Source organism: Amblyraja radiata, chromosome 40 (assembly GCF_010909765.2).
Source record: "Amblyraja radiata isolate CabotCenter1 chromosome 40, sAmbRad1.1.pri, whole genome shotgun sequence".
Taxonomy (NCBI): Eukaryota; Metazoa; Chordata; class Chondrichthyes; order Rajiformes; family Rajidae; genus Amblyraja; species Amblyraja radiata.
Window position 1 is genome coordinate 5,335,067 of NC_045995.1, and position 64,608 is coordinate 5,399,674.

The 64,608-nt window shown below is 43.8% G+C and overlaps 1 protein-coding gene across 1 annotated transcript; it reads right to left on the bottom strand.

Moving 5' to 3' along the window:
* Window positions 1-22,090: 22,090 nt before the first annotated feature.
* ifi44 (interferon induced protein 44) lies at window positions 22,091-53,518 on the bottom strand. The gene is made up of 7 exons (XM_033014165.1): window positions 53,221-53,518; window positions 53,098-53,143; window positions 52,576-52,777; window positions 49,608-49,739; window positions 32,864-33,023; window positions 32,682-32,779; window positions 22,091-22,447 (listed from the first exon to the last, which is right to left on the bottom strand). Exons 1-7 carry the CDS (start codon window positions 53,348-53,350, stop codon window positions 22,283-22,285), a joined length of 933 nt encoding a protein of 310 aa, XP_032870056.1. The 5' UTR covers window positions 53,351-53,518; the 3' UTR covers window positions 22,091-22,282.
* Window positions 53,519-64,608: the final 11,090 nt, after the last annotated feature.

A 64,608-nucleotide genomic window follows, 5' to 3' on the forward strand; every position in this document is an offset into this window, starting at 1 on the left:
ATTCCATGTTCTCCAGAGATATTATCCACTCGGATATTTTGTGTAGACCAGCAGTTGCAGTGGAGCAGTCTGAAGAAGGGTCTCTACCCAAAACGTCACCCATTCCTTCTATCCAAAGATGCTGTCTGACCTGCTGAGTTACTCCAGCATTTTATGTCCAGCATCAGCAGTTCTTTGTTTTCACATTCTCCCTTCTACCCATTCCTCCCCCACTCCCAATTCCTCCGTGTACACCGCATCTGCACCCAGATTGAGATGATCCAGACCAGGGCATCGGAGATGTCCACATTCTTTTGGGAACGTGGGGTCCCCTCTTCGATTATAGATGAGGCTCTCACCAGGGTCTCCTCTATATCCTACAGCCCTGCTCTCACACCCCATCCCCACACGTTACAAGGACAGTCCCCCTTGTCCTCACCTTCCACCCTACCAGCCGTCGCATCTGTGCCCCCACCTTCACTACCTTTCCCCATTTTGTACCAACATTTGATGCAGTAATATTTAAACGACGTAGGAAGGAGCTACAGATGCTGGTTTACATCGAAGATAGACACAAAAAACAGCCGGTCAGACAACATCTCTGGAGAAAAAGATCAGGTGACATTTTGGGTCCAGACCCTTCTTCGGACTCAAGTCTGTTGCCATCTGTAAAACATCTGTCATGTTTCAAAGGTCGACTTCCAAAATATATTGGACATTTGGGCACAATTCCAGAAAGTTTAGTTTAGAGGTACAGTGCAGAAACAGGCCCTTCAGCCCACTGAGTCCGGGCCGACCAGCGATTACCCGCACACTAATACTTGCCCACAGACTAGGGACAATTTACCATTTAACCGAAGCCAATTAAGCTACAAACTTGTACATCTTGGACAGTGGGAGGAAACCCGAGGCCCCGGAGAAAACCCACTCAGTCACGGGCCAAACGTACAAACTCCGTACAAACTGTAGTCAGAATCGAACCTGGGTCACTGGCGCTGTGAGGCAGCAACTCTACTGCTGTGCCATCCCTGAATGTACCTAACTGTAAATCCTTGGTGTTGTACCTGAATGAGCTTTCCAATTACACATAGTGGCGTTCTCTGTTACAGGATACAGTCCTACTCTCCAAATCAAGGACGGAAATAGAACCCGCATCAGGGCCTTTGGGCTTACCATAAAACCACCAATAACCATGAAGGTAGGTGGGTCTGGTTCTTTCCGAAATATGGGGTTGTGGACCATTTACAAGTGGGTAATATTTACACTTGTTTTTGTACGGATGAGATTAGTTTATACTGCACAAGCGAGGCAGTCTCGGAAATATGGCTGGAGTTGCCTTTCAAGGCAGGCTCGCTATTGTTGCAGATGTGGCCTGTTCATTGTCAACAGGTTCAACTCGCATGTACAGCATAGACATTTCTGAAAAGGAAACTTTGTGACTGTTTAACGCCCATGGGATCAGTTTTCATTCACAGGGCACCGGAGATATTTGAAATTTAGCTGGATGGTGCAATGATACAGTTAAAAGCGTTGCTAAATGGCCTAACTTCAGCTCCCAGGTTATTTACTAAATTACTAAAACCAGTGCTTCGGGTGCTCAGAGCTAAAAACATTGTTATGGCCTATCTGGATGATGTTCTAAATACTGTATTTTGCAAAATTAATTGTATCAGCAACAAAACTTTATTTGAGAAATTGGGATTCATATCCGTCCAGTTAAATTTAAGTTGATACCAACTGAAATTATTGATTATTGGGATTTACCTTTAACTCTATTGTCTGGGACTCGCCCCGAGGCAAGAGATTGGAGTTAATTGAAGCCTGTAACAACCTTGTTGTTATCAAGCAGCCTTCTGTTCATCAAATGTAATAGTAAGATTAAACGAGAACTTACCAGTTTGAAGTTTGATCTTAATGTTATGAGGAGTTAGATTAGATTAGATTCATGGCCGTCCCAAGGGAGAGTGCGGAGGGGAACGAACCCCCCTTTTTTCCCCCTAGAGTAATAAAAAAATCGTGCCGCCACCCCTCACCGCCGCTCAGGCCTGCCCGTACCCACCCCCCCTGCTCAGCCCCGCCGTTCAGGCCCGCCCGCACCCCTCCCCCCTCCCCCCCCCGCTCAGCCCCTCCATTCAGGCCCGCTCAGCCCCGCCGTCCAGGCCCGCTCAGCCCCTCCATTCAGGCCCGCCCGCAGCCCCCCCCCCCCCAGCCCCGCCGTCCAGGCCTGCCCGCACCCCTCCCCCCGCTCAGCCCCGCCGTTCAGGCCCGCCCGCACCCCCCCTCATGCCACCTCCCTTTTTGAAAAGCTTCGTACGGGCCTGAGGTTAGATTAGATTCGTTTATTGTCATTCAGACCTTTCGGTCTGAACGCAATTTTGTTTCCCTGCAGTCATACATATAATTTAAAAAATGACAAAAACACACAATCAACACAAATTTAACATCCACCACAGTGAGTTCACCAAACACCTCCTCACTGTGGTGGAAGGCAAAATCTTAAAGTCTCTGTCTCTTCCCTCTTTGTTCTCCCTCTGCGCCGAGGCGACGGTTCAAACTCCGCGGGTGGTCGCTGCAGCCGCCACAGCTCCGAGGCCGAGTCGGGTCTCCGCCAACGCTGCCTTCGCCACAGCTCCAAGGCAGAGTTGGGTCTCCGCCACCGCTGCCTTCGCCACAGCTCCGAGGCCGAGTCGGGTCTCCGCCACCGCTGCCTTCGCCACAGCTTAGGGGCCGAGTCGGGTCACCACTGCCGCTGCCTCCACCACAGCTTCGGGGCCGAGTCGGGTCTCCGCTACCGCAGCCGCTGCTCCAGCTCTGTTGCCGCCAGCTCCGCCATTAGGCCTCGGCGCAGACGGAGACGGGGACGGGGAATACGACCGAAGAAAAAGTCGCATCCCCCGAAGGAAGAGACCAAAACATGTTTCTCCAACCGCACCCACACACATACACAACTTAATAAAACAAAATTAACTAAAACATGACAAGGAACAAAAAGAAAGAAAAAAAAAACAGACGGACTGCAGGTGAGCCGCAGCTGTTAAGCCAGTGTCGCCATCTTTTTACGATGCGTGCGTGTCAATCTTCAAAGCAGCGGTGTTAAATCACAGATAAAAAGAAGACCTGAGAAACGATTGTGAGGAAACTAGAACTTCCATATGACCTTGATAGTATGAGGGTAGGAGCGGTGGGCACGTAGTCGCTCATTGTAACTCCTCATAAAATTAAGATCAAACTTCAAACTGGTAAGTTCTCGTTTAATCTTACTATTTTACTTCGGAGTCACGTGAGTGACTACGTGAAGAATTCAAAGCTCTGTGATTTTACGCCGGTTACGAATCCAGGCGTCACATACTGAATGGATTGACCATGGATGCTGTAATCATTAAAGCATTCAGACATTACGTAGTTAAGTAAAGACACTGATGCTTTAAATGAAAGAAAAGTTTTTAAAAAAGTTACCCCTCCTAACCTTGGGGGGGAAACTAAGGGACAGAACTTAAAATTGTACGTGCAAACACCCCCAGTCCGGTTATGTGTTTGTTATAAAACCGGTGGACCATTATTTCATTCGTCCATCCTGCAGCCACTAAGATGTCGTCAATGGGCACGTCCATAGCTCTTGCTGCCGACGTAGATGCAGCCCTGGTAGAGTGAGATTTAACCATATAAATGTTTACTCCTGCTACCGTGTTGTACTTCGGTGGCGCTGGTGCCAGCAGCCTCCACCTACAGCCCGGTATCTTTTTGTTTTTTTGTTTATTTAGTTATGTTAAAGTGTGTTTTTTTGTGTTTTTATGTGGGGGAAGAGGGTAATAATAATAATAATAATGGATGGGATTTATATAGCGCCTTTCTAGATACTCAAGGCACTTTACATCGCATCATTCATTCACTCCTCAGTCACACTCGGTGGTGGTGAGCTACTTCTGTAGCCACAGCTGCCCTGGGGCAGATTCACGGATGCGTGGCCGCTAATCTGCGCCTACGGCCCCTCCGGCCACCACCAATCACTCACATTCACACACAGGCAAAGGCGGGTGAAGTGTCTTCCCCAAGGACACAACGACAGTATGCACTCCAAGCGGGATTCGAACCGGCTACCTTCCGGTTGCCAGCCGAACACTTAGCCCACTGCGCCATCTGTCGGGGGATACCGTCCTTCAGCCGCTTCCTGGTGAGGACGCGACTATTATTCGAGTCGCGTCCTCGCCCCCCCCCCCCCCCCCCAGCGGCCTACCTACTGGATTGGCGCAGCCTTTCCTGCCGGGATCGACCAGAGCTCCAGCAGCGGCGGGACAGCGCTGTAACATCGCGGGGCTGGCGATGGCTTACCGGGGATCGCCGTCTGGAGCCCGGAGTGCTGGACCTGCTGCACCGACATCATGGAGCTGCGGTTTGCGGAGCTCCCAACGCGGGCGGCGCTGATCAACAACGCGGGGTCCTGCGACTCTGCCCGGCTCGGCCTGCGGACACGGGAGCTGCGGACTCCGGCTGCGGGAGGCGGCTGACCTGGAGGTCCGGGCCGCTGAGGAGGATGTTCACCGTCGGGGATCGGCGTCGGCGTTCCATCGACCGGCGAGAGGGCCTGGGCATCGGGCCACCCGGGGCGGCGACTGCGGGTGCTAGGAAGGCCTCGGCCACGAGTGAACATCTGGGAAGAACGCAGGGGAGGCTGGCTGGACTATGGTGCCTTCCTCACCTTGGTGCCACTGTGTTATGTTGTGTCGTGGACTTTCTGTGTTTGTGCTTTTTTTAAATTCTATTTTATTTTTAATATGTTTTATTATTTATTATTATGTATTTATTTTTATGATACTGCCTGTAAGGGAAATTCATTTCGTTGTCTCTAACTGAGACAATGACAATAAATTTGAATACAATACAATACAATACAATACAATACCGCCATTACCTCTTTTGACCATCTGGAGATGATTTGAGTTGACACCTTTTGGTGTGGTTTTTTTTAAAAAAAATGTTTTTTTTTATGGCTGATGAGGACTGATGGTTCTGAGCCTCTGAGGTTCTCCGTAACTCTCAGATAGTGGTGTTAGTATGTTACCACATACACAACCGTTGGTCCTCTGGATATGCCAAGAACTGGATCTCCATCCTGGCATTCCTGGCCTGCTCTGTTTTATCAGGTTCCTGATTAGGAATGTTATGTTGTTCATATTGGTGGTCATGTAGTCCAACCGTAGCTTTTGCAGTGTCTGGACTCTTTGTCAGCATACCACATTCAGCGTTAGTTATAGGCGGTCCCCACTGTCAATGTTCGGACAGTCCTATGCCTTGAAATGGCCTCCTCAGAAGCTGCAGACCAACAAGTTATACGTTTATGTAGTGTATGATTGCTCCCTGTAACTGGGCTCATTAGGAGGTCCCTGCTCTTGGGTACAGGCATAACTGGCTGGACTATAATTCCCCAAATTTTTGGGGACCAGGCTTGCGTAGGCCAATCTGGCACTACCAATATGCCTGTGGTTTAGTCTTGCTTGATTTTTCTCAAGCATCGGTTTGTGAGACATATTGGCGGAAAGCATACATAAACATTCCTCCCCAATTGAGGGAGAAAGCATCCACCGCCTTGCTCCTGGATCCGGTTCGCAGGACACATATCTGGGTAACTAATGGTTTAGTCTAGATGCAAATGGATCAACATCTGGTATGCCAAATCGTGTAGTTATTTTGTTAAATACTGTCTGATTCAACATCCATTCTGTGTTGTTATTAAACATTCGTGATCCAGCATCTGTCACCGTGTTATATCTACCTCGTAGATTTCCCAATTATTCCTCTCTATACACCAGTGCCAAATGAGGTTCGACAATCTGTCGTAAGATACAGATTTTACACCACCCTTGTTAATGGATATATGCCACCGCAGTGGTGTTATCAATCTGAATTTGAACAAGCACCGGTTGCATATCGCTACAGAGAATCTTGAGTCCATATTGTGCCCCCAACAATTCTGGGTAATTGATTCCATGTGTTGGGGAATTACAGACTCCTGCTCATTCTATCTGCCCCCACAGCTCTAGACTGTGTTGGTGTCTCCCCATCCTTAGCCGCTTGCATAGGTATGAAGAACCCTCGATGGCTTTCGAACAAAATTTCCCTTGAGCTGTCTCCCATTCGTTATCCACCATAGTTAATCAACAATGGCTTCTGCTGGCAATCCATAGTTTGCCAATTCGGCCTGCATGTAATCTGAGTGTTCGTTCCTTTGCCTGCTGTAAATTCTGGTAATGCAAATTTCCGTGACATACTGCTGGGAATGCAGCTACTATTTGCCAATTACACTCGCTGTTTGCCTGATAGATGGCAAGTATTTGACTATCAGGTCATAGCAGGCTTGATTAATATTGTCGTTTGCCCCTAGGCAAAGTCACCAACATATTTACTGTTTTTGATAGTAAATTCTAGGTAATCAATTACCCTTGTAGGTGTCAATTTTGATTTAACTGGATGGATGAGGTAACCAATTCTTTCAAATAGGGGTTTGGTTTGCTTTGACAGATGCTTCTGCCTATTCTTGGTGACTCCAAATTTAAAAATGTCCTCCAAATATGCCATTACTATGTGGTTTTGAGACCTTTGTAGTCCCAGAATTGGTTTCCGTAGTTTAGTCAATAGTCTAGGAGCTTATGTCAACCCATTTGGCAGAGCCATACCATCCAGTTAAACTTCAAATATCTCCTGTTCTTAGTGAATAGACACCGAATAGTATGCATCATTGAGGTCGCTGCATGCCATGTGACCATTTTATAGGAAGCTCCTATAAAGCAATAGTTAGACCGTAACAAAAAATTGCTGTTTCTGAAAGTCTGTACTGCACAAATGAGTTAAACCTGGATGAAGTGACATCCTCCATCTGTCACCTGTCCTGGAAGGCAATCCTGCCCAAAATACTGGGCCTGCCTTGAAGACAATTTCAGTCCGAGTTTCAAGTCTGCTTGGAACCTATGTATGTTGTGCAGTAAAAAATAATCACATGTTGTTATCTGTTATTTAAAACCAGATCTGAAATTCATGTTATTGTAATTTTGAACAAAAACACAAGAGTAAAATTACCAACACGTAACTGGTCCACAATCCATTGTTTCAGTAAACCCAGACACACCTACCTCCATGGCTACCGGTGGTCTTGTGGTAAGCCTAAAGGCCCCTGATGCGGGTTCCTTTTCTCTCCTTGATTAGGAGTAGGACTGGTAGGAAGTGCGGATTCCAAGTTTCTCCTGACCTCTGCTTGGATCTTGGTCTGAAAACCTCATCATACTGAGCCTGCCTTGTAGGACAATTCTGGCCATAATTCTGAGTCTGCCTTGAAAGACGACTCTGATCATATTTCCGCGCCCAGCTTTCAAGCTACCACCAGCTTCAGTGAACTGCTTACCCCCTATGGAGGTGTGAGGTGTGTTGTCGCCTACTGATGAAGTTTGCTTGTCGTTGGTACGACAGCTTTTGCTTCCTTCTTCTAGTCTTACCTGAAGAGAGGATTCGGTGGCTGGTTTCTCCAAAGTCACCCTGATAGCGCTGTTCCCTTGCCGGCATTTGTGCGGGTATTCTGCCAACTGCAGTCTCTTGAGGGCTTATGCCTGTGCTTCAGTGTGTTCATACTTTAATTCGAGATCAGTTACCTGCTGATCTCGAAACCAAATTTTGTTTGAACATCATGTGAGGTTCAAATGACAAATAAATGGTATTGTATTGTATTGTATTGTAATTCGAGATCAGTTACCTACTGATTACTCACACTCCCCTCCACTGAGAGTGAGATTTGTAGGCAGCCCTGAAAACAGGTGCTGCCGCAGGCCCTGAGGATACCTGCACTGACATGGCCCCTCCAGCGGGCCTAAATGAGATTCTTGCTTTGGGTCAGACTGAAACTGACCGTGAATGCTCCTCTCCTCTGAGCAGGAGACATTTGCTAGATCTCTATCCAGGGAAGCATCCAGTGGAATCTGGATGATTGCAGAAGTATTTCTTTTCGTTTGTACTTATTATTTATTTTATGTAAAGCACTTTGGTGTCAATGCAAGTTAACTTAAACAGTGCTATATAAGTAAAAGTTACTTACTTACTTACTTCCTTTCTTCTGCTTGTCCCTGGGAAGGTCCCCCCCCCCTGCTTTGTACTCTGATTCAGAGTGGTTTCTTCTATATGTACTTCCCCCTCCAATGGGGAAGACATTGGGCTGCCCCATTGTGCGAGGCTCCCTACACCGGCACTGTTGTAGGCCCCAGGCTGACACAGCTCTCTCCTTTAGAGCAGGTCATTGTTCTCTGAAAAGTTGCTCCTATGTGGGAGAGTCGTCCTCAGACGCTCTCCGTTGAGGGAAGGTATCCCTTTTCCCCCTGGACTCATCTGAGTGAACGGGTTGTTTGACTTGCGGGTGGTTTTTCCCGTACTGCAGGACCACCAACGGAGCTCCCTGCTGCAACAAGTCTCCTGCCGGTTCTGCTGCTGGCGCTAAATGTCGGGAAACATCGTTGCCCGCTACTGGAAATGCTGCAGTCTTCAGCAGCCGACTTCCCCGCGGACCGTCTCCTCGACATCTGGGCCCTGAAACTACAAAAAGTTTCAAGCCTGAAAGAACGCAGGTAAGTGATTCAACTTTCCTTACCTGCTCATCCTGACGGACTGGGAGGACACAATGCCTGCCAGTCCATCGCGTTCAGATGTAATGACGTGCACGCAGACGGACGGCCCTTCTTCACGTAGTCACTCATGTAACTCCGAAGTAAAATTTACAATATATTGGCTTTCAGCTGTGCTATTTGGGCCTTTGGATTATCAGTACTATACAGCATGCAAAGAAGTAAGCCCTCAAGTACCATGTGGTCATTGTTACCAGACCTATGCTATTCCCAGCTGAAACTATCATAATCACCATGGTGGATGAACAGTATTCAGCATTATTCCACTAACTTTTCATCAGTAAATCTTCAGTTAATTACAAACTGATGCTATTGCTCAATGATGGGAAATTGCTTATACCATCTCTAGTTATGGAGGTGGATGGGATTTGCATGAGTTACCAATTCTTCAGTTATATGGTATCAACTACCTATAGACACTAGGTGCTTTCTGTGGATTAAAGGTTTGTGCGAATGTGCATAACTGCATGATCAATCCCAAGTTGATACACTTCGGTAGTGATAAATGTTAATCGCATGGGTGCAATCAAGTCAAAGTATCCAGTGATAGTTTACCTAACCTCATTTGGGACTGGTGTATCATCATGTAAAATCAATCACAGTATGAGTGTTGGATCACAAAGTATTTAATTACATTGTGGCTCGATGGAACACTAAAAGATCGAGATGTTTGCATCCAGGCTCAATTACCAGTTGCAAAAATATGTGGCATATCAGTGGCGATGGGTGCATTCTCGCTACACTGGGGAGGAATATTCTTTATGTCTTCCTCCATTTTTGCCTCATCAGACGGGTCTTGCAAAAAATTCAGCAAGTTCCTGCCTCAGGCATTTTCGTAGTGCCTGTCTGGCTTATACAGCCATGGTTCCCGCTGATGTGGGGAATGATAGTAGAACCTTATATGGTTATTTCTAGACACAAAATTTGCTGGTTTAGCCATGACTTGGGAAACCATCCTCTGCATGATATAATCAATTCATTGACATACAGACTCTGAGAAGACCGATTCTGCGGCTCGGGATGTTAAACCAAACCATGGTCGTGCTCACTGCAGATCGCAGGGATAGCACCAAATACACAGTATTTCCTCATAAGGAGATGGGAGGTATTTGTTTTATGCTTAAATTACATATACTTCGGCACGGATGACTGACGTCTTGAAGTTAAGTCTCATATGGGAGTTGTTTTTTTTGTTTTTTGTTTTTTTTTTGTTTATTTTATTAGAAGTTAATACAGTACAAAACAATACAGTGGCACCTAATTTTAGGTGCCAACTATGTCATACCGTAATCCATTCTATGTACAACCTCTAGTTTTATGTTATGAGAAGGAAGTAAGCAAGACAAGAAAAAGAAAACAATAGAAAGGGGAAAAAGTGGAAAAATAGATGGTAGAGAGTAGAAAAACGTGAAGTGTGTATATAAAAAATAATTAAAAAAAAGAAAAAAAAAAGTGGAAAGTAGAAATAGAAGAGAAGGCCCCTTAAAAGAGAATTTTTCAAATCTATATTCGGAGATGTAAATCTATCCACATCATGAACTGAAATCAGCAATCCTTATGGTACCGCTGCATCACATGATTCCAAAAAGTCGATGAAAGGAGACCAACTCCTTAAGAATTGGTCATATTTATCTATTAGTCGGAGTCTCATTTCTTCAAGGCGTGCTATGTCCATCATATTCCTAATCCACATTTTAACCGTTGGTATGGTTGTATTTTTCCAAAATTTAAGTATCAATTTCTTTCCAATTATTAACCCATAATTAAAAAAAACATTTTGGTCTTTATTTAAATTGGTATCTTCTCCTATTATTCCAAATATAATCCATTCCATTTTGGGTTCTATTCTTGACTTGAAGAGCTTTGTAAATATATCAAATATATCACTCCAAAATGTATTCAACTTTGTACATCCTACAAATGAATGTGTTATATTAGCGTTTTGAAACAAACATTTATCGCATCTGGGAGAGACATTTGGATAAAATTTATTCAACCTCGTTTTTGAATAATATAGTCTATGTAATAATTTGAATTGAATTAAATTATGTCTTGCATTAATAGAACAGTTATGTGTATTCATCAAATACTTTTCCCATCTATCCTTCAAGATCTTTATCATTAGCTCATGTTCCCAAACTTCCCTTAGTGCTTCTGTTGAGGGTGATTCTCTATATAATATATTATTATAAAAGTATGAAATTAATTTTTGTGAATCAGCCTTAATATTAATTGCTTCTTCTAAAGGGTCTAAAAATATAGTTTGAAATCTATGTATATATTTCTTCATAAAGTCACATATCTGTATATATTTAAAATATTGATTATCCTTCAATTTAAATTTAAATTTTAATTGTTGAAATGATAACACTTTGCCCAATTCATACATATCCCCTACTTTCCTAATCCCCAGTCTATCCCATTGTTGATATGTGTTGTCGATGAGAGAAGGTTTGAATGCGGGGTTGTTCAATAGTGGGGTTAGTACTGATAAATTATTTAATTTCAAGGATACTTTTATTTGTTTCCAAATTCTTATTATATTGTGAATAATTGGGTTCTTCTTATATATTATACTATTCAATTTTATCGGTGAGAGCAGGATCGTTCCTATATCGTGCGGATAGCACTCCTCTTTCTCCATTCTTATCCACTCCAACTGCTGAGTGGAACTATCCAGCCAGTACATTATGTTCTTAATATGCACTGCCCAGTAGTAATACATAAAGTTAATGCTAAACCCCCAACTTCTTTAGATTTGCACAAATGCTTTCGTTGAATTCTATGTGTTCTGTAATCCCATATAAAATTAGTGATAGTGGAATCTAGCTTTTTGAAAAAATATTTTGGAATATATATTGGGATCGCTTGAAACAAATATATTAATTGTGGTAAGAAAGTCATTTTTATAGCGTTAATTCTACCTATCAATGAGAGCGGTAGCGTTTTACAAAATTTAATCATATCATTCAATTTATTTAATAGTGGTATAAAATTGGCACTAAATAATGATTTGTGTCTTCTCGTAATTTGAATGCCCAAATACTTGAATTTTTCTGTTGCAATTTTGAAGGTGAATTTTAGTAAGTGTCTCGAATCCTGTGGTTTAAAAGACATAATTTCGCTTTTATTCCAATTTATTCTATATCCTGAAAAAGAGCCGAATTCCTCAATTAGTGTTAATAAGGTGGGTATACTCGTTTGTGTATTAGTAATATATAAAAGGATATCATCAGCATATAGTGAAATTTTATTATTTGAGTCCTTAGTGTTATATCCGTGAATATTCGGGTGATTTCTAAACTTTTCGGCCAACGGTTCTATCATAAGGGCAAATAGCAATGGTGATAAGGCACACCCTTGCCTATTACCCCTTGATAAGTAAAATTTTGGAGATAGCGTATTGTTAGTTAGTATTCTTGCCGTAGGTCTATCGTAAAGTAGTTTAACCTATCTAATAAAATTCTCTCCCATATTGAATTTTTGGAGTACCTTGGATAAATACTGCCATTCTACTTGATCAAATGCCTTCTCTGCATCCAGCGTGACAACTGAAATATCTTCATTGTCCTCATTATGAGAGTACATTATATTGAAAAGCCTTCTCAAATTATTAAATGATTGTCTTTTGGGTATAAATCCCGTTTGATCCGTATGTATTAAATTGTTAATATAATTATTTAGCTTTCTAGCTAGAATCTTTGCTAAAATGTTCTGATCCGTATTTAGTTGTGAAATAGCTCTATAAGAACCCGGTTCATCTAAATCTTTATCTTTTTTTGGTATAAGTGTTATTGTTGCTTCTGCTAGGGGTTCTGGTAGTTTATTTTCAGTATAAGCCTGCGTGTATAAATTGAATAATCTTGGTACAATTGACTCCTGAAATCTTTTATAAAATTCATTACTAAAACCGTCTGGTCCTGGGGTCTTCCCATTTTTCAGTGAGTTTATTATTTGTTTTATTTCTTCATTAGTAATCCGTGCTCCTAATTGCTCTTGTTCTAAACCATCCAATTTTGGGAGCTTGCAATTATCTAAAAAATTTGTAATTTTACTTACATCTGTATTTATTTTAGATGTATATAAATTGTGATAAAATTGGGCAAACCTCTTATTAATATCCTTAGGCAGTGTTAAAAACTCACCCTTATCCGATTTAATTTTAGTAATAGTTTTTTCTTTTTCTCGTTGCTTCAGTTGCCTCGCAAGTAGTTTATGTGGCTTATCCACAAATTCGAAGTGTGCTTGTTTTGTAATTTGGAATAATCTTATTACTCTAGCCGACAGTATTCTATTGACTTTATATTTCAATAAAGTTATCTTATTATGTTTATTTATGGTTGGGTCAGTTGCATTGTCCAGTTCTAGTAGTTTTATTTTCTGTTCTATCCGCTGAAGTTCTCTTTATTTTCCTTATTTTGAAAACTTTGGTAAGAAATTATGACACCGCGAATATATGCCTTGAAGGTTTCCCATAATAGCGGTGCAGAAATACCCGGCGTGTCATTTATTTCGAAAAAAAGTTTTATTTGTTCTTTTATATACTCATAACCCTGCGGGTTATTTAATATATGTACATTGAATCACCAAAAAGGTTTTATACTCGGCATTCCCTCAATTTTAAGTATAAAAGTCAATGGTGAATGATCAGAAATAGTACTATTACGATATGATGGTTTATTCGTATACGGGATTAATTTTGTGTCCAATAAAAAATAGTCAATTCGCGAATAAGTTTTGTGAACTGATGAATAAAATGAGTATTCCCTACCACTTGGATTTGCTATTCTCCAAATATCAGCTATGTTATTATTTTTTATATAAGTATTTAAAAATTCACAGGTCTTAGTTTTAACAAGACGCTTCCCTAGCTTTATTGATTTATCTAAGTATGGATCTATAACACAGTTAAAATCTCCCCCCATTATTATATTTTGATAATTAAGCTCTGCGATTAAATCTATTATTTTCCTAAAAAATTGTGGGTTATCAAAATTAGGCGCGTAAATATTTATCATAGTTAATGGTGTATTGTAAATTTCTCCCGTGACTATAACATATCTTCCCTCTTTATCAGATATAGATTTCCGAATTATAATAGCCGTGCCTCTTGCTTTTAAGGTGAATGAGGAGTAATAGGTTTGACCTATCCAATTAGCCCTTAATCTGATCTGAGTTTGTTGTTTCAGATGTGTCTCTTGTAGGAAAGCAATATCCATATTTAATGATTTTAATTGTGCCAGAATTTTACCCCTCTTAATTGGCTCATTCGCACCTCTGATGTTCCAACTACAGAAGGTGAGACCTCCGATATTTATTCGACTATTATCTTGCATTGGCTAGTATTACCAGACTGTATGATTCATATGGGAGTTTGACAATCATTAAGTTAAATTGCCATTTACTGTGCCTAAAGTGCCTTCTCATCATATTGGCTGCAGGGAGCACAATCCACTCTGTCGGGTCTCACCCTCTGAGATCTAGATTATGAAGGGTATCTTCAACTCGAAACCTCCCAGGTCTAGGTACGCAGAGATATGGGATGTTAACATTGTGCTTCGTCACTTCGCCGGTGGGCTCCAGCTACATCCCTGTCCTTGGTCAAACTCACTTACAAGTGGCTATGCTCAAGCGCTGGTTTAATCGCAATGGGTCCAGTCATTGCATAAGCTGTGACTGGACAGGATGATTATATCTGCAGGCTGAATAACATTTATGTTTATGACTTAGTCAAGCAGAATAGACCAGGGGCATCAGGTCTCAAACTAGATTTGTTCGCAATCCCATGGACCTTCGGTTGTGTGTGGTCACACATCTACACCAGAATGTTAAGGTTACTAAGAGCCTTAGAGACACTGAACTAGGTATGTTGTTAGTTACATAAAGCCCCATAAGAAGGTATCACTGCAGACCATCTCCAGGTGGTTAAAACGGGTCTGGCTCATACAGGAGTGAACACTGACATATCAAGTCTCACTCCACCAGGGCTGCAACAACCTCAGCAGCAGGGTTATGAACGTTCGCGGGACCACATCCTAGCCTAGCGTCAAACAAACGATCTGTCCAAACATTTGGAACTAACCCATTGCCAGATCGGGAGTATTTACCAACTCTATGTTAGGTTCTGTTTCATAGTTTCCTCCTGGTTGAGGGAGGTTACTATTATCATTACTTGTTCATTAATAGCATCAACATGTCTATATCTATGTCATGTCTGAATGCATTATTAATGTTGACTCATCATTGGTCAACTGATGCAGTGTGTGACGCATGGACTCGTTTCCACGGCATGAAATCACAGAGCTTTGAAATCTTCACGTAGTCATTCACGTGACTGACGTAAAGTAGTAAGATTAAACGAGAACTTACCAGTTTGAAGTTTGATCTTTATTTTATGAGGAGTTACGATGAGGGGTTACGTACCCTCCACTCCCAACCCTCTATCATAAAGGTCAGCTGGTATTCTAGTCCTCTCTAATCTTACTATATTCAGTTCAACAACTGTCATCTGTGATTCCACACCGCTGCTTCGAAGGTTGACGCGCATGTGGGCTGGCGGGTTCTTCACGTAATCCCTCAACGTAACTCCTCATAAAATAAAGATCAAACTGGTAAGTTCTCGTTTAAACTTACTAATAATCTGCACATCTTTGGATACCCATTCTAATGACTTTGCCTGCCCATTCCTTCCACAGATGCTGCCTGGCCTGCTGAGTTACTCCAGCACTTTGTGTTTTGTTCAAGATTCCAACATCAACATTCCCCGTGTTCCCATTATATTTTTACTTCGTTCTCAGATATATTACAACTTTTAGACTTTGGAGATTTCTCCACTTTATTTTCTCTTACATCTTCAAGCTTTGCAAAGCCAAATAATTAGTTTAGTTGGGTGATACAGCGTGGAAACAGATCCTTCGGCCCACCGTGCTTCCCATTCTCCCATCCCTCTACACCCTCTTTTACTCTTTTACTTCCTGCCCACATCCCCAAACCACCCTTTCTCCCCTCTCTGTCCCAATCCCTTTCTTCCCCGCACCACCCACCCAACCCTCCGCTATCCTCCTCCTCTCCACTCTCCATCCCTCCCCAGTACTCGTTCTCTCTCCCTAGCTCCCCTTGTCTCACTCGCTTTGCCAGCCCTGGCCTGTTCTTGCTGTGAAGTCACTGCCGAAGTTCCATGTAAACTTCCCTTTCAGGGCAGCTGAAATCCTTGGACGAGTAGGGTTAAGTAATGGGGATGGGGACTTAACTCCCCATCCGATAAAACATCATAATATTGTATGAGTCTTTGACGGTACTGGGCCTGCACTCGCAGGAGTTCAAAAGAATGAGGGGGGCTGATTGAAACCTACAGAACAGTGAAAGGCTTGCATAGAGTGGATGTGAAGACGATGTGTCCACAAGTGAGAGTTTTGGACTAGAGACCATGGCCTCAGAATTGAAGGACATTCTTTTATGGGTATGAGGAGGAATGTATTTAGACAGAGTGGTGAATTTGTGGAATTCTTTGCCACAGAAGGTTGTGGAGGCCAAGTAAATGGATATATTTAAGGCCAAGATAGATAGATTCTTCATTAGTACAGGTGTCAGAGGTTATAGTGAGAAGGCAGAAGAATTGGGTTAGGAGGGAGGGATAGACCAGCCATGATTGAATGGCGGAATAGACTTGATGTGTCGTAAAAGAGAGGGGAGACGGGGAGGTACGGGGGATTTTCACGCACTTTCCACGACCACATTGCCCCCTCCCCTATTTCACGCCCGTTGGGTGGCGAGGAGATTGTGGGGACGTGGGAGACGGCGAGTGGGGCGACGGGAGGAACGGGGCATTTTCACGCACTTTCCACGACCACATTGCCACCTCCCCTATTTCCTGCCTCCCCGCAATTCCCCTCCCCCAACCGCACGCCTCTTTCCCACCCCCACCCCCATCTCTTCGCAACACTTTACTCCCTCTGAAGGTTCCGTTTCCCCGTCTCTTCCCCACTCGTCCCGCTTCTACTCCCCACTCTCCACGTGTCTCCTCACTTCCCCATCCCTTCACCACTCCTCCGTATTTTCCACACTCTCGCAGACTCTTCACTCCCCTGTACCCACTCTCCCGTTTGTCCCCATTCCCCGTTCTGTCCCCATTCACCCCGTCTCTGTGACACTCCCAGTCTCTCCGTCACCCCTCCCCATAAGTACCCGACTATCCCTCCCTCCCTCCCCACTTCTTAACCCCACAATTCCCCGTCTCATCCCCACTCACTCCCACCCATTCCAACCCGAACAGTCTTATCCGAGTCTTCCCCGCACAACCCCCGTCTGTTACCAATACGTCTCTCCTCCCACACCCGCCTTCCCCCCCGTCAGCTGTCACTAGCCACTTCCCACCAAGATCCTATAGCAGAGCTATAAGATCTTTGCTTCCCACGTCCTCCGCTGCCCCGTCTCCAACCAACTCCGTCCGTCTCTCACCGCCACCCCCATGCTCGCTTCTCCCCAGTCCAGTTTTTATCCGCTTTACTCGCGCCCCCAACTGGATCCGGAACAAATGCGGGCGGGGTCCGAAGTTCAGCTTCAAAACAAATTGACAATGTCCACCCATGGGGGTGGGGGGGGGGGGGAGGGGAGGGGGACACCAGGCTGACTCTCCCACGTTACCTACCTGCGCTGTCCACACGGGGAGAGTCAGCTGTGTTGACGGGGCTGTGGCCCTGCGTGTGTGTTCTGTCCACACACTGTCACCAGTTGTGCTTCATTCTGCCTGACACTGAGAGTTTGATTGAACACACTGTCCCCAACACTGCGCGTTCACCCAGTTTGATCACACACTCGGGAGGGGAGACGGGTGCAGTGCGGCGGGAGTGGGAGGAGAGAGGGGGAGCGTGGTGAGGGGTAGGGCAGCGAGTGGAACATTGCAGAAGTTATAACATTTTGTTCCACATGCCTGGATGGTTTTTTTTTTGTTTTTTTTTATTTTTTTATTTTATTAGAAGTAAGTACAGTCATATGGCACCAAAGTGCCTAATATATATTTTCATAATACATTTTATGTACAACTTCTTTTTTTTTTTTTTGTTACACTGAAAAAAGATTAGAATAAGAAAAAGAAGTTAGATAGTAAAGGATAGAAAGATGTGAAATATATAGTGTGTGAAAAAAGAAAACGAGTAAATGAAAAAAGTTGAGAGAGAGAATAGAGAGAAGAAAAGAAAAAAAGAGGAGATCATTATTTATAGTCTTGACCAACCCTCGTCCAGTCCTGAAACAGTTATTTTTTACAATTGTGTTGCACCATATGATTCCAAAAAAACGACGAATGGAGACCAACTAGTTATGAATTGGTCTGATTTATCCATTAGGAGGAATCGCATTTCCTCAAGATGAGCGGTGTCCAACATACTTGCAATCCACATTTTAAGCGTTGGTATTGATGTACCTTTCCAAAATTTAAGAATTAATTTTTTTGCTATTATTAAACCATAGTTAAGGAATAGATTTTGAGATGTGTTCAATTTATTCCCATCTTCCATTACGCCAAATATAATCATTTCAGTATTAGGTTCCATTCTTGTCTTGAATAATTTTGTAAATATTTCAAAAATATCATTCCAAAATCTATAAAGTTTTATGCAGGAGACTAAGGAGTGTGTTATAGTTGCCTTTTGGGCTAGACATTTATCACAAGTGGCGGATATATTTGGATAAAATTTGTTCAATCTTGTTTTTGAGTAATATAATCTATGTACAATTTTAAATTGAATTAAATTATGTCTTACATTAATTGAACATTTGTGAATATATATCAGGTATTTTTCCCATTTAACCTTCGTAATTTTTATCATTAGTTCCCGTTCCCACTCTTCTCTAAGTACCTCTGTCGATGGTAGGTCTATATTTAGAATACTATTATATAAATATGATATTAATTTTTGTGAGTCAGCTTCAATATTCATTGCCTCTTCCAATAAGTCAGGAGTTACTTTTTGATATCCTTGTATATATTTTTTCACGAAATCGCAAATCTGAAGATATTTAAAATATTGGTTGTTTTTCAATTTAAATTTTAATTGTAATTGTTGGAATGATAGTAAGTTTCCCATTTCATACATATCCCCGATCCTTCTAATTCCGAGACTTTCCCATTGGTTATATGTCTTATCAATAAGAGATGGTTTAAATAAAGGGTTATTCGCTATTGGCATTAACAGTGATAGATTTCTTAATTTTAAAGATAATTTTATTTGTTTCCAAATTCTTATTGTACCATATATAATTGGGTTCTTCTTATATATTGTGTTATTCAGTTTTTTTGGGGAGAAGAGGATCGTTCCTATATTACTAGGATGGCAATCCTCCTTCTCCATTTTTATCCATTCTGTCTGTTGGGTAGCACTATCCAACCAATAAATCATATTCTTAATATGCACTGCCCAGTAATAATACATAAAATTCGGAAGTGAAAGTCCCCCGACCTCTTTTGGTTTACATAAGTGTTTTTTTGTGATTCTATGTGATCTATAGTCCCAAATATAATTAGTAATATTAGAGTCTAATTTTTTAAAAAAGTATTTTGGTATATATACCGGTATAGATTGAAATAGGTATAGTAATTGTGGTAGGAAGATCATTTTTATTGCATTTATTCTACCTAATAATGATAAGGGAAGTGTTTTCCAAAATTTAATCAACGTATTAAGTTTATTTAATAAAGGCATGAAATTAGCATTGAATAATGCTTTATATTTTCTAGTAATCTGAATACCCAAATATTTAAATTTTTCTGTTGCGATTTTAAAGGGGAACTTCAGTAAGTGTGTAGGTTCTTGAGGTTTTAATGTCATGATTTCACTTTTATTCCAGTTTATTCTATATCCAGAAAAAGACCCAAATTCCTCTATTAAGTTTAATAAATTTGGTATGCTCGTTTGTGACTTTGTAATATATAAAAGTATATCGTCTGCATATAATGAGATTTTATTCTTTGAGTCTCTGGTATTATAGCCCTGAATATTCGGATAGTGGGAGGAGAGAGGGGGAGCGTGGTGAGGGGTAGGGCAGCGAGTGGAACATTGCAGAAGTTATAACATTTTGTTCCACATGCCTGGATGGTTGCAGATAGAATTCTGAACAGTGTTGCATGAGCTATTCTCAAACCCAATTGAGACTGTGGTCCGACAAAGGGAAATGTACATGTATGTAAGTTAGCATCATCTTGTTAAGAATCCATGTCATTTCTACCATTTATGGTTTATCTGTTTAAGTGTTTCACACAGATCGGTTTAATGCATGAAACCACAAAGGCTTCACATAGTCTTTTGCGAGACTTCGATATAAAATAGAAAGATTAAACGAGATCTTACCGTTTGAAGTTTGATCTTTATTTTATGAGAAGTTGAAGTGAGGGACTGTGCCTTCCACTCCCAATCCTGAATCTCATAAAGATCATTCGGTAAATCAAGGGTTATTAATCTTTCTATAGTTCCTGCAAGTGGTCTGTGGTTTCATACAGTGCTCTGAAGATTGACACGAATGCGGTCTGGCTGGTTCTTCACATAGTCCCTCACTTCAACCTCATAAAATAAAGATCAAACTTCAAACGGTTAGTTCTCGTTTAATCTTTCTAGTTTAAGGTACAGGTGTGTTCGCTAATAGATCCAAAATTGGCTTGGTGACAAAATGCAAAGGGGAGTGTGGAGGAGTGATTTTCAGACTGGAAGTCTGCAACAAATGGTGTACCACAAGATCAGAGCTGGGGCCTTTCCTGACTTGAATGAAAAGATATGTGATCTATATTAGTAAGTTTGCAGATGACACCAAATTGTGATGTTGGTGAAGAAGGTTAGAAATAGAAACATAGAAAATAGGTGCAGGAGTAGGCCACTCAACCCTTGGAGCCTGCCCCGCCATTCAATATGATCATGGCTGATCCTCCAACTCAGTATCCTGTACACGTAGTGCAGGTTGTGGCAGAATAAATGGGGGCATAGCTGGATCAGCTGGAAAGTTGGACGGAACAATGGCAGATGAAATTTGGACACGCTAGAGGCAGGAAACGTGTTCCCGATGTTGGGGGAGTCCAGAACCAGGGGCCACAGTTTAAGAATAAGGGGTAGGCCATTTAGAACAGAGATGAGGAAATACTTTTCACACAGACAGTTGTGAATCTGTGGAATTTTCTGCCACAGAAGGCAGTGGAGGCCGGTTCTCTGGATACTTTCAAGAGAGAGTTAGATAGAGCTCTTAAAGCTGGCAGAGTCAGGGGATATGGAGATAAGGCAGGAACGGGGTACTGATTGTGGATGATCAGCCATGATCACAGTGAATGTGGATGATCAGCCATGAACACGGTGCTGAATCGAAGGGCAGAATGGCCTACTCTTGCCCCTATTGCCTATTAACCAGACAAGAGTGAGGTGATACACTTTGGGAAGTCAAGATCAAGAAGAACATGTAGAGTAAGTGGCAAGAACCTTAGTGTTGATGTAGAGATACTGTCGTGGTTTTAAGACTCAAAGTTTGGATAAGATGACACAGACACGGAGAATTGTCCAAGAAGACGAAAAGCTTTTATTTGCACAAATATTGGCTTGGAACATTCAGAGACAACACGGCCTGGTCGCTGTCTAATTGTTCTCCGATTCATAAAATCAGACAGCATTTTATTACAGTTTGAGCCTTATCTTCGGCTACTTGGCATGCATGCTTCTGTAACTTTAATCTCTCACTGTCCTTGCCCTTTAACTTTAATCTCTGAGCCTACCATGATGTTCTAGTTAAAGCAAAATAAAAATACAAAGCAACTTGTTTTTGTGCCTTGATGTCTGATCACATAAAAATAATGTTTTAAACATATTGGTAAAAGTAAGAAGTAACTTGTTTCTTCTATATAGCTTCTATATAACTTCTATAATACCTTGAGGGGCAAATCCTTAGCTGGATAGGATGGTGAATCTTGCATTTGGCACCTTACCTTCACCAGCCGGGGCACTAAATGTGAGAGTTCGGACCTCATGTTGCAATTGTACAAACATTGGGTTGGACCACACTGAAGGGTACTGTGTGCAGGTCTGGTTGTCACACCTCAGGAAGGATGTGGTGGCAGTAAGAGAGCATGTTGTCTGGAATGGAGAGCTGTAGTTACGGGGAGAGATGGGTTAAGCTGTGTTTATGCTCACCAGAATGTAGGAGGCTTGGGTGATTTATATCAGTTGAGAACATTAAGAGGGCCATGGATAGGATGGAAAGTTGATCTTTTTCCCACGGTAGGGAAGTCTAGAACGAGAGGGCATTTGTTTCAGGTCAGCGGGAGAAATTTAAAGGAGGACAGAGGGATAGGATTTTCACACAGAGGGCATTGGGTATCTGGAGCAAGCTGCCAGAGGAAGAAGTGGAGGCAGATAAAATTATAATGTTTAAGAGGCTTTTGGATGTGTACTTCGAAAGGACATGTTTAGACGCCAAGTTACAAGCAATAACTGTCTATTTAATTAACAGCAATGTGTGAGTTGAAACTTTATATCCATATCATTGATAAATTCTCAACATTCATCAGACAGCCGGTTGACACATTGGAGTTTGTAAAGTGAGCTAGTTCAGCCACTGTGGTCCGGAGTTGGTATGAGTTCCAGTTCTACAGTTGTGTACACGCTTGGCTCTGTCCATTACGCTGTCATTTTCAGATAGCGGTCGATGTTTCTGATCATGTTTTCCAGAGCATACAGGGCAAGAATACATTTTATCATTGTGATCTGATCACCATCCCATTGATTGCAAATCACAAACATGCATTGCTTATCCATTCCAGCAGATGCTGACAACTGCTCAAACTGAGGGGAAGAAAGGAGAGAAACAAGTACTACTGAATGAGTTCTACTTCAGGTTTGACAAGCAGAAATGTAACCCTGGTATCCCCTCCCCCCTCCCCCTCCCCCTCTCCAACAAACACAGCCAGACACCAGTCTGCAAAGACTGGGCCCTTCTACACCTATTCCTCCCCATTCACCACTTCACACTTACTTAAAGCAAGACTCCAGCATGAAAAGACTGGTCTCTTTCCCACCCCAACCAACACTTCACAATCATTCACAGCTTGACCTCACTCTGAAAAGACTGGACTCTTTCCCACCCACTCCTCCCCATTCACCACTTCGCACCTGCTTAAAGCAAGACTCCAGTCTGAAGAGACTGGACCCTTTCCCACCCACCCCTCTCCAATCCACACTTCACACCCAATTACCCACACCCTCCGTGCTGAACAACATCATTTCTCCATCATCAATAATAAAAATAGAGGAGGTGGAGAGGCTTGTCGGAAAACAGAAATGCCTGAATTCTACAGGACTGGACAATGTTTCCCCCTCTACTCTCAAGCTCTGTGCCGAGCAACATACATTTTTTAACCAGTACCTGCAAACCTGTGCTGTCCCTGCCTGCTTCAAAGTCTCCACTATTGTCCCTGTACCCCAAAACTGCTCTTAATGACTACAGACCTGTCGCAATGACCTCTGTAGTCACTAAGACATGTAAAAAGGCTTGTGCTGGCCAAGCTGAAAATGTTTACTAACTCCCTGCTGGACCCTCTGCAGTTTGCAAATCGGACCAATAGATCTGTGAATGATGCAGTCAACCTGGGCCTGCACTTCATCTTCCAGCACCTAGACCGCCAGAGGACCTATGTGAGGATTTTGTTTGTTGATTTTAGCTGTGCATTCAACACCATTGTGCCAGAGCTTCTACACTCCAAACTTTCCGTGTTAATTGTGCCTGAACCCCTCTGTCAGTGGATCATCAGCTTCCTGACAGACAGGAAGCAGCATTAGAGGCTGGGAAGGCACATCTCGGACCCACAAACGCTCAGCAAAGGAGCACTGCAAGGCTGCGTACTGTCTCGTCTCCTCTACTCTCTCTACACCAATGACTGCACCTCCACAGATACTGTCAAGCTTCGCAAGTTTGCAGATGACACAACCCTGATTGGACTAATCCAGGATGGGGAGGAATCGGCCTACAGACAGGAAGTGTCACAGCTGGCGTCCTGGTGCCGTACGAACAACCTAGAGCTCAATGCTCTTAAGACAGTGGAATTGATTGTAGACTTTAGGAGAGCTCCCCCTCCCCTCACCCCACTCACCATCAACAACACCACAGTCACATCTGTGGAGTCTTTTAAGTTCCTGGAAACTATCATCTCCAAGGACCTTAAGTGGGTGGCTACCATCGACTCCACAGTCAAAAATGCACAACAGAGGATGTAATTCTTGCGGCAGCTGAGGAAGCACAATGTGCCACAGGCAATGATGGTCCAATTCTACACGGCCATCGTAGAGTCTGTTCTCACCTTCTCCATCATGGTCTGGTTTGGCTCAGCCACCAAGCACGACACCTGGAGGCTGCAGCGAATCGTGCGATCAGCAGAGAAGGTTATTAACCATATAACCATATAACAATTACAGCACGGAAACAGGCCATCTCGGCCCTACAAGTCCGCGCCGAACAATTTTTTTCCCTTAGTCCCACCTGCCTGCACTCATACCATAACCCTCCATTCCCTTCTCATCCATATGCCTATCCAATTTATTCTTAAATGATACCAACGAACCTGCCGCCACCACTTCCACTGGAAGCTCATTCCACACCGCTACCACTCTCTGAGTAAAGAACTTCCCCCTCATGTTACCCCTAAACTTCTGTCCCTTAATTCTGAAGTCATGTCCTCTTGTTTGAATCTTCCCTATTCTCAAAGGGAAAAGCTTGATCACATCAACTCTGTCTATCCCTCTCATCATTTTAAAGACTTCTATCAAGTCCCCCCTTAACCTTATACGCTCCAGAGAATAAAGACCTAACTTATTCAACCTATCTCTGTAACTTAGTTGTTGAAACCCAGGCAACATCCTAGTAAATCTCCTCTGTACTCTCTCTATTTTGTTGACATCCTTCCTATAATTGGGCGACCAAAATTGTACACCATACTCCAGATTTGGTCTCACCAATGCCCTGTACAATTTTTACAATACGTCCCAGCTTCTATACTCAATGCTCTGATTTATAAAGGCTAGCATACCAAAAGCTTTCTTTACCACCCTGTCTATATGAGATTCCACCTTCAATATGAGATTCCACCTTCAAGGAACTATGCACGGTTATTCCCAGATCCCTCTGTTCCACTGTATTCTTCAATTCCCTACCATTTACCATGTACATCCTATTTTGATTTGTCCTGCCAAGGTGTAGCACCTCACATTTATCAGCATTAAACTCCATCTGCCATCTTTCAGCCCATTCTTCCAAATGGCCTAAATCACTCTGTAGACTTTTGAAATCCTCTTCATTATCCACAACACCCCCTATCTTGGTATCATCTGCATACTTACTAATCCAATTTACCACACCTTCATCCAGATCATTGATGTACATGACAAACAACAAAGGACCCAACACAGATCCCTGAGGCACCCCACTAGTCACCTGCCTCCAACCCGACAAACAGCCATCCACCATTACCCTCTGGCTTCTCCCATTCAGCCACTGCTGAATCCATCTTGCTATTCCTGCATTTATACCCAACAGTTGAACCTTCTTAACCAACCTTCCATGAGGAACCTTGTCAAAGGCCTTACTAAAGTCCATATAGACAACATCCACTGCTTTACCCTCGTCAATTTCGCTAGTAACCTCTTCAAAAAATTCAAGAAGATTAGTCAAACATGACCTTCCAGGCACAAATCCATGTTGACTGTTCCTTATCAGACCCTGTTTATCCAGATGCTTATATATATTATCTCTAAGTATCTTTTCCATTAATTTTCCCACCACTGAAGTCAAACTAACAGGTCTATAATTGCTAGGTTTACTCTTAGAACCCTTTTTAAACAATGGAACAACATGCGCAGTGCAAATTGGCTGCAACCTTCCCTCCATTGATGAACTGTACACTGCAAGGGCCAGGAAGCGAGCGGGCAAGATCATCTCTGACCCCTCTCACCCTGGCCACAAACCCTCTGGAAGGCGACTCCGGATTGAATGAATGAATACGTTTATTGTCATTGCACAATACTGCGCAACGAAATTCCATTACATCTCCTCCGGTTAAAAAAAATACAAACACGACAACCATTGACACATATGTACACTTATTAGTAAAATAATAAATAAGTATTTAAAAAGAATTTAAAATAATTTGGCGGCATTTCTTGGAATTACATTTTGCTTCCCCAGAGTTCTCTGTTGGAATTAAGCTATTTTATCGCACATGGGTAGAAACTATTTTCAGTCTACCGGTACTCTGGTACTCCCAGAGGGTAGCAGAGTGAAAAGGTGGTTGGCAGGGTGGGATGTGGCCTCCTTGATATTTGTGATATATCATCCAAGTAGGGCAGTTGAGGGGTTGTTAAAGCTGCCACAGCCAGACATAAAACAGCTTTGTTCCACGAGTTGTAGCTCTACTCAGGAGATTAGACCATCACTACAGACACTGTGGGCAGAAGGACCTGTTCCTGTGCTGTTCTGTTCATCTTTTATTGCACATTAGGGATGACAAAGGATACTGAGGGTTTGATCCAGAAGAAAGCAGGAGGCAAATGGCAGTTAATGGCAAGTGAAATCAACTGACTGCATCTCTTGGCAACTCCCTCGTCCCTCGAGGAGGATGAGAGATGTAACAGAGAACTTCAGCAATTTAGATGGACACAAAGGGGGCATGAATTAAGGAGATAAAGTTATCAAGAGCAAAAGAGTAGCCAAGGAAAGTGTGGGTCCACTGGGAGGTAAAGGTTCTATGTTTACTGCCAGGCTATGTGGCAGGATATTAAATAATTTCCGAATGACAGGCAGTGACTAGTAGGGTGCCGCAAGGCTCGGTGCTGGGACCCCAGTTGTTTACAATATATACTAACGATTTATATGACGGAATTAAATGTAACATCTCAAAGTTTGCGGATGACACAAAGCTGGGTGGCAGTGTGAGCTGCGAGGAGGTTGCTATGGGGCTACAGGGTGACATGGATAGGTTGGGTGAGTGTGCAGAAGCATGACAGATGCAGTGTGATGTGGATTAATGTGAGGTTATCCACTTTGCTGGCAAGAACAGGAAGGTAGATTATTAAATAAATGGTGTCAGATAAGAAGAGGAGGTGCAATGAGACCTGGGTGTGCTTGTACATCAGTCACTGAAAGTAAGCATGTAGGTACAGCAGGTAATAAAGAAAGTTAATGGCATGTGTGTCAATGGTTGTCGTGTTAGTTTTTTTTTTAACTGGAGGAGATGTAACGGAATTTCGTTGCACAGTATTGTGCAATGACAATAAACGCATTCATTCATTCATTCATTCATTCATTCATTCATTCATTCATTCATTCATGTTGGCCTTCATTGCGAGAGGATTTGAGTTTAGGAGCAAGGAGGTCCTACTGCAGTTGAACAGGGTATTGGTGAGACAGCACCTGGAGTATGTTGTGCAATTCTGGTCTCCTAATTTGAGGAAATACATTATTGCTATTGAGGAAGTGCAGCGTAGGTTCACTGGGTTAATTCCCAGGATGGCGGGACTGACATATGATGAAAGAATGGATCGACTGGGCTTGTATTAGCTGGAATTTAGAAGTATGCGAAGGGATCTCATAGAAACATACAAAATTCTTAGAGGATTGGTCAGGCTAGATGCAGGAAAAATGTTCCCGATGTTGGGGAGTTCAGAACCAGGGGCCACAGTTTAAGAATAAGGGGTAGGGCATTTAGGACTGAGATGAGAAAAAAACTTTTTCACCCAGAGAGTTGTGAGCCTGTGGAATTCTCTGCCACAGAAGGCAGTGGAGGCCATTTCACTGGATATTTTCAAGAGAGAGTTAGATTTAGCTCTTAGGGCTAAGGGAATGAAGGAATATGGAGAAAAAGCTGGAATGGGGTACTGATTTTGGATGACCAGCCATGCTCATATTGAATAGCAGTGCTGGCTCAAAGGGCTGAATGGCCAATCCCTGCACCTATTTTCTATTTTTCTATGTTAAATGAATACTTCTTTCATATTCACCAAGAAGACGATGTCACTGACAGTGAGGTCAGGGAGAGGTAGACACAAAATGCTGGAGTAACTCAGCGGGACAGACTGAGATACTTTGATAGTGTGGACCAGGTCAGTATTAAGAAGGTGCAGCTGTTGATGTCTTGGAACACATAAGGGTGGATAATTCCCCAGGGCCAGATGAGATTAATCGCAGGTTGCTGTGGAATTAGATGGCTGAGGCCGTGGCTGAGATTTAGCAACATTATTAGTTGCAGGTGACATACCGGGAAACTGGCGAACATTGTTAGTCAGAGCAGCAGAGATAAGACATACACCATGAGACTTACATAAGCTGCTTACATACACCATGAGTCTTACATAAGTAGTAGGGAAATGATTGGAGATCATTCTACACAACAAGATTTGTTTGGATTTGAAACTGATCAGGGATAGTCAGCTTGAGTGTAAGTGGGGGAAAATCCATCTCACTAATTTGACTGAGTTTTTTGATGAAGCAAGTAAGAAGGTTGATCAAGGCAGAGTGGTAGACATCATCTACTTGGAAGGTAGAGAAAATATGCTGGAGCAGATGCTGGAGACATCATCTACTTGGACTTCACTCAGACAGTTGACAAGATCCCGTATTCTAGGCTGGTCCAGAGGTTAAGGCAAATGGAAGCCAAGGCAAGATGGCTAATCTGATGCCAAATTGACTTTGTGATAAAAGATAGTGGTGGAAATCTGACTAGTAGTGTATCATCGGAATTTGAGCTGTATGTTACATTTTTTTAATGAAGCATCATTGCTTGTGTCAATAGAAGTGAATCTTGTCAATTTGAATGATCAGGCTCAGTGAAAAGACAATGGCAAGAGGAAGAAGCATAAGTAAGGTTTAGGACAAGGCCTTTGGGGAATATAAAGAAAGCAATAACTAATTAGGGAACTAGGTATATGGCATGCCTGGACACTTGGCAGATGGAATTCAAATTTGGCTTGGCCATAAAAGGCAGACAGTAGTGGTGGAGGGGTGTTATTGTGGAATTGTGGATGGGGAGGAAAGTTGTTAAACGATACAGCAGAATGTAGACCAGTTGGAAAAATGGGCAGAGAAATGGCAGCCGGAGCTCAATCCAGACATATGTTACATTTGGGAGATGTAAGAGAAGAGTAGACATGAAATGTCAGCAACATGAAGAGTATTGATGTACAGAGTGATCTTGGAATCCATGTCCATAGTTCCCTGACAGTGTGAACACACATAGATAGGGCAGTAAAGGTGTACAGCATACTTGCCTTCAACAGTCAGGGTGCAGAATGTGAAAGTTGCCAAGTCATGTTGCAGTTACATACAACTTTGGTTATGCTGCTTTTGTAGTACTGTGTGAGGTTCCAGCCACCCGATTAACAGAAAGCTGTGGAGTCTTGAGAGAGGATGCACAAGAGGTTTACCAGGATGTTGAAGAAGGAACTGCAGATGCTGGAAAATCGAAGGTACACAAAAGAGCTGGAGAAACTCAGCGGGTGCAGCAGCATCTATGGAGCGAAGGAAATAGGCAACGTTTCGGGATGAAACCCTTCTTCAGACTCCAGGTTTACCAGGATGTTGCTTGGGTTGGCGAGTATTAGATATGAGAGGTTAGACAAACTTGGATTGATTTCTCTGGAAGGTGAGGCAACCTAATAAAAGTGTTTAAAACAATAAGCTGCATAGTCTGGGTAGACAGTCCGAACCTTTTTCCCAAAGTGGAAATGTCAAGGACTAGAGGCAGAGCTTTAAGCTGAGTGGGACAAAGTTGAAAGAAGTTGTGTGGGGCATGTTTTTTATCCATAGCATTGTGACTATCTGGAACATGCTGCCAGGGGTGGTGGTGGAAGCAGATATGACATCAATGTTTAAAAGGCATTTAACAAACACATCAACAGGCAGGAATCAGAGGGATAAAGACCATGTGTAGGCAGATGGGATTAGTTAGACTGACATCATGTTAATTAGCACACATATGGTGGGCCGAAGGGCCTGTTCCTGTGCTGTATTCTTCTTTGTTTACTGTTAGGGCCACTTTTCAACATAATTGTATAATGGGGTAAGTAAGAGTGTTGTAAAAACAAGCCTGGAGGCTTTGTGTCTCAATGCAAGGAGCATTCGTAATAAGGTGCATGAGTTGAATGTGCAGATAGTTATTAATGACTATGATATAGTTGGGATCACGGAGACATGGCTCCAGGGTGACCAAGGCTGGGAGCTGAACATCCAGGGATATTCAATATTCTGGAGGGATAGACAGAAAGGAAAAGGAGGTGGGTAGCGTTGCTGGTTAGAGAGGAGATTAACGCAATAGAAAGGAAGGACATTAGCTTGAAGGATGTAGAATCGATGTGGGTAGAGCTGCGAAACACTAAGGGGCAGAAAACGCAAGTGGGAGCTGTATACAGGCCACCTAACAGTAGTAGTTGAGTTGGGGATGGCATCAAACAGGAAATTAAAAATGCGCGCAACAAAGGTAAAACAGTTATAATGGGTGACTTCAATCTACATATAGATTGGGTGAATCAAATTGTCAGGGGTGCTGAGGAAGAGGATTTCTTGGAATGTATGCGGATGGTTTTCCAAACCAACATGTAGAGGAACCAACGAGAGAGTAGGCTATTCTAGAATGGGTATTGAGTAATGAGGAAGGGTTAGTTAGCAGTCTTGTTGTGTGTGGCCCCTTGGGCAAGAGTCACCATAATATGGTTGTGTTCTTCATTACGATGGAGAGTGACATTGTTAATTCAGAAACAAGGGTCCTGAACTTAAAGAAAGGTGACATTGAGGGTATGAGACGTGAATTGATCAAGATAGACTGGCAATTGATTCTTAAAGGGTTGATGGTGGGTATGCAATGGAAGGCATTTAAAAACTGCATGGATGAACTACAACAATTGTTCATCCCAGTTCGGCAAAATAATAAATCAGGGGAGGTAGTGCATCCGTGGATAACAAGGGAAATCAGGGATATTATCAAAACAAAAGTTGAAGCGTACAAATTAACCAGAAAAGGCAGCCGACCAGAGGACTGGGAGAAATTCAGAGTCCAGCAGAGGAGGACAAAAGGCTTAATTAGGAAAGGGAAACTAGATTATGAAAGAAAACTGGCAGGGAACATAAAAACTGACTGCAAAAGTTGTTATAGATATGTGAAGAGTAAAAGATTAGTTAAAACAAATGTAGGTCCCTTGCAGTCAGAAACAGGCGAATTGATCATGGGGTACAAGGACATGGCAGACCAATTGAATAACTACTCTGGTTCTGTCTTCACTAAGGAAGACATAAATAATCTGCCGGAAATAGCAAGGGACCGGGGATTAAATGAGATGGAGGAACTGAGTGAAATCCAGGTTAGCCGGGAAGTGGTGTTAGGTAAATTGAATTGATTAAAGGCCGATAAATCCCCAGCCAGATAAGTTGCATCCCAGAGTACTTAAGGAAGTAACCGCAGAAATAGTGGATGCATTAGTGTTAATATTTCAAAACTCTTTAGATTCTGGAGTAGTTCCTGAGGACTGGAGGGTAGCTAATGTAACTCCACTTTTTAAAAAGGGTGGGAGAGAGAAAACGGGGAATTACAGACCAGTTAGTCTAACATTGGTGGTCGGGAAAATTCTGGAGTCAGTTATTAAAGATGGGATAGCAGCACATTTGGAAAGTGGTGAATTCATTGGACAAAGTCAGCATGGATTTATGAAAGGTAAATCATGTCTGACGAATCTTATAGAATTTTTCGAGGATGTAACTAGTAAAGTGGATAAGGGAGAACCAGTGGATGTGTTATATCTGGACTTTCAGAAGGCTTTCGACAAGGTCCCGCATAAGAGATTAGTATGCAAACTTAAAGCACACGGTATTGGGGGTTCAGTATTGATGTGGATAAAGAACTGGCTGGCAGACAGGAAGCAAAGAGTAAACGGGTCCTTTTCAGAATGGCAGGCAGTGACTAGTGGGGTACCGCAAGACTCAGTGCTGGGACCCCAGCTATTTACAATATATATTAATGATCTGGATGAGGGAATTGAATGCAACATCTCCAAGTTTGTGGATGACACAAAGCTGGGGGCAGTGTTAGCTGTGAGGAGGATGCTAGGAGGCTGCAAGGTGACTTGGATAGGTTGGGTGAGTGGGCAAATGCATGGCAGATGCAGTATAATGTGGATAAATGTGAGGTTATCCACTTTGGTGGCAAAAACAGGAAAGTAACCTATTATCTGAATGGTGGCCGATTAGGAAAAGGGGAGATGCAACGAGACCTGGGTGTCATGGTACACCAGTCATTGAAAGTAGGCATGCAGGTGCAGCAGGCAGTGAAGAAAACAAATGGTATGTTAGCATTCATAGCAAAAGGATTTGAGTATAAGAGCAGGGAGGTTCTACTGCAGTTGTACAGGGTCTTGGTGAGACCACACCTGGAGTATTGCGTACAGTTTTGATAAATTCCTAATCTGAGGAAAGACATTCTTGCCATAAATGGGAGTACAGAGAAGGTTCACCAGACTGATTCCTGGGATGGCAGGACTTTCATATGACAAAAGACTGGATAGACTCGGCTTGTACATGCTAGGGATGTTGAGGAAGTCCAGAACAAGGGGTCACAGTTTAAGGATAAGGGGGAACTCTTTTAGGACCAAGATGAGGAAAACATTTTTCACACAGAGAGTGGTGAGTCTCTGGAATTCTCTGCCACAGAAGATAGTTGTGGCCAGTTCATTTGCTATATTTAAGAGGGAGTTAGATGTGGCCCTTGTGGCTAAAGGGACCAGGGGGTATGGAGAGAAGGCAGGGATGGGATACTGAGTTGGATGATCAGCCATGGTCATATTGATTGGCGGTGCAGGCTCGAAGGGCCGAATGGCCTACTCCTGCACCTATTTTCTATGTTTCTATGTTATGTATACAATCACAGTTCGTCTGGGTATTAATAGGAGGAACATCCAAGAAACTAGAACATCTGCAAGTCCCAGGAATACTGGGTTATTAGACCTTTGCTGTCATAATATCTTTACTCCCGACACAACAGATTATTACCTTCTGCTGCAGGGGCTTGTGTTCATAAATCCACGCATGGTTCTTCTCCTTTATCCTTAACAGTTCAAACTTGGTCCCAATCACAACCCTGTGAACATCTGGAAGAGACATTTGATTCATATCAGTATTTCGCTACCACAGAACAACGAGAAATATTACACTGATCAAAAGAAAGCACCTACATATCTGTGCTGCGATGGTCTGTAATTCCTGAAAATGCTTCATTTTATCCCCACTGATGTTGTCCACAGTGGTCATGTCAAATATGAAAGCAACTCCGTGAATGGCATTTCCCGGAATGACTGGATATTCTTCAAGAAAGGTCGGATTGAAATCTTGCAGCTGAATTAGACAAGGAAGTAGACAAGGAAGAAGTGGTTACAATGAGAGCTGCAAGAACACTGATCCTCACCGTTAAATAGCACTGAGGTTGATGCTGACTGGATGTAACTGTCCTGTCAGACACAACCCATCCATCCCCTTCAATCATCTACTGACATCCACGGGGACACTTTGCTCACTCTTGGTTTGTTATCAGTAGGGTCTCTCTGTCTCAGACAAACTCCACCTGCAAATGTTGCTCTCCCTTGTTAAGTACTGGAGTCAGATACTTAAATAACCATCGAGAAACCATCAGGTAAAACCAACGTGCCTTTAATCATGGTTTCAGAGGGGGAAAGGAAGAGAGAGTGCTCACACTACCACCAGGGCTTTTATACTAAGCAAGCCCCATTTTGTGGCTACCGGTATTACAATAGGTGTATGATATCTCTTAAAGGGGCATACACCACAATCCTCCCCCTTTAAAACCCTTAGTTTTACACAAAAACTAAGGGGAAAAGTACACCATACCTACAACAGATCATATAATAGATGACAAAATTACATTATCACCTTCACCTTATATTTTGCAAGCACAATATAATAACACCATCACCATTACGTGAGGGGAAAAAAAAAAAACAAACACACACAGGAAACATCACTTAGTCAGTCCCGTATTCAATGTCAAAGTTCATCAATCAACCTCTGTGGCGGCCTTGATATTCTGGTTGAGCGTCTTAATCCAGATTCTACAGGCGAACACCGCACTTCCGAGCTAGGGAACACCTGTTTTGGTATTGCAACCACCTGGTCAGGAACCTGTACTGCTACTTTAGCTGGTGAAATATCCAACGAAGGCATAGGTGCTTCTTTGGCAGCTAGAACAGGATAACAAGACATAGGCACAATAGGTTCCAATTCCTTATTCGACCATTGGCCCCCCATTGATACTGGCTGATCCGAAGCACTTAACCGAGGTTCCAGATGAGGAGCAATAGTAGACTGTACGATTTGATCCACATGCCGGCGAATCTGGCCATCGGCCGTGTTGACTGCATACATTAGAGGTCCTTGTACCTCCACAACAACTCCCGGCTGCCATTTCTGGTTTCTATAATCGCGGGCAAGTACAGCTTCACCAACCTGGAAACTCCTGGTAAGACGTTGACGTGCACAATGGAACACTTTCCGTTCCACTTGTCTTCTAAGATCAGGACGAACTAAGTCCAATTTGGAACCCAACTGTCTGTTGAAAAACACCATCGCAGGTGATTGACCTGTTACAGCATGAACCGCATTTCTATAGTTGAATAAAAAATTGTCCAATTTATGTTGCATAGGCAGATCCTCATGTTTCATTGCTTTAAGCGCCTTCTTAAAGGTCTGTACAAAACGCTCCGCCAGTCCATTTGTTGCCGGATGATAAGGTGCCGACGTACAGTGTTTAATGCCATTAGTCTTCAGAAACTTCTTAAAGTCTTCAGATACAAATTGAGGCCCGTTATCCGAACATATTTGTTCAGGCAAACCATACCTTGCAAAAATTGTTCGTAACGTCGCAATCGTCTTCTGAGACGTAGTCGAGGACATCTTTATAACCTCTGGCCATTTCGAATGCGCATCTACTACCACCAGGAACATAGACTCTTGAAAGGGTCCTGCATAATCAATATGAACCCGTTTCCATGGACCAGACGGCCATTCCCATGGATGGATAGTGGCCAATGGAGGTGTCTTCTGCTCAAGCCGACAGCCAGAACAATTTTTGGCCAATTCCTCAATCTGGCCATCAATACCTGGCCACCATACATATGCACGAGCCAGACTTGTCATCTTAGTGCATCCTAGATGACCAACGTGTAGTTCCTCCAAGATTTGTTTCTGTAACTTTTGGGGGATCACCACTCTAGAACCACACATCACGGTACCCCTGCACGTAGACAATTGTTCTCTTCTTGCTGAATATTGAGGAAAACGAGAATCTCCTTCCGCTGGCCACCCTCGTACTGTTACATCATATACCCCTGAAAGAGTCCTATCATTCCTTGTCTCACGCTCTATACGTTTGTTATCCACTGGCAACACTTCACAAATGGACATATGAAACAATTCTGCCACATCAGTCATTGGTACATCACTTACAATCGGTAATGGCAATCTTGACAAACTATCTGCATTCCCATGCAACTTTGTGCCTCTATACTGGATGTCATAACGATGTGCACCCAAAAACAAGGCCCATCTCTGCAAGCGCTGTGCCGTCATCAAGGGCACCCCCTTTTTTGGATTAAATATCGAAACCAACGGCTGATGATCCGTAATCAATGTAAATTTCTGTCCATATAAGTAATGATTACATTTTTTAACACCCCATACCAGGCTAAGAGCCTCCCTATCAATTTGGGCGTAATTCGTTTCAGCCGTGGACAATGACCTTGATGCAAAAGCAATTGGTCGTTCATGACCCCCTGGAAACTGATGTGAAAGCACTGCACCTATACCATAAGGAGATGCATCACAAGCCAGCTTAATTGGTATTGCTGGATCAAAATGTGCAAGCACCTTCCTTGATGTAATCAAGGCATTACTATCAGCAAATGCCTTCACACATTCCAACGACCAATTCCATTTCACCCCTGATTTTAACACTCCATTTAATGGATACAGGATAGCAGATAAGTTTGGCAAAAATTTATGATAGTAATTTATCAGTCCCAGAAATGAGCGTAACTGTGACACATTCACCGGAGCTGGCGCATTTACCACCGCAGCAATTTTGTCTGGTGATTTATGCAACCCATGTCTATCAATCAAATGTCCACAATACGCCAGTTGTTCCTTGAAGAAGTCACACTTGGCCTTGTTAGCCCTAAGGCCATAACGTTTTAACCTGCCCAACACCCGTTCCAAATTGGAGAGGTGTTCTTCCACCGTCCTACCTGTGATCAAAATATCATCCAAGTAACATTGGGTACCTGGAATACCTTGCAGCACCTGCTCCATGGCTCTCTGCCACATAGCCGGCGCCGAAGCTACCCCAAAAACCAACCTATTATACCTATACAAGCCTTTATGCGTATTAATCGTCAGGTAATGTCTGGAATCTTCCTCTACCTCCATCTGCAAATATGCTTGTGCCAGAACTATTTTAGAAAAATGTTGCCCTCCTGCCAATGAGGCAAAAATCTCATCAATCTTTGGCAATGGATATTGTACTACTTTTAACACTGGATTCACTGTAACTTTAAAATCACCACAAATACGTACTTTCTGTGCTAATCCCGGGCCATCCGGCAAAGCCTTTTTCATAACCGGCACAATAGGTGTAGCCCATTCACTCCAATCTATCCTTGAGAGCACTCCTTGTTGCTCTAAGTTATCTAATTCAGCTTCCACTGCTGGTCTAATTGCAAAAGGTACTGGTCGAGGTTTAAAAACTTGGGGGCAGACCCCTCAGTAATTGATATAGTAGCTTGAATACCAACCAACTTGCCAAGTCCTGATTGAAACACCTCTGGAGCTGTTGCCAACACTTCAGCCAATTTACTTTTTGAGGGTCCTATTAACCCCCGCTCCCTATGCTTTACTTCAACCAATTTACTTTGCAAGGGCCCTGTTAACCCCAGCTCCCTGTGCTTTAATGAGTGAATAGTTGACCAATCAAATTTCAGTCTCCTAGCCCACTCTCTACCCAGTAATGGCCGTCCGCCTTCCCTCAGCACGTATATAAACAGATTCCTCACTGTCATGCCATTGTACTTGGCTGATACCTCAATCCTTCCTTTTGGCCTAACCTTTTGACCCGTATAAGTTTTTAAAGCAATATTAGTCTTCTGCAACCGTTCTTGTGAAAAATACCTATAATAATCCTTCTCATTTATCACCGTTAACGCTGAACCAGTATCCAGTTCTAGTTTCAATGAAACTCCTGAAATGGTCAACATTACCCACATTGTATCCAGTTCTGTCGAATTCTGCACTGCTTTAATCTTTAAGCAACTTACTTCTCTTGCTTCTACGTCTGAGTCACTACAACTGCTGCTTACACTACTTTCCCTAACTTCATGGACTAACTTGGCCTCAGCCCCCAATGTCCTTGCTCTATAGTGTTCACTTCTACCAGGCTTCTTTGACCTACAAGCCCGTACAATGTGACCCACTTTTCCACATCCATTACATATTTTATCTTTAAACCAGCAATCTTTCTGATGGTGAGTGGATTTTCCACACCGGACACATCTCTCAGCCTTTGGTAATAATTTATGGGTTTCAAACTCTGGACTCTTCTGTTGTATGGCCGCCGCGCCCTCTTGGGCTTTCTCAAATGACATAGCCATTGTAAATGCTTTGGACAAATCTATATCACCCTCAGCTAACAGTATTTGTAATAGAGTCTCACTTTTTAATCCACAAATAAATCTATCCCGTAATGCTTGATTTAAAAAATCATCAAATTTACAAAATACAGCTAATGTTCTTAGCTCTGCCAGAAATCGTGCCACAGTTTCTTCTAACTGCTGGTCCCTTTTATAAAATGCAAAACGCTCAGATAAGAACAATGGTGCTGGATTCAAGTGTTCCTTTAATTTATCAGATATCTGTTTAAATGTTGCATTTGCAGCTTTTGTAGGATGTAACAACCCCTTTGCTAATCCATAAGTCTTAGCACCCATTTAATTCAATACATTCACAGCTTTCTTATCATCTGCTATATCATTAACAGTACAGAAAACATCAAATCTTTCCACAATGTGTCCCAAGTCTCTAAGTTGCTCTCGAAGATTCCAAATTTTCCTTTTATTGCCATGTTGCTCATCAATTAGCTTCAATGAAATTTGTAAAACTTGTAAAATGGCACCCTTCTCTTCCGTTTTTAGGCGTGCCAAAAAATGGCGGTTCCCGCTTTTGCACCCTTCTCTTCCGGTTTTTAGGCGTGCCAAAAATGGCGGTTCCCGCCCTGTCTGCGCCCTTCTCTCGCAGCGTTTCTTTTTCCTGGACCCTCTAGGTCCGTTCTCCGAGGTCACTTCTCCCCCTTGACTGCACTTTGCCCCAACACTCACAACTTTGGAGCTCCAGTCCAGCCTATGCCGAGGTCGGTAAAACATCAGGGTTCTTTAATCTCGTCGCCACTGTTAAGTACTGGAGTCAGATACTTAAATAACCATCGAGAAACCATCAGGTGAAACCAACGTGCCTTTAATCATGGTTTCAGAGGGGGAAAGGAAGAGAGAGTGCTCACACTACCACCAGGGCTTTTATACTAAGCAAGCCCCCTTTTGTGGCTACCGGTATTACAATAGGTGTATGATATCTCTTAAAGGGGCATACACCACATCCCTAGTGGTCATTATCCATTTCCTTCCCTTGTGAGTTACCTCTGGCCCGAAGAGCAGATTTGGAGTTTGCTCTGAGCTCCTCAGTATTCAGTCCATTACTCTGTAATCTTGCAGTAACTTACACCTATGTCAATGTAGGGGGCGTGGTAACAAATTTTGCTATGTCTATGCAGGTAATTCAGTAATTGTCCCTGTGTGGATGAATGTTTCAGACCACAGGATGATATAGATAATTGGTCAGTCAGCAAAAAAATGTGACATTGAATTTGTGCCAGTGTGAGCTGTTGGTTGTGTGGCTCAGTAATCTGGTGAGAAAGTGTAGGTACAATGTCTATGTTTGTGACTGATATAAAGCCAGGTGAGGGGATGCAGGAGGCTTCTGGTGTATGGAGTAAGTCAACAGGCAAGAACATGGCAGATGGAATACAAGGTGGGAAAATGTGAGGTCTTTGCGGCACAAATAGCAAGGCAGAGTAAACGGTGAGATCAGCTTTTCCAGGTTTACATAAACATGGAACAGTTCAGTATAGAACAGGAGAGGACCCTTAATCCCACAATGTCTGTGATGGGCATGATACAAAGATCCATATCCTCTATTCCCTGCATATTGGCGTGCCCACCTAAAAGCCTCTTAAATGCCTCTATCGTATCAGAATGGTAAAACAGTCCAGGCACCCACAACACCCAGTCTATAAAAAACGCCCCTCAGTGTAAGAAAAAGTGTTAAAATGCTCAAATGGGGCAAGGCCAACTTTGAGGGTATGAGAGGAGGTCTTGTTCAAGTTGACTGGAGCAGGTTATTTGAGGAGAAATGAACATCAGCCCAGTAGGATTTTGTAAGTGTGCAGACAAAAGTTCAGGATATGTACGTCCCTGTTAGAATGAAGGGCAAGGCAGACAAATGTAAGGAAGCTTGGCTGACGAGAGAATTTGAAGCATTGGTCAAGAATAAGGACACATGGGACAGGTATAGGCATCTTGGATCAGGTGTATCCCTGGAGGAGTTTCAGAAACTAAGGAGTAAACTGAAAAAGGAAATCAGAAGGGCAAAAACGCCCAGGAGATAGATCTGCCAGATAGCATTAAGGAAAATCCCAAGTGGATTTATAAATACATAACGGGGGAAAGGGTAACCAGAGAGTGGGACCTCTCAGGAATCAAAGCGGTCGCCTATGTGTGGAGCCACAGGAGATGGGCAAGGTCGTCAATGAGTATTTATCCTCTGTATTTACCGAGGAGAAAGACAGGAAGACAGAGAAACTTGGGGCGGTCAATGGAAGTGTCTGGAGAGCAGTCAGTGATACCGTCAATGAAATCCTGAAGGTACTATCGTGTATGAAGGTGGACAAATGTCCAGGGCCTGATCAGATATATCCGAGGGCATTGTGGGGAACTAGAGAGGAAATTGCAGGAGCCCTGGTTGAAATTTATATTGTCTTTAAATACAGGGGAGATGCCGGAAGACTGGAGGGAAGCAAATGTGCCTCTATTCAAGATAAGCTGCAGGGAAAATGATGGGAACCATAGGCCAGTGAGCTTAACATCTGTAGTCGGGAAATTACTCGAGAATATTCTGAGGGGTAGGATATACAGGCATTTGGATGGGCAAGAGGTGATATGAGAAAGTTCAAGAAGGAACTGCAGATGCTGGAAGATCGAAGGTACACAAAAACGCTGGAGAAACTCAGCGGGTGCCACAAAAACGCTGGAGAAACTCAGCGGGTGCCACAAAAATGCTGGAGAAACTCAGCGGATGCCACAAAAATGCTGGAGAAACTCTGCGGGTGCCACAAAAATGCTGGAGAAACTCAGCCGGTGCCACAAAAATGCTGGAGAAACTCTGCGGGTGCGCTCGCTGAGTTTCTCCAGCATTTTTGTGTACCTGTGATATGAGAAAGCATGGTTTTGTACATGGGAGGTCATGTCTCATAAATCTGATTGAGATTTTTGAAGATGTGACCAAAAAGGTCATCTGAGGAATAGTTGATGGAATTTATTACAGAGAAATATAGAGAAATGTGAGGTGTTGCACTTTGGGAAGTCTAACTTGGGCAGGACCTACATGGTGAATGGTGGGGCTCTGGGTAGTGTTGTGGAGCAGAGGGATCTAGGAGTGCAGGTGCATGGTTCCGTGAAGGTTGAGTTGCGGGTAGATCAGGTGGTCAAAAAGGCTTTTGGCCCATTGGCATTCATTGGTCAGAGTACTGAGTATAGACGTTGGGAGGCCATGTTACATTTGTCTACAACTTTGGAGAGGCTGCATTTAGAGTATTGTATTCAGTTCTGGGCACCATGTTATAGGAAAGATGTTGTCAAGCTGGAAAGGGTACAGAGAAGATTTACGAGGATAGACAATAGGTGCAGGAGTAGGCCATTCGGCTCTTCGAGCCAGCACCGCCATTCAATGTGATCATGGCTGATCATCCACAATCAGTACCCCGTTCCTGCCTTCTGCCCATATCCCCTGACTCCACTATCTTTAAGTCCTATCTAGCCCTCTCTTGAAAGTATCCAGAGAACCGGCAGAGAATTCCACAGACTCACAATTCTCAATGTGAAAAAGTGTTTCCTCATCTCCGTTCTAAATGGCTTACCCCTTATTCGAGGAATCAAATATCGGAAAAACGAGGTCCCTCTGCAGTTGTACAGAGCCCTAGTGAGACCACACCTGCCGTATTGTATGCCGTTTTGGTCCCCTAATTTGAGGAAGGACATTCTTGCTTTTGTGTGAGTGCAGCGTAGGTTTACAAGGTTAATTCCCAGGATGGCAGGACTGTCATATGCTGATATGCTGGGTTTGTACACTCTGGAGTTAGAAAGATGAGAGGATATCACATTGAAACATATAAGATTGTTAAGGGCTTGGACAAACTAGAGGCAAGAAACATGTTCCCGATGTTGGGGGAATCCAGAACCAGGGGCCACAGTTTAAGAATAAGGAGTAAGCCATTTAGAACGGAGACGAGGAAACACTTATACTCACAGAGAGTGGCGAGTCTGTGGAATTCTCTGCCTCAGAGGGTGGTGGATGCTTTCAAGAGAGAGCTAGATAGGGGTCTTAAAAATAACGGAGTCAGGGGATATGGGAAGAAGGCAGGAATGAGGTACTGATTGGGGATGTTTGGCCATGATCACATTGAATGGCTAGAAGGGCCAAATGGCCTACTCCTGCACCTATTGTCTATTGTCCTGCTTAATGTGGATTTCCTTCAGTTCCTCCGTCACCCCAGATCCTCTGGACACTATTATATCAGGAAGATTGTTTGTGTCCTCCTTAGTGAAGACGGATCCAAAGTACCTGTTCAACTCATCTGCCATTTCCTTGTTCGACAGAAATAAATTCACCCGTTTCAGTCTTCAAGGGTCCAACTTTGGTCTTAACTAACATTTGGTTCCTCACATACCTAAAGATGCCTTTACTATCCTCCTTTATATTCTTGGCTAGCTTATCTTCATACATCTTTTCTCCCCATATTGTATTTTTAGTTATCTTCTGTTGCTCTTTAAACATTACCCATACCTCTGGCTTCCCGCTCATATTTGTTATGTTGTACTTCTTATCATTTATTTTTATACTGTCCCTGACTTTCCTTGTCAGCCCTTACTCTCCTTGGAATCTTTCTTCCTCTTTGGAATGAACTGATCCTGCACCTTTTGTATTATTCCCAGAAATATCTGCCATTGTTGTTCCACTGTCATCCCTACTAGAGTATCTTTCCAGAACCAGAGTTTCTGAGCTATAGGGAGAGGTTGAGTAGGCTGGGACTCTATTCCATGGAGTGCAGGATGAGGGGAGATCTTATAGAGGAGTATAAAATCATGAGAGGAATATATCTGGCAGATACACAGATTATCATGCTCAGAGTAGATGAATCAAGGACCAGAGGACATAAGTTTAAGGTGAAGGGGGGAAAGATTTAATAGGAATCTGAGGGATACATTTTTCACACAAAGGGTGGTGGGTGTATGGAACGAGCTGCCAGAGGAGGTAGTTGAGGCTTGGACTATCCCAACATTTAAGACACTGGTAGACAGGTACATGTATAGGACAGGTTTGGAGGAATATGGGCAAAACGTGGGCAGGTGGGACTAGTGTAGTGGGGACATGTTGGCCAGTGTGGGGAAGCTGGACCAAAGGGCCTGTTTCCACACTGTGGTTCTATGACACATCTCCTTTCAACGTTGCTCCTTTCATCTTAAGATGTGACCTCTAGACTTTGACATTTCCACCTTGGGGGAAAAAGGTTCTGACCATCCTATCTATGTCTCTCATCATTTTATACACTTCTACTGTATCTGGAAAAATCCTCTCCAATAGCTTCACTCCTACTGATTTGGGGCTGACCAACATACAGTGGCTTGCAAAAGTATTCATACCCCTTGAGCTTTTCCACATTTTGTCACGTTACAACCACAGACGTAAATGTATTTTATGTGATAGACCAACACAAAGTGGCGCATAATTGTGAAGTGGAAGGAAAATTATACATGGTTTTAAAAAAAAATTACAAATAAAAAACTGAAAAGTGTGGCGTGCAAAAGTATTCAGCCCCCTTTACTCTGATACCCCTAAATAAAATCCAGTGCAACCAATTGCCTTCAGAAGTCACCTAATTAGTAAATAGAGTCCACTTGTGGGTAATCTAATCTCAGTATAAATACAGCTGTTCTGTGAAGGCCTCAGAGGTTTATTAGAGAACATTAGTGAACAAACAGCATCATGAAGCCCAAGGAACACACCAGACAGGTCAGGGATAAAGTTGTGGAGAAGTTTAAAGCAGGGTTAGGTTATAAAAAAATATCTCAAGCTTTGAACATCTCACGAGCACTGTTCAATCCATTATCCGAAAATGGAAAGAGTATGGCACAACTGCAAACCTACCATGACATGGCCGTCCACCTAAACTGACAGGCCGGGCAAGGAGAGCATTGATCAGAGAAGCAGCCAAGAGGCCCATGGTAACTCTGGAGGAGCTGCAGAGAACCACAGCTCAGGTGGGAGAATCTGTCCACAGGACAACTGTTAGTCGTGCACTCCACAAATCGGGCCTTTATGGAAGATTGGCAAGAAGAAAGCCATTGTTGAAAAAAAGCCATAAGAAGTCCCGTTTGCAGTTTGCCACAAGACATGTGGGGGACACAGCAAACATGTGGAGGAAGGTGCTCTGGTCAGATGAGACCAAATTTGAAGTTTTTGGCCTAAATGCAAAACGCTATGTGTGGCGGAAAACTAACACTGCACATCACCCTGAACACACCATCCACACTGTGAAACATGGTGGTGACAGCATCATGCTGTGGGAATGATTTTCTTCAGCAGGGACAGGGAAGCTGGTCAGAGTTGATGGGAAGATGGATGGAGCCAAATACAGGGCAACTTGGAAGAAAACCTGTTAGAGTCTGCAAAAGACTTGAGACTGGGGCGGAGGTTCACCTTCCAGCAGGACAACGACCCTAAACATACAGCCAGAGCCACAATGGAATGGTTTATATCAAAGCATATTCATGTGTTAGAATGGCCCAGTCAAAGTTCAGACCTAACTCCAATTGAGAATCTCCGGCAAGACTTGAAAATTGCTGTTCACAGACGCTCTCCATCCAATCTGACTGTTCTTGAGCTATTTTGCAAAGAAGAATGGGCAAAAATGTCAGTCTCTAGATGTGCAAAGCTGGTAGAGACATATCCCAAAAGACTTGCAGCTGTAATTGCAGCGAAAGGTGGTTGTACACAGTATTGACTCAGGGGGGCTGAATACTTTTGCACGCCACACTTTTCAGTTTTATATTTGTAAAAAAATTTGAAAACCATGTATCATTTTCCTTCCACTTCACAATTATGCGCCACTTTGTGTTGGTCTATCTCATAAAATCCCAATAAAATACATTTACGTTTGTGGTTGTAACGTGACAAAATGTGGAAACGTTCAAGGGGTATGAATACTTTTGCAAGCCACTGTATACTTCCCTTTATTTCTCTTCTTAATCAGAGCTTGTTGCACAGAAGGATCGGGATCCAAGTGTATAACTCCTGAGCTTGACAACATCTTTCCATAACATGTATATAGAGTTGTAAAGGAGGAATATGGTGTGCTTTCTTTCATCGGACAGGGTATTGAGTGTAAGAGTCAGGAAGTCACAATGCAGCTTTATAGGACTTTGGTCACACTACATTTGGAGTATTGCGTGCAGTTCTGGTCATCTCAATGTAGGAAGGATTGGTAGCTTTGGAAATGGTGCAGGGGAGGTTTTCTGGGATGCTGGGATTAGGGGGTGTTAGCTGTGGGGAGAGGTTGGACAGACTTGGATTGTTTTCTCTGGCTTTATAGGTGGCTGGTCATGTCTTATGAACTTGATCATGTTTTTTGAGGAGGTGATGAAGGTGATCAATAGTGTAGGGCAGTGAATGTCATCTACATGGATTTTAGCTAGGCATTCACTGAAGTCTCCCATTGTCGGCTGATCCACAAGATTAAGATGTACAGGATTCCTTCTCTCCAGAGATGCTGTCTGTCCTGCTGAGGTACTCCAGCATTTTGTGTCTATCTTCGATTTCAACCAGCATATGTTGTTCCTTCCTACACACTGTTATTAGAAACATAGAAACATAGGAAATAGGTGCAGGAGGAGGCCGTTTGAGCCAGCACCGCCATTCATTGTGATCATGGCTGATCTTCCCCCTATCAATAACCCGTGCCTGCCTTCTCCTCATGTCCCTTGACTCCACTAGCCCCTAGAGTATCTAACTCTCTCTTAAATCCATCCAGTGACTTGGCCTCCACTGCCCTCTGAGGCAAGGAATTCTCTGGGTGAAAACATTTTTTCTCACCTGTTTTAAATGACCTTCCCTTTATTCTAAGACTGTGGCCCCTCGTGAACCTACGCAGCACTGCCTCAATCACAAGGATGTCCTTCCTCAAATTAGGATACCAAAACTGTACACAATACTCCAGATGAGGTCTCACCAGAGCCCTATACAACTCCAGAACCCCTTTACTCCTATACTGAAATCCTCTTGTTATGAAGGCCAACATTCCATTAGCTTTCTTCACTGCCTGCTGTACCTGCACGCCAACTTTCAGTGACCGGTGTACAAGGACACCCAGGTCTCGCTGCACCTCCCCCTTACCTAACCTAACCCCATTGAGATAATAATCTGCCCCCTTGTTTTTGCCACCAAAGTGGATAACCTCACATTTATCTATATTATACTGCATCTGCCACGCATCTGCCCACTCACTCAACCTGTCCAGGCCACCCTGCAACCTCCTAACATCCTCTTCACAGCGCACATTGTCACCCAGCTTTGTGTCATCTGCAAACTTGCTAGTGTTGTTCCTAATTCCCTCTTCCAAATCATTAATATATATGGTAAAACGTTGCGTCCCCAACACCGAGCCTTGCGGCACTCCACTCGCCACTGCCTGCCATTCTGAAAAGGACCCGTTCACTCCTACTCTTTGCTTCCGGTCTGCCAACCAATTTTCTATCCATGTCAACACCCTACCCCCTAATACCATGTGCTCTAATTTTAGTCACCAGTCTCCCGTGCGGGACCTTATCAAATGCTTTCTGAAAGTCTAGATACACTACATCCACTGGCACCCCTTCATCCATTTTACTTGTCACATCCTCGAATAATTCCTGAAATTAGTCAAGCATGATTTCCCTTTCATAAATCCATGTTGACTTGGACTAATCCTTTTACAGCTATCCAAATGCCCCATTATTACCTCTTTAATAAATGACTCCAGCATCTTTCCCACCACCGAAGTCAGGCTAACAGGTCTGTAGTTCCCTGTTTTATCTCTCGCTCCTTTCTTGAAAAGTAGGATGACATTAACTATCCTCCAATCCACAGGAACTGATCCTGAATCTATTGAACATTGGAAAATGATCACCAATGAGTCCTCTATTTCTAGAGCCACCTACCTGAGGACCCTGGGATGCAGACCATCAGGCCCAGGGGATTTATCATCCTTCAGTCCCATTAGCCTACCCATTACTATTTCTCGCCTAATGAAAAATGTATTTCAGTTCCTCTACCCCCTTAGATCCTTTGTCCTCCAGTACATCTGGGAGATTGTTTGTGCCTTCCTTAGTGAAGACAGATCCGAAGTACCTATTCAACTCTTCTGCCATTTCCTTGTTGCCCAAAATAATTTCACCCGTGTCTGCCTTCAAGGGACCCACATTTGACTTTGTTACTCTTTTTCCTTTAACATATCTAAAGAAGCTTTTACTGTCCTTCTTTATATTCCTGGCCAGCTTCCCTTCGTACTTCATCTTTTCAGCCCGTATTGCCTGTTTTGTTTCCATCTGTTGCCCTATGAAAGTTTCCCAATCCTCTGGCTTCCGGCTACGCTTTGCTGTGTTATACATCTTTTCTTTTAGTTTTATTCTATCCCTAACTTCCCTTGTCAGCTACGGTTGCATCCTACTCCCCCTAGAATCTTTCTTCCTTTTTGGAATGAAATGATCCTGCGTCTTCTGGATTATGCCCAGAAATTCCTGCCACCGTCATTCCTGCTCGAATCCCTTTCCAATCTACCTTGGCCAGTTCCTCTCTCATGCCTACATATTCCCCTTTGTTCAACTGCATCACTGACACTTCCAATTTAACGTTATTAAACCATGTCTGAACTCTCCTTACCAACAATTGCTCGCAAAACAATTTCAAGGCTAGGATTTACCATTATTCTCTTTCCCTGTGTGTTACTCCAGGACCAATCTCTGTCACCGTCTCTGTGTGTTACTCCAGGACCAATCTCGGTCACCGTCTCTGTGTGTTACTCCAGGACCAATCTCTGTCACCGTCTCTGTGTGTTACTCCAGGACCAATCTCTGTCACCGTCTCTGTGTGTTACTCCAGGACCAATCTCGGTCACCGTCTCTGTGTGTTACTCCAGGACCAATCTCTGTCACCGTCTCTGTGTGTTACTCCAGGTCCAATCTCGGTCACCGTCTCTGTGTGTTACTCCAGGACCAATCTCGGTCACCGTCTCTGTGTGTTACTCCAGGACCAATCTCGGTCACCGTCTCTGTGTGTTATTCCAGGACCAATCTCGGTCACCGTCTCTGTGTGTTACTCCAGGACCAATCTCTGTCACCGTCTCTGTGTGTTACTCCAGGACCAATCTCTGTCACCGTCTCTGTGTGTTACTCCAGGACCGATCTCGGTCACCGTCTCTGTGTGTTACTCCAGGACCAATCTCTGTCACCGTCTCTGTGTGTTACTCCAGGACCAATTTCTGTCACCGTCTCTGTGTGTTACTCCAGGACCAATCTCGTTCACCGTCTCTGTGTGTTACTCCAGGACCAATCTCTGTCACCGTCTCTGTGTGTTACTCCAGGACCATTCTCTGTCACCGTCTCTGTGTGTTACTCCAGGACCAATCTCTGTCACCGTCTCTGTGTGTTACTCCAGGACCAATCTCTGTCACCGTCTCTGTGTGTTACTCCAGGACCAATCTCGGTCACCGTCTCTGTGTGTTACTCCAGGACCAATCTCTGTCGTCGTCTCTGTGTGTTACTCCAGGACCAATCTCGGTCACCGTCTCTGTGTGTTACTCCAGGACCAATCTCTGTCACCGTCTCTGTGTGTTACTCCAGGACCAATCTCGGTCACCGTCTCTGTGTGTTACTCCAGGACCAATCTCTGTCACCGTCTCTGTGTGTTACTCCAGGACCAATCTCGGTCACCGTCTCTGTGTGTTACTCCAGGACCAATCTCTGTCACCGTCTCTGTGTGTTACTCCAGGTCCAATCTCGGTCACCGTCTCTGTGTGTTACTCCAGGACCAATCTCAGTCACCGTCTCTGTGTGTTATTCCAGGACCAATCTCGGTCACCGTCTCTGTGTGTTACTCCAGGACCAATCTCTGTCACCGTCTCTGTGTGTTACTCCAGGACCAATCTCTGTCACCGTCTCTGTGTGTTACTCCAGGACCAATCTCTGTCACCGTCTCTGTGTGTTACTCCAGGACCAATCTCGGTCACCGTCTCTGTGTGTTACTCCAGGACCAATCTCTGTCACCGTCTCTGTGTGTTACTCCAGGACCAATCTCGGTCACCGTCTCTGTGTGTTACTCCAGGACCAATCTCGGTCACCGTCTCTGTGTGTTACTCCAGGACCAATCTCTGTCACCGTCTCTGTATGTTACTCCAGGACCAATCTCTGTCACCGTCTCTGTGTGTTACTCCAGGACCAATCTCTGTCACCGTCTCTGTGTGTTACTCCAAGACCAATCTCTGTCACCGTCTCTGTGTGTTACTCCAGGACCAATCTCGGTCACCGTCTCTGTGTGTTACTCCAGGACCAATCTCGGTCACTGCGTCCTTTATGTTATTTCAGGATTAATTTTACTTGTTGCTGTCTGTGGTTAAACTTGGCTTATTTCACGCCCTTTCCCCCCCCGATGATTCACATCTATCACAATGTAACCTAGAATGATGCTACTTAACTAAAACCATTAAACCATGGTGCAGCGATAGAGTTGCTGCCTTACTATGCCAGGAACTCAGGTTCGATCCTGACCACGGGTGCTGTCTGTATGGAGTTTGTACGTTCTCCCCCTGATTGCCTGGGTTTTCTCCGGGCGCTCCGGTTTCTTCACACATTCCAATGACATGCGGGTTTGTAGGGTAATTGGCTTCTGTAAATTGTCCCTAGTGTGTGCAGGATAGAACTAATGCACAGGGTGGTTACTATTCAGTAGGCCGAAGGGCCTAATTCCATGCTCTTTCTAAACTAAACTAAACATTGTAATCTAGAATGATGCCGCTTAATTAAAACCATTCAACCAGTAACATCGCAAGTATCATATGATTAGTGTATATAATAGTGTATGATAAGTGTAACTGTTACTAGAATGGTATGATTTGTATCATGTGATATATTCTATATCAGTCTCGTGAATATGTGAGTATGCGCAGTGTACTTTTATATAATAAAGAAGACCCACACTGGCATCAGCGTGGACTGAAAACCTGTGCATGTTTCTATCCACATGCTGAAGCCGTAATATCTTACAATATGGGAGAGCAATATCAGTGGATTGTACTCAAGATTATTTGACAACAACATGAGCATCATCCAGTTCTTGACAACAGTCCATGTGACCGGGCAGCACTTCCTTCAAACAGTCACCGGGTGCATCACTTCAGATCACAGGTTCGTCTCTCACGGGGCTTGAATCTAAATCTGAACCATATCTGATATGTAGAAAGATGTTTCCCGGGCAGACTGGCAAATAAATGAGGAAACTCACGTTTGTTCCTATGGGAATTCTTCCCTCCAGTATCATGCGAAGAAGCACTTTCGGTTTCTCATACGGCTTCTTCACTGCATTCCATCCGGTTGTATCCCAAAACTTTAACTTCGCCAACTTGTAGGATCTCAGCTGTGAATGTTCAGAAAGACATACATTTGTCCAGCACTATTTGTGGAGAATGAAGCGCTAAATTCTTAAGGGGTTGGACAGGCTAGATGCAAGTAGATTGTTCCCGATGTTGGGGAAGTCCAGGAAAAGGGTTTAAGGATAAGGGGGAAATCTTTTAGGACCGAGATGAGAAAAACATTTTTCACACAGAGAGTGGTGAATCTCTGGAACTCTCTGCCACAGAAGGTAGTTGAGGCCAGTTCATTGGCTATATTTAAGAGGGAGTTAGATGTGGCCCTTGATGCTAAATGGATCAGGGGTATGGAGAGAAGGCAGGTACAGGATACTGAGTTGGATGATCAGCCATGATCATATTGAATAGCGGTGCAGGCTCGAAGGGCAAAATGGCCTACTCCTGCACCTATTTTCTATGTTTCTCTGTTTCTATGAGCGCTTGTTCAGATTCAGATTCAGATTCAGATTCAGATTCAATTTTAATTGTCATTGTCAGTGTACAGTACAGAGACAACGAAATGCATTTAGCACCTCCCTGGAAGAGCCGCATAGCAAATGATTTGAATAAATAATAATAAGTGATAATAAGTGTCCGGGGGGTGGGGGGGGGGGTGATTGGCAGGCACCGATGTACGTTGTTGAGTAGAGTGACAGCCACCGGGAAGAAGCTGTTCCTGGACCTGCTGGTTCGGCAACGGAGAGACCTGTAGCGCCTCCCGGATGGTAGGAGGGTAAACAGTCCATGGTTGGGGTGAGAGCAGTCCTTGGCGATGCTGAGCGCCCTCCGCAGACAACGCTTGCTTTGGACAGACTCAATGGAGGGGAGCTAGGAACCGGTGATGCGTTGGGCAATTTTCACCACCCTCTGCAATGCCTTCTGGTCGGAGACAGAGCAGTTGCCATACCATACTGTGATGCAGTTGGTAAGGATGCTCTCGATGGTGCAGCGGTAGAAGTTCACCAGGATCTGAGGAGACAGATGGACCTTCTTCAGTCTCCTCAGGAAGAAGAGACGCTGGTGAGCCTTCTTGATCAGAGTTGAGGTAGTGTGGGTCCAAGAGAGGTCATCGGAGATGTTGACTCCCAGGAACCTGAAGCTAGAAACACGTTCCACCTCCGTCCAGTTAATGTGGACGGGGGTGTGCGTGCCGCCCCTGGACTTCCTGAAGTCTACAATGAGCTCCTTGGTCTTCTTGGAGTTAAGGGCCAGGTTGTTGTCAGCGCACCATGCTGCTAAGTGCTGGACCTCCTCCCTGTAGGCCGACTCATCGTTGTTGCTGATGAGGCCAATCACCGTTGTATCATCTGCATACTTGATGATGGTGTTAGTACCATGTACAGGTGTGCAGTCATAGGTGAAGAGGGAGTAGAGGAGGGGGCTCAGCACACAGCCCTGTGGAACGCCGGTGTTCAGGGTGAGGGTTGAAGAGGTGTGCTTGTCTAACCTAACAGACTGGGGTCTGTTGGTTAGAAAGTCCAGTATCCAGTTGCAGAGGGAGGGGTCGATGCCCAGGTTACCGAGTTTGGTGATCAGTTTTGATGGTATAATGGTGTTGAATGCTGAGCTGTAATCGATGAACAGCATTCTTACTTAAGTTGGCACTGGGACTGTACTCGCTGGAGTTTTGAAGAATGAGGGGGGTCTTAATTGAAACATATAGAATAATGAAAGGCTTGGATAGTAGGCAGGTACAATATACTGAGTTGGATGATCAGCCATGATCATATGGAATGGCGGTGCAGGCTCAAAGGGCCGAATGGCCTACTCCTGCACCTAATTTATTTGTTCCTATGTTTCTATGCAATCCCTTCACAGCAGGATCCCATCAACAGCAACATAATGATCAACAGAATATCTGCTTTTGTGTAGGAAGGAACTGCAGATGCTATTTAAAACGAGGATAGACACAAAAAGCTGGAGTGACTCAGTGAGACAGGCAGTATTCCTGGAGAGAAGGAATCGATGATGTTTCGGGCCAAGACCCTTCTTCAGACCAAAAGGGTCTCAAACCGTAACTTCACCTATCTCTTCTCTCCAGAGATGCTGCCTGACCCGCTGAGTTACTCCAGCACTCTGTGAAACGTCATCTATCCATGTTCTCCACAGATACAGCCTGACCCGCTGAGTTACCCCAGCACTGTGTCTATGTGCTTCTGTGTTGTGGGCTGATGGCTAAAGCTTAACACTGGGACACAAACCGTGTTACCTGCCCTGTTCCCAGTGACGATGGGTCCCAGGGACATGGGGAGAATTCCTGGATGAGAACTGGAATCGGGTTTTACAATCGATCAGCAGACATTTGTTCTCAGTGAGTGCGTGGCTGTTATTCCCTATAAACATCCCAAGAGTCCAGTTGTCGGGTAAACCAGGGGGATAAAGAATGGGCGGTGATGTCGCCTCTCCAGCAAAGCAATCTATGTGTGTATTAAATAACAAGAGCGTGGGTGTAGATCCATCACTATATTATTGATCTGATCCATGCCCGGTTTCACTATATTGCTGACCCGATCCATATCCGGGCCGGGTTTTCACAATGTCATCTTGTGGAAGGCAGCTGAGCTGGGTCAGTTACTCAGTTTAATAAGGAATGCAAAACTACATGTTTAAGAAATAACTGCAGATTCTAGAACAATCAAAGGTAGACAAAAAATGCTGGAGAAACTCAGCGGGCGAGGCAGCATCTATGGAGAGAAGGAATAGGCGACGTTTCAGGTCGAGACTTCTTCAGACTCTGGTGAGAAGGAATAGGCGACGTAAACTGCATGGAAGCTTTGATATCGTCTCTGACAATGGATATTAAAGAACTTTGTATGAAGTTAAACGACTTTATAGAGTGGGTACCTCCGGTGTGAGAGACTTGATATTCGTCCCGGTCGGGACTAATGCCGAGGTCCTTCCATCTGGATCCAGAGCGGAGAAGAAGGTGTTGATGATGGAAGATTTCCCAGCCGCTACCATACCGTACAGCAGGATGTTGATGCAACCATCATGCCCATCGGGAAGGTTGTAGTTGATCAGGTAATCCTTCAGGCCCTGCAGGTTCCTGCCAGAGAACAAGGAGGAGAACGTTTACCAGGTGTCTGGGTGAAACACATGGACCAGATCATCACATCTCATTGTGTTTTGCTCACCGTTCCAGCATCTACAAAGTGCTGGAGGAACTCAGCGGGTCAGGCAGCATCAGTGGAGCGAATGGACAGGCGATATTTCGGATCAGTTTGAAGAAGGGACCTGAACCAACACGTCGCCTGTTCATTCCCTCCACAGATGCTGCCTGAGCCGCTGTTTCTCTGGCACATTGTGTTTTTGCATCACATCTCACTGTGTCGGTCCTGAACACACTCTGCGATTGAGGCAACTTACCGCTCGTCCATTGGTGGTTTGTGAACGCAGTCGTCCTTTGAATAATCTGAAATAGAAGTTAAAATAATTAATATGTATGTTTTTAATCTCGAGAGGGAGATCTCAGTACTAACGTGAACTGACCGCTTCCCATCCTGGTACAGTGTGTAACAAGAATAAGTGGCGATGAGCCGACAATTGGCGATGAGCTGACTGCGTCGCGACTAGAAATCCAAGTATATGTTTCACTTCCACTTTGTGCGGGCTTTGTCATTGGTGGTTGAGCGAACGTGATGTTACTTTTACACCACCTTCATTCTGCCCGGGCCCATCCCGTGTCTCTACCCACGTTAACCCGTCAAACTACTCCATTCCCCTTTCCAATTCCATGACCCGACACCTTCAGCAAGTAAACCGCTAGGATTGGGAGTTGAGTGGGTGAAGGAGGGAGAAGACTGGATGGGGTGTGGGTTCCTTGTCTGCTCACAGGCAGCTGTGAGTGGACACTTCACGCTAGTAATGAGAATCGCAGAGCCATCAGAGGCCATTCAGCCCGTTGTCCTGGTGCAGCTCCTGTTCAGCACCATACTTGATCTGTGCCCCCAACCCCATCAAGCCTCCACTGAGTGCACAACCAGGACCTTTGGGAGGTTCATTGCACTGTCCTGTCAGGTTCTTGGTCCGGATGAAAACTTGTATCCTCATCACTGCCTCTTATGAGTCTGCCAATTACTCCCTGATAATGGGACTCAAATAGAGAAAGCTAGTAGACAGAGTGTGAGGCAGGAGGCAGAGAAGGGAAGCACTCGGACCCAACATGTAGGGGAGAAAGAAGATAAAGATAATAAACAGATAATATGAGGTGGTGGGTTTCTTAAATGTGTATATTTTAATGCTAGGAGCATTGTAAGAAAGTTGGATGAGCTTAGAGCCTGGATTGACACCTGGAAGTATGATGTTGTGGCTATCAGTGCATGGTTGCAGGAGGGCTGTGATTGAAAACTAAATATTCCAGGATTTCGTCGCTTCAGGTGTGATAGAATTGGAGCGGCAAGACGTGGAGGTGTTGCATTGTTTGTCAGGGAAGATATTACAGCAGTGCTTTATAACCATACATAACCATATAACAATTACAGCACAGAAACAAGCTATCTCGGTCTTTCATGTCCGTGCCGAACACTTATTTCCCCCTAGTCTCATCTACCTGCACTCAGACCATAACCCTCCATTCCTTTCCCATCCACATACCTATCCAATTTATTTTTAAATGATAAAATCGAACCTGCCTCTACCACTTCCACTGGAAGCTCATTGCACACAGCTACCACTCTCTGAGTAAAGAAGTTCCCCCTAAACTTCTGTCCCTTAATTCTCAAGTCATGTCCTCTTGCTTGAATCTTCCCTACTCTCAATGGGAAAAGCTTATCCACGTCAAATCTGTCTATCCCTCTCATCATTTTAAAGACCTCTATCAAGTCCCCCCTTAACCTTCTGCGCTCCAAAGAATAAAAACCTAACTTATTCAACCTTTCTCTGTAACTTAGTTGCTGAAACCCAGGCAACATTCTAGTAAATCTCTTCTGTACTCTCTCTATTTTGTTGACATCCTTCCTATAAATAGGCAACCAAAATTGTAAACCATACTCCAGAATTGGCCTAACCAATGCCTTGTACAATTTTAACATTACATCCCAACTTCTATACTCAATGCTCTGATTGATAAAGGCCAGCACACCAAAACCTTTCTTTACCACCTTATCGACATGAGATTCCACCTTCAGGGAACTATGCACAGTTATTTCTAGATCCCTCTGTTCAACTGCATTCCTCAATTTGCTACCATTTACCATGTACGTCCTATTTTGATTTGTCCTGCCAAGATGTAGCACCTCACACTTATCAGCATTAAACTCCATCTGCCATCTTTCATCCCACTCTTCCAAATGGCCTAATTCTCTCTGTAGACTTTGAAAATCTACTTCATTATCCACAACACCACCTATGCTTTGGCAGGATAGATGAGAGAGCTCGTCAAGGGCTGCTATTTGGGTGGAACTGAGACATGGGAAACGTGTAGCAACACTTATAGGGGTGTATTATAGACCGCCTAATGGGGAGCGAGAATTGGAAGAGCAAATATCTAAGGAGATCGCAGATATTAATAGTAAGCACAAGGTAGTGATTGTGGGAGATTTCAATTTTCTACACATAGACTGGGCAACACATTTTGTAAAAGGGCTGGATGGTTTGGAGTTTGTAAAATGTGTGCAGGATAGTTTTTTGCAGCAATACATAGAGGTACCTACTAGAGAAGGGGCAGTGCTGGAGCTCCTGTTAGGAAATGAGACAGGTTAGGTGGCGGAGGTATGCGTTGGGGAGCACTTCGGGTCCAGTGATCACAATACCATTAGTTTCAATATAATTATGGAGAGGGTCAGAACTGGACCTAGGGTTGAGATTTTTGATTGGAGAAAGGCTAACTTTGAGGAGATGCGAAAGGATTTAAAAGGAGTGAATTGGGACATTTTGTTTTATGGGAAGGATGTAGAAGGGAAATGGAGGACATTTAAAGGTGAAATTTTAAGAGTACAGAATCTTTATGTCCCTATTCGGTTTATAGGAAATAGTAAAAATTGAAAAGAGCCCTGGTTTTCAAGGGAAATTGGACACTTAGTTCGGAAAAAGAGAGAGATCTACAATAATTATAGGCAGCATGAAGTAAATGAGGTGCTTGATGAGTATAAAGAATGTAAAAAGAATCTTAAGAAAGAAAGTAGAAAAGCTAAAAGAAGATATGAGGTTGCTTTGGCAAGCAAGGTGAAAGTAAACCCAAAGAGTTTCTACAGCTATATTAATAGCAAAAGGATAACGAGGGATAAAATTGGTCTATTAGAGAGTCAGAGTGGACAGCTTTCTGCAGAGCCAAAAGAGATGGGGGAGATATTGAACAATTTATTTTCTTCGGTATTCACCAAGGAGAAGGATATTGAATTATTTGAGGTAAAGGAAACAGGTAGAGTAGCTATGGAAATTATGAGATTCAAAGAAGAGGAAGTACTGACACTTTTGAAAAATATAAAAGTGGATAAGTCTTCAGGTCCTGACAGGATATTCCCTAGGACATTGAGGGAAGTTAGTGTAGAAATAGCAGGGGCTATGACAGATATATTTCAAATGTCATTAGAAACGGGAATAGTGCCCGAGGATTGGTGTACTGCGCATGTTGTTCCATTGTTTAAAAAGGGTTCTAAGAGTAAACCTAGCAATTATAGACCTGTTGGTTTGACGTCAGTGGTGGGCAAATTATAACCATATAACCATATATAACCATATAACAATTACAGCATGGAAAAAGGCCATCTCAGCCGAACACTTATTCTCCCCTAGTCCCATCTACCTGCACTCAGACCTTAACCCTCCATTCCTTTCCCGTCCATATACCTATCCAATTTATTTTTAATGATAAAATCGAACCTGCCTCCACCACTTCCACTGGAAGCTCATTCCACACAGCTACCACTCTCTGAGTAAAGAAGTTCCCCCTCATGTTACCCCTAAACTTCGGTCCCTTAATTCTCAAGTCATGTCCTCTTGTTTGAATCTTCCCTACTCTCAATGGGAAAAGCTTATCCACGTCAACTCTGTCTATCCCTCTCATCATTTTAAAGACCTCTATCAAGTCCCCCCTTAACCTTCTGCACTCCAAAGAATAAGGACTTAACTTGTTCAACCTTTCTCTGTAACTTAGTTGCTGAAACCCAGGCAACATTCTGGTAAATCCCCTCTGTACTCTCTCTATTTTGTTGACATCCTTCCTATAATTAGGCGAACAAAATTGTACACCATACTCCAGAATTGGCCTCACCAATGCCTTGTACAATTTTAACATTACATCCCAACTTCTATACTCAATGCACTGATTTATAAAGGCCAGCACACCCAAAGCTTTCTTTACCACCTTATCTACATGAGATTCCTCCTTCAGGGAACTATGCACAGTTATTCCCAGATCCCTCTGTTCAACTGCATTCCTCACCTCGCTACCATTTACCATGTACGTCCTATTTTGATTTGTCCTGCCACGATGTAGCAACTCACACTTATCAGCATTAAACTCCATCAGCCATGTTTCAGCCCACACTTCCAAATGGCCTAAATCTCTCTGTACACGTTTAAAATCTACTTTATTATCCACAACACCACCTATCTTAATATCATCTGCATACTTACTAATCCAATTTACCACACCATCATCCAGATCATTGATGTACATGACAAACAACAGTGGACCCAACACAGATCCCTGTGGCACCCCACTAGTCACCGGTCTCCAACCTGACAAACAGCCATCCACCATTACTCTCTGGCATCTCCCATTCAGCCACTGTTGAATTCATCTTGCTACTCCACCATTAATACCCAGCAATTGAACCTTCTTAACCAACCTTCCATGAGGAGCCTTGTCAAAGGCCTTACTGAAGTCCATATAGACAACATCCACTGCTTTATCCTCATTAATTTCCCGTGTAACCTCTTCAAAAAATTCAAGAAGATTAGTCAAACATGACCTTCCAGGCACAAATCCATGTTGACTGTTCCTAATCAGACCCTGTTTATCCAGATGCTTATATATATTATCTCTAAGTATCCTTTCCATTAATTTGCCCACCACTGACGTCAAACCAACAGGTCTTTAATTGCTAGGTTTACTCTTAGAACCCTTTTTTAAACAATGGAACAACATGCGCAGTACGCCAATCCTCCGGCACTATTCCCGTTTCTAATGACATTTGAAATATTTCTGTCATAGCCCCTGCTATGACAGGCCATGTTTTGAAGACTATGGGCTGATGGCAGGCAGATGTGGGTAAGTTGGGCTAACGAGTCCACTTCCACCTTGTAAGATTCTATGACTCTATAACTGGAGGTTAAGTGCACAATTAGCGTGGTAATATTTTCCTCACTTCTCCATTGATCTTTGTGCTGGGAACGGTGAACAAATTCACATCAAGACAAATCAGCTTAATCACACTTTTTAACATGATGAGTTCAGCAGATCTGTCCAATGGTTACCCATGGATAGATAATCTGCAAACATGTCCAATCATCTACAGTGGCTCAGCACGAGGGAAATGTTGTCAATGGTGTCACTGGTGAAATATATCTGAGCAGTGTGCAACGGAACTGGTTAACTGGTTGTTATGTGAGATGTCCTGGGAATGGATGATTCAAAGAAATTACCCTGTGTGAGGTCAGTGTAGACAGAGATAGGTCTGGATAAGCAGTGACATTATCAGTAATTAATCTCATCTGGAAGAGCTCTCACTGCATCTTGCTATTCTACCAACGTTGGCGGGTGCAGATATAATTATTTGTTATTTTCATTTTATTAGGCAGTGATTAAAATGAGTAAATAACCCGCGGCATTAGATTGAAAGAATAACACATAATGTGTCAATACAAACTCTCCTCACTCTCTCTCCCCCTCCCCCCATTCTAACCACCCGTACTCCTTCCCCTCTCTCCCCCCACTTCTCCAACCCTCTAACTACCCGCCTCCTCTCCTCTCTCCACACTCCTCCCCACTCTCTCCCCACATTCTTTTGTCTTGCTGCACTCTTCCAATCTCTCCCCACACACCTCCCCTCTCTCGCCGCAACCTCTCTCTCCCCACTCTCCCCCCACTCTCCTTCCCCACACTCCTTATTTCTCCCCACACACTCACCTCTCCACCCATTCTCTCTCCCCACTCTCCTCCCATTCTCTCTCCCCACTGCTCCCATTCTCTCTCCCCACACTCCTCCCCCTCTCTGCCCACACACGTCCCCCTCTCTGCCCACACAACTACCACTCACTCGCCCCACACTCCCCTTATCTCTCCCCATACTCCACCACCCTCTTTCTCCCTCTCCTCCCATTCCTACACCACTTCCCCACCCTCTGCCCACACACCCCCTCTCCCCATTCCTCTTTGCCATTAGGTCAAAAGTAATAGGAGTTGAATAGGCCATTCGGCCTATCGAAAATATTCCGCCATTCAATTATGGCTGATCTATCTCTCCCTCCTAACCCCATTCTCTTGCCGTCTCCCCATAACCTCTGACACCTGTACTAATTGAAAATCAATCTATCTATGTGTTAAAAATATCCACTGACTTGGCCTCCACAGCCTTCAGTGGAAAATAATTCACAGATTCACCACCCTCTGAGTAAATAAATGTCTCCTCATCTCCTTCCTAAAACAACGCCTTTAATTCTGTGGCCATGACCAATAGTTCTAGACTCTCGCACTCGTGGAAACATCCTCTCCACATCCACTCTATCCAAGTATTTCACTATTCTGTATGTTTCAATGAGGTCTCCTCATTCTTCTAAACTCCAGCGAGTTCAGGCCCTGTGCCGACAAACGCTCATCATAGGTTAACGTACTCATTGCTGCGATCATTCTAGTAAACATCCTGTTCACCCTACCCAGAGCCACCACATCCTGCCTCACGCCTGGTGCCAAAATTGCTCACAATATTCCAAATACGGCCTTATCAGTGCCATAGAGAGCCTCAATAATACATCCCTGTTTTGTTTCCAAAACATTTGCCCCTCAGACTCCTATAAAAGATTTGAACCTGTGTCACATTGAACCTGTGTCCTCTGGTACTTAATTCATCACTTCTGGGCAAAAGACTGTGTAACGACCCGATCTATTCCTGTCATGATTTTGTACACGTCTTTATGTTCACTCCTCATCCCCCTGTGTCCCAAGGAATAGAGACCCAGCCTACTCAGCATCTCCCCATAACTCATACCCTCTAGTCCTGGCAACATTCTCGTAAATATTGTCTGAACCCTTTCAAGCTTGACAACATCTATCCAATAAAATGTTCCCCGGAATTGAACACAATATTCTAAATATGGTCTCACCAATGTCTTATACAACTGCAATAGACAATAGACAATAGGTGTAGGAGTAGGCCATTCGGCCCTTCGAGCCAGCACCACCATTTAATGTGATCACAGTTTAAGAATAAGGAGTAAGCCATTTAGAACGGTGATGAGGAAACACTTTTTCTCACAGAGAATGGTGTCTGTGGAATTCTCTGCCTCAGAGGGCGGTGGAGGTAGGTTCTCTGGATGCTTTCAAGAGAGAGCTAGATAGGGCTCTTAAAAATAGCGGAGTCAGGGGATATGGGGATAAGGCAGGAACGGTCTTACTGATGTCTCTTGAAAGCATCCAGAGAACCTGCCTCCATTGCCCTCTGAGGCAGAGAATTCCACAGACTCACCACTCTCTGTGAGAAAAAATGTTTCCTCGTCTCCGTTCTAAATGGCTTACTCCTTATTCTTAAACTGTGGCCCCTGGTTCTGGAATCCCCCGACATCAGGAACATGTTTCATACCTCTAGTGTGTCCAAGCCCTTAAAAATCTTATATGTTTCAATGAGATACCCTCTCATCCTTCTAAACTCCAGAGTGTACAAGCCCGGCTGCTCCATTCTCTCAGCATATGACCGTTCCGCCATCCCGGGATTAACCTAGTAAACCAACGCTGCACTCCCACAATAGCAAGAATGTCCTTCCTCAAATTATGGGACCAAAACTGCACACAATACTCCAGGTGTGGTCTCAATAGGGCTCTGTACAACTGCAGAAGGACGTCTTTGCTCCTTTATTCGATTCCTCTTGTTAGAAAGGCCAACATGCCATTCGCTTTCTTCACTGTCTGCTGTACCTGCATGCTTACTTTCATAGGCTGATGTACAAGGACCCCCAGATCCCGTTGTACATCCCCTTTTCCCAACTTGACGCATTTAGATAGTAATCTACCTTCCTGTTTTTGCTACCAAAGTGGATAACCTCACATTTATCCGCATTAAACATCATCTGCCATGTATCTGCCCACTCCCCCAACCTGTCCAAGTCAACCTGCATTCTCATAGCATCCTCCTCACAGTTCACACTGCCACCCAGCTTTGCGTCATCTGCAAATTTGCTAACGTTACTTTGAATCCCTTCATCCAAATCATTGATCTATATTGTAAATAGCTATGGTCCCAGCTCCGAGCCTTGCGGTACCCCACTAGTCACTGCCTGCCATTCTGAAAGGGACCCATTCATCCCTACTCTTTGTTTCCTGTCTGCCAACCACTTCCCTATCCATGTCAGCACTCTACCCCCAATACCATGTGCCCTAATTTTGCCCACTAATATCCTATGTGGAATCTTATCAAATGCTTTCTGAAATTCCATGTACACTACATCCACTGGGCCCCCTCCCTTGTCCATTTTCCTAGTTACATCTTCAAAAAAACTCCAGAAGATTAGTCAAGCATGATTTCCCCTTCGTAAATCCATGCTGACTCGGACTGATCCTGTTACTGCTATCCAAATGCCGCTATCTCATCTTTTATAATTGACTCCAGCATCTTCCCCACCACCGATGTCAGGCTAACTGGTCTATAATTCCCCGTTTTCTCTCTCCCGCCTTTCTTAAAAAGTGGGATAACATTAGCTACCCTCCAATCCACAGGAACTGATCATGAGGTTAGAGAACATTGGAAAATTATCACCAATGCATCCACGATTTCTAGAGCCACTTCCTTAAGTGCCCTGGGTTGCAGACCATCAGGCCCTGGGGATTTATTAGCCTTCAGTCCCATCAGTCTACCCAACAGCATTTCCTGCCTAATGTGGATTTCCTTCAGTTCCTCTGTCACCCCAGACCCTCTGGCCACTAATATATCGGGAAGATTGTTTGTGTCCTCCTTAGTGAGGACAGATCCAAAGTACCTGTTCAACTCATCTGCCATTTCCTTGTTCCCCAGAAATAAATTCACCTTTTTTGGTCTTCAAGGGTCCAACTTTGGTCTTAACTAATTTTTTCCTCTTCACATATCTAAAGAAGCTTTTACTATCCTGCTTTATATTCTTGGCTAGCTTACCCTCGTTCCTCATCTTTTGTCCCCGTATTGTCTTTTTGGTTATCTTCTGTTGCTCTTTAAACATTACCCAATCCCCTTGCTTCCCGCTCATGTTTGCTACGTTGTACTTCTTTTCTTTAATTTTTATACTGTCCATGACATCCCTTATCAGCCACGGTCACCTCTTTCTCCCCTTGGAATCTTTCTTCCTCCTAGGAATGAACTGATCCTGCACATTCTCTATTATTCCTAGAAACAACTGCCATTGTTGTTCCACTGTCATCCCTGCTAGTGTATCTTTCCAGTCAACTTTGACCAGCTCCTCCCTCATGGCCCCATAGTCCCCTTTATTCAACTGCAACACTGACACCTCCGATCTACTCTTCTCCCTCTCCAATTGTGATTAAACTTGACCATGTTATGGTCACTGCCTCCTAATGGCTCATTAACCTCTAGGTCCTTTATCATTACATAACACTAAATCCAGAATTGCCTTCTCCCTGGTTGGCTCCAATACAAGCTGTTCAAAGAATCCATCACGGAGGCACTCTACAAATTCCCTTTCTTTGGGTCCAGTACCAACCTGATTTTCCCAGTCTACCTGTATTTTGAAATTTCCCATAACAACCACTGCATTAATTTTGCTACATGCCAATTTTAACTCCTGATTCAACTTGCGCCCTGTGTCCAGGCTACTGTTTGGGGGCCTGTAGATTAGTCCCATTAGGGTCATTTTACCCTCACAATTCCATACTGACTACATCTCCTGTTTCATGTCACCCCTTGCAAGGGACTGAATTTCATTCATCACCAACAGAGCTACCCCACCCCCTCTGCCCACCTCTCTGTCTTTTCGATAGGAGATATACCCTTGAATATTCAGTTCCCAGACCACTGGCCCTCTTGCAGCCATGTCTCTGTAATTCCCACAACATCATAGTTGCCAGTTTCTAACTGAGCCTCAAGCTCGTCCACTTTATTCCTTATACTTTGCGCATTTATATACAACACTTTGACCTCCGTATTCACTTTCCCCCCTCGCACCGCTCACAATTGGCCCTGACCTTACTCTGTTGTCCCTTCTCGAGCTTTCCTTCCCATTAAATCGAGAATCTTTTGTAATTTTTCCTGTAGCCAGTTCCCCGTCAACTCCATTTTTGTACTCCCAATTTGTCAATCCCTCCCCCCCACTATTTAGTTTAAACTAAGATTAGTTTAGGCTAAGGGAGTCAAGAGATATGGGGAAAAAGCCGGGACAAGGAACTGATTCTGGATGATCAGTCATGATCATATTGAATGGCGGTGCTGGCTCGAAGGGCCGAATGGCCTACTCCTGCACCTATTGTCTATGTTTCTATGTACCCAAGAGAAGAAACATATTGCCTCCGAACCACCCTCTTGATCGCCCTATCAGCATCTCCTATTCACTGTTTAAGAGGCGGGGGGGAGGGGGGGGGGGGGAGGGGGGGGGGGGGGAGAGTCTTTGCCTCTCTTCCATTGACCATCGACACCACGCTGCCTCAGCAAGGACACCATCATAATCAAGAACCAGTCTCACCCCAGTCACTCCCTCTTCTCCCCCTCTCCCATCAGGCAGGAGATAAAGAAGTTTGAAAACGCACACCTCCAGATTCATGAACAGTTTCTTCCCGGCTGTTATCAGGCAACTGAACCATCCTCTCAACAGCTAGAGAGCGGTCCTGATCTCACACTTACCTCATTGGAGACCTTTGAACTAACCTTAATTGGACTTTAAATAGACACAAAGTGCTGGAGTAACTCGGTGGGTCAGGCAGCATCTCTAAAGGAAAAGGAAGGTTGGTGTATCGGCTCGGTACCCTTCTTCAGTCAAGTGTCTTGATCTGAAACGTCACCCATCCTATTTCTACAGAGAAGCTGCCTGACTCGCTGAGTTACTCCAGCACTCTGTATCTATCTTTACTGTAAACCAGCATCAGCGTTGTTTCTACATTTAATCAGACTCAAACAGACAAACAAAAGTTGGTAGTTAGACGTGGCATCATGTTCGGCACAGATATTGTGAACCCAAGGGCCTGTTAACTTGCTGTACTGTGTTCTAATCTGTGAAATAGTTTGTGGTTCACATTACAATACAATTATATTCTACACTCTGTTTCTTCCCCTTTACTCTGCCGATGGTACTTGCTTATATTTATGTATCTGATTGGACAGCATGCAAAACAAAGCTTTTCACTACACCACAGTCCATGTGACAATAATAAACCTACACCACAGTGCATGTCAGAAGGGGGGATGAAATGCCATCTACCTACAATATTACATCAGTTTTCACCTCCACAGAGGAACTCCAACATGACCTGTTTTTGTTCAGGTGGTGTGGGGATAGAACAGCAGTGGTGTTAGTGCTTGAAGATATTGATGATTGTTGCAGCAAGGGGTGGACCTGGTGCAGGGACTTCAAGCCTAATCATCAATCTGCCTGGTCGCAACTAAATCCACAGAGAAAGGCAAGTACGTTCTTGAGCTGTAATGAGGGCAGCCCCCAGCACATGGCGGCGCTGATCCGCAGATCATCAGCTGTGACTTGCTCTGTCCATGGTCACTGGGATCACTTCTGGAGTAGGGGTGACCTGTA

Excerpts from the sequence above, each read along its gene's own strand:
- ifi44 (XM_033014165.1), bottom strand. The coding sequence starts at position 53,350 with ATGACAAAGCCCGCACAAAGTGGAAGTGAAACATATACTTGGATTTCT. Across the intron at positions 33,024-49,607 it reads GAATTCCCATAGGAACAAAC|CTGCAAGATTTCAATCCGAC; the intron begins GTGAGTTTCCTC and ends TGTCTAATTCAG. Across the intron at positions 32,780-32,863 it reads GACCATCGCAGCACAGATAT|ATGTTCACAGGGTTGTGATT; the intron begins GTAGGTGCTTTC and ends TGTCTCTTCCAG.